General features: G+C 45.5%; 3 protein-coding genes across 7 annotated transcripts in view; 2 read left to right on the top strand and 1 right to left on the bottom strand.

Moving 5' to 3' along the window:
- Window positions 1–7,140: 7,140 nt before the first annotated feature.
- On the bottom strand, window positions 7,141–16,964 carry CA7 (carbonic anhydrase 7). Of its 2 annotated transcripts, none has more exons than XM_023210116.2 (7): window positions 16,822–16,964; window positions 14,098–14,295; window positions 10,601–10,719; window positions 9,699–9,794; window positions 9,531–9,593; window positions 8,424–8,579; window positions 7,141–7,915 (listed from the first exon to the last, which is right to left on the bottom strand). In XM_023210116.2, the coding sequence occupies exons 1-7, from the start codon at window positions 16,859–16,861 to the stop codon at window positions 7,793–7,795; spliced, it is 795 nt and encodes a 264-aa protein (XP_023065884.1). In that variant the 5' UTR covers window positions 16,862–16,964; the 3' UTR covers window positions 7,141–7,792. The 2 variants fall into 2 exon arrangements, with proteins under 2 accessions (XP_023065884.1, XP_026312283.1); XM_026456498.1 differs by lacking the exon at window positions 16,822–16,964 and adding an exon at window positions 16,310–16,411.
- A 9,284-nt stretch (window positions 16,965–26,248) lies between these two features.
- Window positions 26,249–56,162, top strand: NAE1 (NEDD8 activating enzyme E1 subunit 1). Of its 4 annotated transcripts, XM_023210112.1 has the most exons (20): window positions 26,249–26,403; window positions 30,442–30,545; window positions 30,639–30,699; window positions 32,260–32,290; window positions 33,881–33,952; window positions 35,061–35,140; window positions 37,607–37,716; window positions 40,220–40,329; window positions 41,355–41,417; window positions 41,812–41,875; window positions 42,179–42,270; window positions 44,968–45,027; window positions 45,118–45,251; window positions 48,292–48,367; window positions 48,649–48,688; window positions 49,985–50,071; window positions 50,449–50,541; window positions 53,041–53,155; window positions 53,241–53,290; window positions 55,926–56,162. In XM_023210112.1, exons 1-20 carry the CDS (start codon window positions 26,351–26,353, stop codon window positions 56,033–56,035), a joined length of 1,605 nt encoding a protein of 534 aa, XP_023065880.1. In that variant the 5' UTR covers window positions 26,249–26,350; the 3' UTR covers window positions 56,036–56,162. The 4 variants fall into 4 exon arrangements, with proteins under 4 accessions (XP_023065880.1, XP_023065881.1, XP_023065882.1 ...); XM_023210113.1 differs by lacking the exon at window positions 33,881–33,952; XM_023210114.1 differs by lacking the exons at window positions 30,442–30,545; window positions 30,639–30,699 and having other exon boundaries at window positions 26,278–26,403.
- Window positions 56,163–58,273: 2,111 nt separating this feature from the next.
- Window positions 58,274–67,766, top strand: part of TERB1 (telomere repeat binding bouquet formation protein 1) — a 48,957-nt gene continuing 39,464 nt past the window's right edge. Inside the window, exons 1-2 of the mRNA XM_023210109.1 lie at window positions 58,274–58,373; window positions 62,447–62,509. Of these exons, the coding sequence (XP_023065877.1) occupies window positions 62,479–62,509 (31 nt within the window). The 5' untranslated portion in view covers window positions 58,274–58,373; window positions 62,447–62,478. The remainder of the gene's footprint in view (window positions 58,374–62,446; window positions 62,510–67,766) is intronic.

The raw sequence follows: 67,766 nt of genomic DNA, 5'->3' as shown, positions 1-67,766 counted from the left end.
CCTCCCTCCCTCCCTCCCTTTCTCTCTCTCTCTCTTTCTCTCTTTCTTTCTTTCATCTTGTTCTGTCACCCAAGCTGGAATGAAATGGTGTGATCAGAGCTCAGAGCTCCTGAGCTCAAGCTATCCTCCCACCTCAGCCTCTTGAGTAGCTAAGACCAGATGCATGGACAGCTACCATCAGCTAATTTAAATTTTATTTATTTATTTATTTTTTGGTAGGGACAGAGTCTTGCTATGTTGCCAGGCTGGTCTTGAATTCCTGGGTGTGAGTGATCCTCCCACCCTGGCCTCCCAAAGCATTGGGATTACCAGTGTGAGCCACTGAGCCCGGCCAAATGGTAGGGGTCTTTCTGTTACATAATGCTCTGTGGATAGAGTGAAGAGTCATAAATCTTGGCTGTCCTGCCAACTGACTTTGACAGATTCTGTTTCCTCTTTGGGCCTCAGCTATTGTATCTATATAAGGGGATTAGCTCAGATGCCCTAGGATTCCCTAGGTGGCTTGTGTGTTGTTGTTTTTGTTGTTGTTTGAGACAGGGTCTTGCTCTGTTGCCCAGGCTGGAGTACAATGACAGGATCATAGTTCACTGTAGCCTCGACCTCCCAGACTCAAGCAATCCTCCTGCCTCAGCCTCCTGAGGAGCTGGGACTACAGGGACAAGTCATCATGCCTGGCTAATTTTTTGGTATTTTTTATAGAGTCGTTGCTATTGCCTTGCTCTTCATTCCCCAAGCTGGTCTTGAACTCCTGGGCTCAAGGAATCTGCCTGTCTTGGCCTCCCAAAGTGCTGGGATTACAGGTGTGAGCCACCACACCCAGCTCCTAGATGGCATACTGACCCTATCATGGCTCCCTCTGGCTGAAGAAGTTGTACCTCCTAACCCTGCTCCTAAACACTCAAGATCAGTAGTAGCAAGGGACTACTCTCCAGGTCCCTGGGGGGCCTAGGTAACTGGAGAGACAGGGCTGTGTGCCCTCTGGTGCTTCCTGTGTCTGGACATCCATGCTGAGAGCAAGAGCTGACAGAGGAGGAGGAAAAAGAGATTCAAGTTTTTCCCAAAAACCTGAGGGACACCTGGGAGCCCAGGTGACCCCAGGGCCTCACGTGCCCCCATGCCTTTCTCGCAGTGCAAGTCTAAGAGGGCCTCTTGGTAGGAATAAAGGAAACATGTGCTCACCCTCCTATGTCCCAGAAGACAAAAGTACTTGAGTTGCAGCGGGAGGAGTGTAGGTTACACTCACAGACTGCCAAACTGGAAACTGCCAGGGTCCAGGCATGATTCCGTCCCGCAGGGCTGAGGAGAGGCAGCAGCAGAAGTTGATGAATTGCACTTGCCAGAATTTGCACTCAAGCCCTGGGTTAGAAGGTGAATTCAAACCAAGTGATGCCTGGTGCTCTCTAAGCCTCAGCAAGAGTCCTCTTCCTCCAGCCCAGGAGGTCCTCAGTCCCTGCTTTAGACCTCAATGACCCCCATGGCCTGTGGATGTTAGGGCAAACCTCTGCCTGGCATTTGAAGTCTCTGCAGCCTGGGAGCCCCTGTCTCCTCAGCCCCACTTCTTTGTGTTGATACGGGCTGGGCAAGAGCCAGGCCTTCTTTTTCTGTCTATAAATGCTCTCTGCAGCTGAGGCTTCCGCCCCTCTCCTGGGATGCCAGCTTCTTTGCTCTGGGCCCCTCCTGCAGGAAACTCTCCCAGACTAATCAAATCTCAATCAAGCCAGGACTACCACCTCCCCTGACTCCCAACACTCCACTGCAGTCAGTTCCTTGCTGAGGGTCTTGGCCTTTCTCTCAGTGGAACAAGAAAGGCCCTTCAGGGTGGCATGGGGCAGAGCCAGCCAGGCTGGAGTGAAGTGAGGTTAAAGAGGTTTCCTGGGGGAGGAAGGCCCTGGCAGAGGGAGCCAACTTGGCATCAAATGTTCTGAGGCTGTTCTTGTGGAGGACAGAGGCTGGGAGCAGATCTGACTCATTCCTGCCACTTTGCCTGGCTGCACTCCCAGCCAGAGGGCTTTCTCAGACACCTGTCCAGCAGAGTGACATCCATTTAGGACTGTACTGTTTAATTTGGTAGCCAATGGCCACATATGGGTTTTTTTTCCTTTTTCTTATTTTTTAAAATTAGCAATGGAGTCTTACTGTGTTGCCCAGGTTGGAGTGCAGTGATTATGCACAGAAGTGATCATCATGCAATATACCCTTGAACTCCTGGCCTCAAGTAATCCTCTTGCCTCAGCCTCCTGAATAGCTGGAACTACAGGCACGTGCCACCGTACTGGGCCACATATGGCTTTTTTCTTTTTTTCCTTCTTTTTTTTATTTTTTATGTTTTGTTTTAAGATGTGCAGGCCAGGCGCAGTGGCTCATGCCTGCAATCCCAGCACTTTGGGAGGCTAAGGCAGGTGGTTCACCTGAGGTCAGGAGTTCAAGACCAGCCTGGCCAATATAGTGAAACCACGTCTCTACTAAAAATACAAAAAATTAACCGGGCGTGGTGGTGGGCATCTGTAATCCCAGCTACTCCGGAGGCTGAGGCAGGAGAATTGCTTAAACCTGGGAGGCAGAGGTTGCAGTGAGCCGAGATAGCACCATTGCACTCCAGCCTGGGCAACAAGAGCGAAACTCTGTCTCAAAGAAAAAAAAGATGTGTAACTATATACTGACAAATAAGGCTTTGAGCATATGAAATGGGGCTGTCCTCCACAGAAATGTACTGTAAGCATAAAACACACACTAGATTTCAAAGACTTAGCACAAAAAAAGAATGTAAAATATTTCATTAGTTTTTTTCTATTAATATTAGTGACAGATTAAAATGTATATATTTTGGATATAGTTGGATTAAATTAAGTACATTATTTAAATGACTTGTTTCTTTTTGCATTTTTCTTTTCTTTCATTTTCTTTTTTTTGAGACAGAGTCTTGCTCTGTCACCCGTGCTAGAGTACAGTGGCACAATCTTGGCTCACTGCAACCTCTGCCTCCTGGGTTCAAGCGATTCTCCTGTCTCAGCTTCCGGAGTACCTGGGATTACAGGTACACACCACCACGCCCAGCTAATTTTTGTATTTTTAGTAGAGATGGGGTTTCACCATGTTGGCCAGAGTGGTCTCGAACTTCTGACCTCAGGTGATCCTCCCACCTCAGCCTCCCAAAGTGCTGGGGTTACACACGTGAGCCACGGTGCCTGGCTACATTTTTCTTTTTGAGACAGGGTCTTGCTATGTTGCCCAGGATGGTCTGGAACTCCTAGGCTCAAGTGATTCTCCTGCCTTGGCCTCCCAAAGCGCTAGGATTACAGATGTGAGCAACTGCACCCAGTCTTATGTCTCTTTCTATACATTTGATATCACTATTAGAAAATTTTAAATTACAGATATGGCTCACATGTCATTTCCATTTTACAGAGGAGGAAATAAGCTTCAGAGGGTTTGAGTGACATGTGGTGCAAAACCCAGGTATGACCCGGGTAAGTGGGCCCTTGGATTTGTGAGCAGATAAGACTTCAAAGGAGATACATTCCCCAGGTCTTGCCTCTGGCTAGGGGACAAATGCCAGAACATTTCGTGTTCAAAGAGTCACATCTCCTCCTCCCCCGAGTCTTGACCAACCAGCAGTTGGCCTTTGGCCTTTGAGGGTGGCCTCAGAGTTGGTGTTGTGACCCATGGATGTGAGAGGATCCCCAAGATGCTCAGGCCATTGTCTGACCTCTCTTCCCAATCCCAGGCCAGCTCCAACTGCATCCGAAAGACTTCTACCCTGCTCCAACCCCTCTTAGCTTGGACATCAGCTGTGGCTCCCTCCCAGGCATCAACTGTCAGGTTATCTTGCAACCTCCACCTCAGACCTATTTCTCTCCCTGTCTCCAGCTGTTGCTCAGGTCACAGATCACTCTTCCCACAAATGAGCATGCCAGTGGATGTGTGTCCAGGGCTAGCCGTGAGGGGACACTCCCAAGCCTCTGCAGCAGCAGCAGCTATAGGGTGACCATGGGGTTGGAAGATAGCCCTCTGCAGAAATAGCTTCAGGGGGATCAGATCTTCACAGCCATCCCCCGTCCTGAGGCCTACCCCATAGAAGGGACCTGCTCTGGGGCCCACAGCCTGCACTGGAGGGAAGACTGTGACCCTCGCCTGGGCACAGACTCCACAGGCTGTGGCTGTTGGCAGGCCCACAGCCCTGCCTGGATCCATCCAAGGGCCACCCCTGGCTGCCCAGGGAGGGCCCCTCTGGGGTCCTGGGAGCAAGTAGAGCTCATCTTGTCTTGGGTGTCCCAAATGTCCCCAGCATCACCTCCAGGAGAAAATCTTGTCCTGGATGAGGACTTAGGACCCAGTCCTGGGTCCCCTGAGGCCAGGTGTGCTGGGATCCAGCTGGGATAGCCCATTTGGATATAATAGGGTCAAATCTTGGGCTGTAATTATAACATAAGGAGGCCACTTTCAGCTTTAAAATAGTTTTAAATTTAAAAAGTGAATTAAGGGAAAGGACTTAGGGAGTAAGGATTCTTGGCAGCCTCGGGATAATTATTATAAAACCAGCTCCCATTTTCCAAGTCCTCTGCAGTGCCAGGCCTGTGTTGCCGCCATCCCTGGGAGGGGCTGGACAGGGTCCCTGGCACAGTTAGCAGCACTGGGGCTATTATGCCACCTCCAGATGGCCACCACCATACCCATCCCACCCTCCTTTGAGCCCCGTTGCTCTAGTATAGAGTAGAAGAGTTACTGGACAGATCCTGGTTCAAATCCTGCTCTGTGACCTGCCTACCTAACCTCCCTGACCCTCATCATCCTCATCTGTAAAATGGGTGTAACAACAGTTCTTGGATCACAGGGAGAGCCGGACGTCTGCCTCAGGCCCTTTGCCTGCTTTAACAGGAACATTACTGGCGTTGCTTCCCAGTTGCCACAGCTGCCTGCCTCCAAGCTGAGAAAATGCTGTCCTCCAGACACCTCTCTCTCCCTCCTCACCATCTCCTCAAAAGTGGAGGGAGAAAATGGCCCCTACGTAGATCAGACCAGGGGTGCTTGCAGGGTAACTCTCTATTTGGCCCGCTCCTCCTGCACACCCTACTCCTCTCCACTCTGGAGACAGGTTTGCCCTAAGCATGGGAGTGGGGGGGGCTCCATACAGCAAGCCTCTCTCTTCCTCACATCACTGAGGTCGAAGTTAGAAATCTAAGACCCAAAAGTGCCCTGTGGCCTGGGAGTTCCCTTCTGGTATAGTGACAGTGACAGGACTGTGGACAAAGTGAGTAGATGACATGCATCGCCAGCCCCTCCTGGCCCTGCAGTGGGGCCTCTTTCCCAACGGTGTTTGGACATTCCCATCTCCCCACAGCCTGTGCCACTGTCCCTTTCTCCCCCTTCACAACTAAACTTGTACATGTGAGGGCCCAGTTTCTCACCTCCCCTCATCCTTACCAACCCCAGTGTCTGCCTCCTACTCCTGCCCCTGTCTCATCTGGGTCACGATGAACACTTGGTCTCTAGGCCCAACTGTGAACTTGCCTTTGGGCACTCTCTGGACTTGGACTAGGGACTAAGGTGAGGATGCACATTTAAAAAAGCACTGCAGGGCCGGGCGCGGTGGCTCACACCTGTAATCCCAGCACTTTGGGAGGCCAAGGTGGGCGGATCACGAGGGCAGGAGATCAAGACCATCCTGGCTAATGCAGTGAAACCCCATCTCTACTAAAAAATACAAAAAATTAGCCAGGCGTGGTGGCAGGCGCTCATAGTCCCAGCTACTCAGGAGGCTGAGGCAGGAGAATGGCGTGAACCTGGAAGGCGGAGCTTGCAGTGAGCGGAGATCACGCCACTGCACTCCAGCCTGGGCGACAGAGAGAGACTCCGTCTCAAAAAAAAAAAAAAAAAATTGGCTGGGTGTGGTGGCACACACCTGTAATCCCAGTTACTCGGAGGCTGAGGCAGGAAAATTGCTTGAATTCGGAGGTTGGAATTCAACCTGGAAGGCGGAGGTTGCAGTGAGCCGAGATCATGCCACTCACTCCAGCCTGGGCTACACAGCAAGACTCCATCTCAAAAATAAATAAATAAATAAATAATAAACAAACAAACCCCTCTTGGAGTTGTGCGTGTGCAGGGCCTGGGCCTGAAGGCACACGCCCCCTTAGATTTTCCTTCCAGGACCCCACAATGCTGCATGTCCAATGTGGCCAGCTTCCCTATAGTGTTCCCAGAGCAAGTGAAGGCTCCACTTTCTGCTCAGGGATATGCCCTGGACTCCTGTCTTTCCTGGACAGCCAAACACTATATTTTGGGCACCACCTCCTAAATCTCTCTCATCCAGTCCTGTGTCTTCTACCTCCCTCCACCCTGCCCCCTCCCTCCTGGACACAGGCCACCCCTTGCTCCCTGCCACCATTCCTACCTGCCCATCCGCATTCCTCAGGGATCTTCCCCATTTGCAGGCCTGGCCCTGCCCCTCCTCTACTCAAGCCCTTGGTAGCTCCCTGTCAGCCTGGGAGCGGGGTCCCAGGTTTGCCCCAGGGCTCTAGTCCCTCTGAGCCCTTTGAGCCCCACAACCACACTGGGCTCTCTCTCACCTCTGAGCCTGCACACTTGCCCTTCCTTTGGCCTCAAACATGCTGTTCCCTTCTATCTGATTTGGAATACGGGTTGGAATTTCATTTCTTCTTTTCTTTCTTTTTGAGAGGGTCTTGCTCTGTCGCCCAGCCTGGGGTATAGTGGTGCGACTTTGGCTCACTGCAACCTCTGCCTCCTGGGTTCAAGCGATTCTCCTGCCCCAGCCTCCTGAGTAGCTGGGATTACAGGTGCGCACCACTACCACCCAGCTAATTTTTGTATATTTAGTGGAGACGGGGTTTCACCATGTTGGCCAGGCTGGTCTCGAACTCCTGAGCTCAAGTGATCCACCTGCTTTGGCTTTCCAAAGTTCTGGGACTGTGGGTGTGAGCCACCGTGCCTGGCCAGAATTTCATTTCCTTGCTGAGTGAGATGGTCTCCCCCTCTCCTCTGCTCCCTTAGCCCCTTCCCTGCCCTTTGTGTAACTCTCACCTGTTCACCACCCATATCCCTCCCAACACGTAGTGCTTAACTCACCACCATTGCTCCCCAAAGCCTAGGACGGTACTAGAGACAACACAAGCACTGAATTGGTATTTGTTGCATGGATACATGAATTTATTAATTCAACAGGGATGGATTGTCATGTAGGTGGCTTTGGTGACTGGGTGGGGACAAGGGGAGATACTGTATAAGCTATAGCCAGGGCCTGCCCGTGGCAGCAGGTGGCTGGAGGGAGAAGGCCACATCACCTCCAGCATGCTGGGTGCTGATTTTAATGGCCTGGCAGTGAGGTGCGTGCATGGCAGAGCCTGCAGAAGAGGTAATGCCGAGAGGGCAGCTCTGCCCACCTCTAATTATTGCTTGAGTCTCTCTGGTAGTGTCAGCTACCTGCCCCAGGGAGCTCAGTCTCCTCCATCACAGTGTGTGCTCCAGGTGGGGCTGCCGCCACTGCCAGTGGGGGAGACCAGAGGAGGTTCCCAGGGGTCTTTGGGTCTTGGAGAGCAGAGGCAGCCCCAGGCTTGGACCCTGCTTAGCTCCTGTCCTTCCTGTCCCCAGGGCAGCTGAAGGGTGTCCCAGACTCAAGGGTCCCATCCAGAAGCCTCCAGGATGACCAAGGAGCAAACTGGCTGAAGGAGGGTCCCCAGCACCCCCCAGGGAGGGAGCCTCAGATGGTTTGGTGTCTGCTGACATGGAAGCCCTTGGGAAGATGGTGCCCTAGTGGCCAGCTAGGCAGGTGGGCAGCTCAGGCCCGGAAGGAGGCCTTCACCACGCGGCCCTTCAGTGGCTGTGGTGGCCGGAAGTTGTTCACCATGTGGATCCTCTCATCATCCTCTGAGGTAAAAAGCAGGCTCCGGAACTTCCCCATCTTGAGGAAGCAGAAGGGATGCTCAGGGCAGATTGGGGGTGCTGTGGACCTCTATGACCCCAGATGCATCATCTGGCATACCTGCCTAGCCAGCTCTACCCTTCCCTCCTCCTTCCCTTAGGGTCTGTCTCTACTCTTCCCCACTCATTCTTCTCTGTGGGACCCTCATTTACTTACTCACTAAAGAGCCTGGGCTCTGCTTCACCTAGTTCTAGTTCCAAGCCCATCTAGCTAAGACTTATCAGCAAATGTAGCATTCAGATTCCAACACAGTAGCCGGGGGGCGGGTCCCAGGATCCAGGTATCCACCCCCCCAGCCAGTGTCTAGGTTCTGGTGATTAACAATCAAGCTAACTCCCAACCAAGAATCTATACATTTATTAGTAAAAAATGGGAAGGAACTTTGAAGGTAGGATCACAGACTGTGGGGTGCTAGTTGGAGAGTCACACTGCCGGGGGTGAACCCTGAGTGCCACGTCCCTCCATCTAGCCCTCTGAGAGGACTCACCTGCCTTTCAGAGATGCAGATGGGCTCCCGGAGCACAATCCAGGTGACACTCTCGCTGAGCGGGGGAGTCGTCAGAGAGCCTGGGTAGGTCCAGTAGTGCCGGCTGGCAGGCAGGAGGCACTTGGGGTTGAAGCAGCTGAACTGGGCTTTGGTGCCCTGGAGCAAGGTGGGGGAACCCGGGAATCAGCACAGACCTCCCACTGGGACCAAACCAGCAACTTCTCCACCCATTTCTTTCTTTCTCTTTATTTTTTCCTTCCTTCCTTCTTTCCTTCTTTCCTTCCTTCCTTCCTTCTTTCCTTTTCTCTCTCTCTCTTTGCTTCCTTCCTTCCTCTCTCTCTCTTTCTTTTTCTTTTTCTTTCTTTTTTTTTTTTGAGGCAGAGTCTCACTCTTGCCCAGGCTGGAGTGCAGTGGCACGATCTCGGCTCACTGCAACCTCTGCTTCTTGGGTTCAAGCAATTCCCCTCTCTCAGCCTCCCGAGTAGCTGAGATTATAGGCATGCACCACCACGCCCAGCTAATTTTTGTATGTTTAGTAGAGACAGGGTTTCACAAACATGTTAGCCAGGCTGGTCTTGAACTCTTGACCTCAAGTGATCCACCCACCTCAGCCTCCCAAAGTGCTGGGATTACAGGCATGAGCCACCATGCCCGGCCTTCACCCATTTCTATCAGCAGGATTTAGGCCTCTCTATGTCCATCGATGCAAATTGTGGGCAAATGTCTGTAATCCCAGATACCGTCTTCCAGCTTGAGCCGGGCCCTCTCCATCTGTTTGCTTGTGTGTAAAAGCTGTGGCTCCTGGAGGTATTTGGCCACGATGTTCCCTCCCTTGCCTTCAGCTGCTCTCAGTGACATTGCCTATTAGACCACCATTAATGTGACAAGCATCTTATCAATTCTATACCCAGCCAGGCTTCATGCTGGGCACCCAAGGGGGCTGCTGACCCCAATGAGGAATCAGGTGCAGGGCCCTGCTGGTGCTGCCCTCCTCCTTGGTCTCAGCAAGGGTTTACTCCCAGAATGAAGGAATGGATGGGTCCAACTTGTGAGCCAGCCTCTTCGTCTCTCCCCATCAGCTGCTCGGGTCAGGGGCACGGACTTTACCTTGAACCGGACCATGTAGAGCGCATCTGTCAGACGATTCATGCTGGGGTGCTCGTCTCCTGTCTGTCAGGGAGAGGGTAGTATGAGCCCAGCACCCACTGTGTTCCAGAACTAGGGGCAGTGCCAGGCCTCCCATGCTCCTCCTGGCCCCAGCAAACCACCACTCACCTCCAAGAAAACACCAACCACAGCCAGGCCATCAGGCGCTGAGGCTGCCTCCCCAAAAGTGCTGTACTTCTTGGCATTCCAGTGAACCAGATGAAGCTATGGGGCAACAACAGGACAATGCTTTGCGCCTCCCAGGGGCAATGGGAACTCTGAGCCAGGCTCCCCTCACTCCCACCAGACTCCTGGCCTCTTTGCAGGAAAGGGAAGCTGTCAAGCCTCCAAGGATTAGGATGCTGGGGGCCCAGGGGAGCCCCAGAGGGTCACAGGTAGCATCCACCCAGCTCTGGGCCCAATTCTTTTCTGAACTCCAGGGGACCCAAAGAGGAATCTGGCCCAGGCCCTGCCTTGCAGGGAACGAGCTGTGAAATCGATCATGAACATCCAGCATGACACCTCCTTGAGGAGGTGGTGCCTACAGCTGAGTCCAGAGAATAAGCAGGGGGTTATCAGAGGGAAGCCTTGGGGAAAGGCATTCCAGGCAGAGAGAACAGCACAGGCAAAGCTTGGTGGTATGAAGGAGCCAGGTGTGGACAGGGACAAGGGATTCGTCATGCAGCTCAGTGTATGAAGAGATGAGGGGAAAGATGAGGCCAGGCAAGGTTAGCTCATGCACAGCCTTGAATACTGGGCTCAACCCTTGAAGGGCTGTCAGCAAGGCTGCAGTGGGACTGGATGGCCCTTCAGAAAACTCCAGGATGCACAGACCAGAAAGGACAGCAGTGGGCAGGTTCAGATGGAAGACCCTGTGCTGGGGGTGGGTAGAAAGTATCTCTCCCAAAGGCCCCGGGTGCTCCTCTTCCCCCTCTCCAAGGCCCCACCCCAGGCATCCTTAAGCCCCTGACTACCGAGGCCTGCGTTCCTTCCCATGTAGCAGAGGGATTCAAGTGGAGGGGGGCCCGTACCTCGCTGGGGAAGGACTTGCCATCCACCGTGTGCTCAGAACCCACATCGTGCTTCTTTCCCCAGTGGAAGTGAAACTGCTTGAGGCGGTAGGGCCCTTCCAGGGGGCCCCCAGTCACCACTGTGGGTAGAAGTGGGGCGAGTGCCAATGAGTAGGAGAGGACCGACAGCCCAGTGCCAGGGCCAGGGCAGCAGCCCAGGAAGGGACATATATATAAATATATATATATATATTTTTTTTTTGAGTCAGGGTCTCACTCTGTCATCCAGGCTGAAATGCCATGGCTTATTATAGCCTCAACCTCCTGGCCTCAAGCCATCCTCCTGCCTTGGTCTCCCGAGTAGCTGGGACTATAGGCATGTGGCACCACGCCCAGCTAATTTTTTTTATTTTTTGTAGAGATGGGGTCTCTCTATGTTGGCCAGGCTTGTCTTGAACTCATGGGCTCAAGCAATCCTCCTGCCTTGGCCTCCCAAAATGCTGGGATTACAGGCATGAGCCACTGTGCCAGCTGAGATACATTTTTACTTTTTTTGTGTGTGTCTTTTGTTTGCTTGTTTGTTTGTTTTGAGATGGAGTCTCACTCTGTCGCCCAGGCTGGAGTAAAGTGGTGGCACAATCTTGGCTCACTGCAACCTCTACCTCCCAGGTTCAAGCATTTCTCCTGCCTCAGCCTCCCAAGTATGTGGGATTACAGGCACCCGCCACCACGTCCGGCTAACTTTTTGTATTTTTTGTAGAAAAGGGGTTTCACTATGTTGGCCAGGCTGGCCTCGAACTTCTGACCTTAGGTAATCTGCCCACCTCGGCCTTCCAAAGTGTGGGATACATTTTTCATTTGGAAAATTCACTGGGCTGACTGGGCTTGGGTTGGTCCCCACTGCCCTCTAGACCCCTGTCCCTTGAGCTGGGCCAAGGCAGAAATCCTGACAGCCCACAGGTGACAGAGGAGTCCGGGACTGACAGAGGACAGCTCTCTATCTAGCTGTCCTCCCTACCCCTGCCCGATTTCCCACGGAGAGTGGGACCCTTCCTCCCAAGACCCCCATTACCACTAACAATTAGGCCTCCCATGTCTAAAACCCTGATCCAGGGCTAGGTTGAAAAGACTATTTTGTTTAATCTGCATAGTAGCCCATGAGGGACAGAACTTACTATTATCCATATTCTATAAAGGGGGAAGCTGAGGCACAGTGATGGCAAGGCATTTGCTCAGGGTCACACAGCAAGGCATTGAACTAGGGTATGAACTTATATCTCTTATGTCCAAAGCCCAAGCCACTAATCACCTGGCAACACTGCCTCCCTAAAACCTTGAGCCTTCTTTAAACTTTGTGCTTTTCCAGAAGAGGAGGGTAGCTCCTGAGGGTCTCTACCTTCCTGGACAGGCCCAGGTGCCCCCAGTGCCATCTCCCCCAGAAATGGACTCTTCTGAGGGCCCCACTTGTGCTGGTTTTGTGACTTTCTTGCCTTGATACCCGGTGAGCTGGGGCCACGCACGTGGCCTCCTGGGACTGATAGAATTTCTAGCTGAAAGGGATCTGGAGGTGGAAGGAGCCCCAGCTAGGCTTGAATGAGAACTCCTGGATCAGATAACACCCCAGGCTCAGAGTTCCACTAGGCCCCTCCATGATGGGTGACCAGGGTAGGGCTTTGGCCCTGTGGCCTCCACAAGCAAGAGGACAGGACAGTCCAGAAGTCCCTCCTTCTTGCCTGGTCTTATCAAAGAGGCAAGACCTGTCCTGGGCACTGGTTAGGAGTCTGGGGGTGGTATCTGTGGGTGGGGCTTCAATCAGGCCGCCCAATCCCTGGAAGCAGGAGCGGCTGAGCCCGCAGGCTGAGCAATCGGATAGGTCTGCAGACGCCACCCTCCAAGCATGCCTCACCTGGGACCCCATAGTATGGGCTCCTGGAGAGGGAGCTCCCTCCCTAACACCCCTTGACCTTGGACCCCTTAGCCTCCTCCCCCAGTTCACACACACAGTGCTGCCATTCACGAAGCACTCAATGTGTGTTTAGCACATTCGTGGGGCACTCAATGTGTGTTTGGCACTCTGCTGGCATCAACCCATCGGACTTCCCGACTGACCCACAGTGGGTGAGTGGCAGAGCCCCACCATCTCATTCCTCTTTTCCCTGGCTTCCTGCACCCTCAGGCCTGGGCATTCTGGGCAGGGGAGGGAGCCCCAGCCAGGTCTGAAGGCAACAGCCTAGATCAGTGATCCACAAGCATGTCCCCCGTGTCTTCTCCCACCCCAGTGGACTTCATTGAGCTACTGATTTCTTAGTTGAGCCCCCAGTGCCCTCTGAAGGCTATTAGAAGGGACAGTCGTGTGAAAACTGTTTCTTACCAAGCTATCATCTAGGGTCAGCTAGAGCCCCATGTCCCCTCCCCACAGCTCTGAGTAAGAGGGTTTTCTTAGAATTCAGTATGAGAAAATAAATGCTTTGTCTTTCTCCTGAGGATCTGCTAGACTCCCTTTCTTTCGCAGCAAGAACTATAACCAATCTCTGTTTTTTCCTAGCCTACCAGGGAGCTCAGAACTAAGTAAGATCATTCTTCCCGTGAAAGGTCTGGCTTCCTTCATCTTCTTTGCCTTTTAATTTTCTATTTGAAACTTAAGTTCCTTTGAGGGCTTTTATTGTATTTGTGGGGAGGGGAGAAGAAGGGGGAAGGAAGCAGTTATTAATACTTCTTTACACAATAAACTCTAGCAGATTTCTTCCTCGCCCCATTCCACCACCCTACCCACCACAGGCCCAGTCATAAGGATGAAAATCCCTTCAATGAACAGCACTCCTGAGGCCTCTGCCTAGGAATTTATCGTGAAAGAACTTGGACTCTAATCCCAGGGCAAAGAGGCCTTGGAAGGAGCTGCCACAAGTTCCCACTGGCCTCTGTCTGGCCCAAGATGGTTGGACCTTGAAGTCGTAGGTGAACTGGAGAGAGAGAGAGACCTTCGGGCTGGACCAGGCTGCTTCCGGCCCTCCGCAGCTCATCAAGCCTCTATTTGCCCATCTGAGAGATGGGTTCTTGAAAAGAATAAATGAGTGACTTGTGACCTTAGCAGGGGGCTTGGCACACATAAATTTTAGCTCCCTTCTCTCTCCCTGCTGGGCTTGGCCAGATCACACAAGGAGGAGGGCTTGGCAGGTCAGTGATGGGGCAGAGAGTGAAAACAAATCTGATCTGTAGCACCACATGGAAGGGAAGGAAGGGAAAGAAAGAAATTAGCATTTCTTGAGCATCTGCTGTATGCCAGCTCTATTGACCTTACTTGGTTTTTTTCATTTTTCCTCCTCTATGACCTAAGATGGTAGGTCTTATTGCTCCCATTTTAGGCATAAGGAGACTGAAGATCAGCCCAAGGTTTCACAGCTGGTGAGTGGAGGAGCCTTTCTTACCCACCATAGCATGCTTCCTGAGACTGCCCAACACAAGATTAGGACCCTAAGGGGCCAGGGAGCAGGTGCCAGGCTTTGGCAGGGGCCACTTACCGGTTCGGTCATCACTGTCATTGAAGTCTACCTGGACAGAGTGGCCATTGTTGGTGATGCTGAGGGACATGCAGGTCTCATAAGAAAGCTCCAGTGGTTGCAGGCTGGGCGAGTACACAGCCTGGCTGGAGATGATATTGATGGGTGATTGGCGATCTCCCTGGGCAATGGGATACAGTTTGTGCCAATGCGAGGGGCCTGCAGGTGGGGAGGAGGGCAAGGACTCAGACCAGCCGGGATCTCTGGGCTTTAGGCTGAGGACACCCATGGGGGATGGTCTCTTCAGCATCCCTTCAGAGGTGGGCCCCTGCATTGGACCTGCACGGCTTGGAGTTCCAATGCCAGCTTTGCCATTTCCCCTTTCAGCCTCCATTTCTTTGTCTGTGAAATGGTCTCACTAAAACTCACCTTCCAGTGCTGATAGGAGGCCCAGAGAGGTACTGTATGGAAGGGGACATAACAGCTACAGGCTCAGAGGTGGCTCAGAGTAATAAGTCTCCCCAGCAGGGAGATCTCCAGGCATCTGAAGTCTCTGACCCGACCCCATCAGCATCTCACCTCTTTCTGCGCCTTGGGCAATATGGTGTTGGTGTTTGTGATAAATAACAACAAAAACTCACATCAACCTAGCTTTGACTCTGTAACATGTATTCGCCTCTCACAATCACCTTGTGAAGTAGAAACCAGCAAGATCCCCATTTCATAGATGAGGGAACTGAGGGCCACTCACACATTTGTGCATGCATAAGTATTAATATAAATATACAACATGTGCATGCACTGCCCCCAGCTGCCCTCCCCACATGTGTGCCTATGAGTCCATAGAGATCTTCCTATGAACACATTAACCTTTCTATGATCTTCCATTGTACACACATATGCACAATAACCTGGGCTGTGTAGGCTCAGAGCATCCAGGCCCAGAATATTCATGTGTACAAACACACAGCCCTGCAGACTACATCTGACACACGCATATGCTGTCTCACACACAAACCCCTCTGTTGGAGACCCAAGTTTGCATAAAGGGACCACAGCAAAACACATGCCCATGTGTGCGCACACACACACGCACACACACACACACCTGCATACACACCCACAGGCGCCCACCACCTGCCTCCCAGAGGATCCATCTGCAGCCGAGAGGCTCAGCATCTCCCTGGGGAACATCCTGAGATGCAGCCTATTTTTAGAGTTACTGCCGGCTGGTGCTTCTCCCCCTTTTTGGCTTCTTAAGTTTTCCTGAGAAAACAGCAGCAGGTGCCGACAGAGCCGTGTCCCCAATGGATGACTCAGAATCGTGGCCCGGCCCCTCTGGGTTATTTTTGAAGCTCTGTGAACACTGCCGCATGCCGGCACCTCTGTCCTCTGTACTTCTCTTCCTTGACTGGACAATCCAGCTCTGCCTGGGTGATGGGGTGGCTGCCTAGGAGGAGCAGGCCCATGGAGCAGGCTACACAGGACACTGGGTGCTCAGAGATGGTGGGCATGACTAACAAGAAGGGCTGGAGGCAGGGGACTCTGGCTCTGGGGGAAGTACCCAAAAGGTGGCTCAGGGCAGGTGCTGGGAGAAGATGATGTCTATGTGTCCTGTCCGTCTGCCCCATGTCTGCCTGTCTCTCCCTCTCTGCTTGTCTATGTCATCTTTTTCTGAATGTCTCTTTCCAGCTCTTGCATACCCAGATCTGGGGGGTTCTCTTCCAAAATATGCTCCTTTGTTCTTGGAGCCCCAGAGGGGGCCAGAGACTCCCTCTGGTCTACTGCAACTTTCTGGCTTCCCAGATTGTAGTCCCCCACCCAACCTCAAGAAGTGACTGCCTCTCCGCCCAGGAGTGGGGCTGGGGGATGTTCCTCCCACCATTACTTTTTCTTCTCTGCACCCCACCTGTCCTGCACTGGTTCTCCAGCGAAAAAGGGAACCCCTTACCCCACACCTCCACCCCTGCTTGGTAAGAAATGGCCCCAAAAGGAATTGACTGCCCCAGACCCACACTCCAGCCGTCTGGCTCTCATCTTCTGCCTCTTCTCCCTTTCTCTGAGTCCTAAGGAAACTGAGGCAGGATGAAGGAGCTCTCTTCCGCGTCAGCCCAGGAGGCTGGTGTGGGCCACGAGCTCCCACGACTCACACCCGGACGTGCACAAACACCCTGCTCAGTGTAGACACCCAGACACATGCTTGCGCCCCCAAGTGCCCCCTTCCCTCACATACCAGACGAGAAGGCAGCTCGGCCACTTCTGCGGGGAAACTCTGCGGGGGACACTGCGCCCTTGCCACGCGGAGCCCCGATCCCCCAAGGTCCCCGCACACTTGCCGTGCGCGCTCCCCGCACAGACACCCGCGCACAGCGCTCCGCCGCGCCCGCCGCCCGCTGCCCTGGGCCACCCCCACGCGCTGCGCACGCCCCAGGCGAGTGAGTGAGAGTCGGGGCCTGGGTCTGAGCGGGCTGGGCAGTCAGGGGCTTCGCGGAGGAGGCGGCAGAACACAGCCACCGGGTCGCTAGCTGGCGGCGGGGGCCACCCGGGGCGCAGCGCGGACTTTGCGTCTGGCGCAGGGGACCAAGGCTTGGGCCGAGTTCGGGGGCCGGGATGGGAAGAGGGGTCCTGGCCCAGCCTGGAGATTGGGAGCTTGCCGGTCCGGGAAACCAGCTGGGCAAGAGGGTTGGGGCGAGTGCAGTTGGGTCGGGGTCCGAGCCGGGGGCGGTGCGGGAGGTCTGCGCCTACCGTCGTCCTGGCCGTAGCCCCAGCCGTGGTGGCCGGTCATGCCGCTGCCGTGCCCGCAGCCGTGCACCTGCCCGGTCGGCTCGGTCCGCTGGTTCCGGCTGCGGCTCCGGCCCGGCTCGCTACCGCGGAGCAGCCTCTTAAAGCAGCGGCTGGCGGGAGGAGCAGTTCCCGGGGGACCCGCCCCCCACCCCCCAGCAGGGCCAGAGGGGCCGGCCTGCCCCGCCCTCGCCCGCCGGCGAGCCAGTTGAACCCCGAGCAGAGATTCAGGGTAGGAGGAAGTAACCCTCTCCCCACAACTCCCACCCCTGCCCTGGCTGGGCTACTCTCTCCCTTTTTCCCCTGGCAACCTGTGCGGACTCTGGGACACTAGATGCCCATGCCGCACATGTCGTCCCTTCCCCAGGCTTGTCCCAGACCTGCAAATACCACCACCAGGGACCTGAGCTCTGGGTCCTGAATTCTTTGGGGTTGGAAAGTCCCCTTTAAACTGCAAACTACACTGACCATCAAGTGTCCAGAATTGGAACTTCCACTCTTTGCCAGAGGCTGTTGCAGGTGCTGGGCGAAGCTTTGGGTCTTTCCTACAGTATAACCCTCTCGGTTACCCTACAAGGTTGGGTGTTTCCATTAGCCCTGTCTGACAGAGGAGGGGACTGAGGCCCGGAGAAGTGAAGTGACTTGCCCAAGGTCATCTAGCCAGGGGGTAAGGGGTTCATTCCCTGGGGTTCTTACTCCAGACACTCGGAGTTTTGTGGGATTTTTTGTTTGTTTGCTTGTTTGTTTTTAGACAGAGTCTTGCTCTGTCACCCAGGCTGGCGCTATCTCAGCTCACTGCAACCTCCACCTCCTTGGTTCAAGTGATTCTTCTGCCTCAGCCTTCCAAGTAGCTGGGATTACAGGTGTGGGCCACCACACCTAGCTAATTTTTGTATTTTTTGTAGAGATGGGGTTTCACCATGTTGTCTAGGCTGGTCTTGAACTTCTAGCCTCAAGTAATCCACCCGCCTTGGCCTCCCAAAGTGTTGGGATTACAGGCGTGAGCCACCACTCCTGGCCTGACACTGGGGTCTTTACCATTTCTCCTTGGTGCTAGGTACAAGGGTGTACTGTGAGTGTGGGGGTCTAGGAACCCTGGGGTAGATGCAGGGACAGGACTGGCAATCTAAACCCTTGGCCCAGGTAGAACCAGAGCTCCAAGGGGGAGTGAGGAGGAGTGGCATCAACCAATGGCCCTGAGGACAGGCAGACACCAGATGGCTTCCCCATGGAGCTAAGTCTGAGGCTCTGACTTCCACCATCCCTGTTATTTTCTCTGCTGCTTCCTCCTTTCTTCAGGGACTCTACTTGTCCCTCCATAGCCTGCTGTTTGTCCCTCCTCTCCTGACCTCCCCATAACCTTCAGTACACCCACTGGGAGCTCAGACCCTCCACCGTGCACTCGACCCCAGCGCCTGCCTTGGCCCAGGATTTTCCCACCCACAAGCCGTGGTCCTTGTGGTGCCCTCCACCTGGTGTGTCCTCTATCTTCCACCCACTGGCTCCAGCCAGCCCAATCTGATTCATCTTAGGATGTGGCCTTGTGCCAGGGATAGGGCTTGTCTCTGGCTAGTCCTCAGTAGGCAGTTTTGGAAAGACTAACAGATGGGTGGGTGGAAGGACAGACAAATGATCCCACCCAGGGTCCTGTACTCAGCAGAATTGAACAGCCACTAGTACAATGTCTACTGGCCAGATCTTGAACAGAGACACTCTTTCAGGCCCTGCTCTTGGCTGACCTTGTGCAGGAATCTGCCATCTTGTCTGCCTGGCTCCCCTACATCTCTGTGTCTGTCTCAGTTTCCCTCTCCCAGGCCCTGAGCCCAGATCCTCAGATAGAGCTATGGAGATTAATTGACAACTGGTTGGCTGGGCCGATGTCAGTGACTGCCCAGGCCGGCAAAGATGCCCCTCTCTGATCCAGGAGCAGGAAGGGATCCTTAATATAAATATGACCCTAAGGTGGGGCAGGGGACTTATGACAGAGACAGTGACAGAGAATCCACTATTGTTAAGGCCCCAGGTCTCCAAGCCAGAAATGGCACCTACAGATCAAGAAGACAAAGGCATGCTTCTGGATGAGGCTTGGACCTTCTATCTCCCAGAGAAGCCAGCCATCCTTTACCTGGGAGAGCTGCCAACACCCTTTACCTGGGAGAGAGCTCTGGGGATAGCCCAAACTCCATTGGCCCATTTCCTCTTCAGAGGAACTCAGGTCTTTTTCATATTTATTGTAGTTCTTAAAAGATACAATTGGGCCAGGCACAGTAGCTCATGCCTATAATCCCAGCACTTTGGGAGGCCGAGGTGGGTGGATTACCTGAGCTCAGGAGTTCAAGACCATCCTGGGCAACATGGTGACACCCTGTCTCCACTAAAGTACAAAAAATTAGCCAGGCATGGTAGCAGGTGCCTGTAGTCTCAGCTACTCAGGAGGCTGAGGCATGAGAATTGCTTGAGTCCAGGAGGCAGAGCTTGCAGTGAGCCAAGATCACATCACTGCACTCCAGCTTGGGCTACAGAGTGAGATTCTGTGTCAAAAAAAAAATTACAGTTGGAATTCTTCATATAGTTTTTCATCCAACTTCATCTACATAGTAACCCTGGGGGGATTTTTACCCCATTTTACAGATGAGAAAAGCAAGACTCAGAGAAGATGAGTGATGGGCTCAAAGATGTGCAGTGAGTGACTGAACAAAGATGAAAACCCAGGGCTGCTGGATCCAATATGGAATATTGAATCCAATATTGAATATTTGGATTCAATCAATATTGAATATTTGGATTCAATATTGTCCAAAATCACTGGAAAGGGAGGAAGCGGATTTTAAATTTGACTCTCATTTGTGTGTATGTGCAAGTCCCTCCAAAAGGACTTAAGAGAAGCTAGGGAGAGTGTTTACCTACAGGGAGGAGACTGGATGCCGGAAGGTTGTGGGAGGTTGTGGAAGGGTGTGGTATGGCGTGGGAAGGACACTCTTTACTGGTACTCCTTTGTATCTTTTGAATGAATTAAAGCATGCATTACCTCTTTAACAACCAAATAAAAGTTGATTCAGTTCTTTCCTTCCTGCAGCCTATCTTCAGCATTTTCTCTGGGTACTGGGAACTCAGGCAGGTGAGAGGAGCCAGTGGAGACTGCCCTTCTAAGGTGAAGTGCCAGTTGCCCCAGCAGCCCACTCAGGTCAACTTTGGGGAGCCTGTGCCTCCATTCAGGTGCCTCCAGTCTCAATTATATGCTTGAGAGTTGATTTCTCTGCTTGAGAGTTTTCTCTTTGGTCTCACTGGTGTCAGTGGCTCCTGGGTTTTGCTATTTATATGGGAGGGGAAAATGGGGGATGTGAGGGCTGTGATGGAGGCCTGGGGGAGGAGGGCATGAGCAGCCTGTAAAGCCAAGCCTCAGTCATCCAATGACCTTGGCCTCCAACTTTCACTTCCTTTTTTCTTTTTCTTTTCTTTTTTTCTTAAAGATTACATAGAGACAGGGGTCTCACTGTGTATTAGTAGTACATAAATAGTCAAGGCCAGGTGTGGTGGTGTGCCTATAATCCCAGCTACTCAGGAGGCTGAGGTGGGAGGATCCCTCAAGTCCAGGGGTTTGAGACTGTACTATGCTATAATCACATGTATGAATAGCCACTGCTCTCCAGGCTGGGTAACATAGAGAGACCCCATCTTTAAAAAAAAAAAAAAAAAAAAAAAGGAAAACCATTGAGCAATCAGGATCATAGGATGGCTTTGTGACCAGTTTTTTCCCATCCAGTGCCCTATGGTAAGTGTTTCCTTGCTTGATTGGCCTTGGAGAACTTGACACATAATATTCATTCACACACTGCTGTGATTTTGTTATTTCTAATTTTCAGTGTTGCAAATATCACTGCAGTGAACATTCTTACTTGTACATCTTTAGTATTTTTTTTTTTTTTTGAGAGCCAGTATGATTTTTTTTTTTTAGTGTTTTTTTTTTTTTTTTTAAGAGATGGGGTCGGCCGGGTGCGGTGGCTCACGCCTGTAATCCCAGCACTTTGGGAGGCGGGTGGATCATGAATTCAGGAGATCGAGACCATCATGGCTAACATGGTGAAACCCCATCTCTACTAAAAATACACAAAAAAAAAAGTTAGCCAGGCGTGGTGGCGGGTGCCTGTAGTCCCAGCTATTCGGGAGGCTGAGGCAGAAGAATGGCGTGAACCGGGAGGCGGAACTTGCAGTGAGCCAAGATCGTGCCACTGCACTCCAGCCTGGGCAACAGAGTCAAACTCCGCCTCAAAAAAAAAAGGGTCTCACTGTGTTGTTCAGGCTGATCTATCTCAAATTCCTGGCCTCGAGCAATACTTCCACGTCAGTCTCCCAAAGTACTGGGATTACAGGTGTGAACCAATGTGCCTGGTCTCCTTACTTATACATCTTTATATGTGTCTGATGATTTCCTTGGAATAAATTGATAGAGGTAGAATAATCAAATCAAATGATATATACATTGCTAGGAACATATTTTAAAATGTATAAAGTATGATGGCAATAGTTTCAGAAATTTATTCTTTAATTCAATAAACATTTACTGAAGACTTATTAGATGTCAACTGCTGGGCCAGGCACAGGTGAAACAACTGTGAACATTATAGACTCATAGCTGCCTCAGGGAGCTTATGGGGTTGGGGAGAGAGGCAAGAGAGCAGCCAATGAGGACTAGGGTGAGAAGGGATAGGATGCACAAGGACAGGCAGGGAGGGCTAGTGGCCCGGGAGGATGTCCTGGCTTATGACTCATTCTTCCTGGCTGGTCTCCCACAGACTATAATCTCTGCCAGCACAGAGCTAGCCCCCAACTTCCTGACAGTCCAAAGATCCAGTCTGCCCTCATTGAGACCAACTGGACTGATAAAATAACAGACTTGCGCTGGGGTCTGGTCAGATCTGTTGAGGGCATTTGTTTCTTTCTGTTTGAGATAAGGTCTCACTCTGTCACCCAGACTAGAGTGCAGTGGTGCAGTCATAGCTCACTGCAGCCTCCAACTCCTGGGTTCAAGTGATCCTCCCACCAAGTAGCTGGGACTACAGGTGTGCCACTATGCCTGGCTAATTTTTTTTTTTTTTTTGAGATAGAGTTTCGCTCTTTCACCCATGCTGAAGTGCAGTGGCATGATCTTGGCTCACTGCAACCTCTGCCTTCCGGTTTCAAGTGATTCTCCTGCCTCACCCTCCCGAGTAGCTGTAGCTGGGATTACAGGCGCCCACCACCACACCAGGCAAATTTTTGCATTTTTAGCAGAGACAAGGTTTCACCATATTGGCCAGGCTGGTCTTGAACTTCTGACCTTGTGATCTGCCCACCTTGGCCTCCCAAAGTGCTGGGATTACAGATGTGAGCCACCGCACCCGATGACATTTTTTCTGCACCCGATGACATTTTTTATTTTTTGTAGAGACGGGGTCTTGTAATGTTGCCCAGGCTGGTCTCAAACTCCTGGCCTCAAGTGATCCTCCTGCCTTGGCCTCCCAAAGTACTACAGGTGTGGGATTACAGGTGTGATTACAGGTGTGAGCCACTGCACCAGACTGGGGTATTTGTTTCTAACCCCTGCACCACCTCTTATTCTTTGTTACTTCACTCATCTCTCCAAACATCTGCCCTCTGTCTGTAAATCAGGGTTAGCAGCAATATCTATTGCATTGGGTGGTTGTGAGCTCATGAGGTGATGCATGTCAGGGGCCTGGCATCATAGTAAGTGCTGAGAAAGCCAGGATAGGATCAAGCATGTATCAGAATCACCTGGATGACTTGTTTCCTAAGCCTCACTCTACAGTTTCTGATTCAGCAAGTATGGATAAAGTCCAAGAATTTGTACTTCTTTTTTTTCAGAGAACAAGGTCTCGCCATGTCACCCAGCCTGGTTTCGAGCTCCTGGGCTCAAACAATCCTCCTGCCTCAGCCTCCTAAGTGTTGGAATTACCAGAGTGAGTCACCTTACCTGGCCTTCTTTTTTTTTCATACTTAATTTTTTTTTTTTTTTTTTTTTAAGATAGGGATATCTCACTCTGTTGCCCAGGTTGGAGTGCAGTGGCAAGATAATAGCTCACTGCAACCCCAAACTCTTGGGCTCAAGTGATCCTTCCACCTTAGCCTCCCAAGTAGCTGGGACTACCAGCATACACCACCATGCCTGGCTAATTTTTAAATTTTTTTTTTTCTTTTTTTAGAGACAGGGTCTTGCTATGTTGCCCAGGCTAGCCTCAAACTCCTGGCCTCAAGGAATCCTCCTGCCTTAGCTTCCCAAAGTGCTGGAATTACAGGCATGAGCCACTGTACCCAGTCAAGAATTTGCCTTTCTAACAAGTTTCCAAAGTGATGTTGATGCTGCTGGTCCAGGACCACACTTTGAAAACCAATTGCTTAAATAAATTACACCATGGCTTCCTGGTCTGATATATCTGGTTTCCACCCTCTACAACAGGGAGAACTCACCAGCGGGCCCTGAGTTCTTTCATGCAGGGCCATCAAAAGAACTGTGTCTGATCAGCCTCCTCTGCTCCAGCATAGACACCTTTACATGGTTTTATGGGTTGAATTATTATTATTATTTTCACTTTCATCTCTACAGAAAATAATCTAAAAATTAGCCAGGCGTGGTGGTGGGTGCCTGTAGTCTCAGCTGCTCAGAAGGCTGAAGTGGGAGGATTGCTTGAACCTAGGAGGTCAAGGCTACAGTGAGTCATGATTATACCACTGCACTCCAGCCCAGGTGAAAGAATGAGATCCTGTCCCCCACTCCCCCCAAAAATAGTAACCGGACTCCAAAAGCATAGGCAACAAAAGCAAAAATAAGACAAATGGGTTTATACCAAATTAAAAAGCTTCTGCATGGCAAAGGAAATGACAGAGTAAAGAGACAACCCACAGATTGAGAAAAAATATTTACAAAATATACATTAGATCGGGGACTAATATCCAAAATATACAAACTCAGACCACTCAATAACAATAAAACAAATAACTCTATTAAAAATGGGTTTTTAATTTTGAGGGGCTGAGGTAGGAGGACTGCTTGAACCCAGGAGTTTGAGACAAGTCTGGGCAATAGAGTGAGACTCCACCTCTAAAAAATAATGATAATATTAATACAAAGCTTCTGGGTATGGGCTGAATTATGTCCTCCCCAAAAGTTACTGAAGTCCTAACCTGCCAGTACCCGTGAAGGTGATCTTATTTGGAAACAGGGTCTCTACAAGTGTAATCCAATTAAGATGAAGTCATCAGCGTGAGCTCTGATCCAATGTGACTTGTGTCCTCAAGAGAGGAGACACAGAGACATGAGGGGAGAATGCCATGTGGCGATGGAGGCAGAGATTGAAGTTCTGTGGCTGCTAGCCAAAGATTGCCAGCAAACCCCCAGAAGCCAAGAAGAAGCAAGGACGGATTCTCCCCTACAGGTTTCAGAAGCAGCATAGTCACGCCCATGCTTCGATTGCAGACTTCCAGCCTCCAGAACCGTGAGACAATAAATTTTTCTTATTTTAAGTCACCTAGTTTGTGGTTCTTTGCTATGACATTCCTAGGAAACCGATACCCTGAAGTATCATTTTACAGACAACACCAACACAAACCTTTTCAAAATCATTTACTTCTTCACGGGCACTATGACTCGCCTTCTACCAAATTTGAGGATGTTTCCTTTGATGAAGTCCATGGACATGAGAAACTAAGCAGTGAACTCTCGTCTGCTGCCTTTTGACCTTCCTACTTTCCCGTAGTGTATTTTATTATCCCTTATATTTTACCTGTCCACTTGGAGAAGGAAATGTGACAGCACAAACATATGATGAGCTGGGAAAGCCTCACGCCTCTGTTTCCCACCACTGTGTTCCATGGGAGCTGGGTAAGGGCAAGGGAAGGTACGGGAGGGTGTACTCTCACCCTGGTTCAGGAGACCGTGCCCAGGGGAAAGTGCAATCCATCATCACTGCATCATTACCATCAAACTGTGCCACCTCTCTGGTCCCCATCCTAGGGGATTGGGGGTGGGGATCTGTGCTCATGTTAACCTTATTTCAGGCAGTTATTAATCTCAAGTTGCCTGTAGGGTCTGCGAGATAGAAGGGAAGGAGTCTTCATCTCCCTCACAGATGATCACCTTGTCTTCAGCACCACCACTCCCTCCCAATTGTCCTCATGGGATAATCTCCTTCCATGGCCTCCCATCCCCACAGGACAGCCATTCTCTTCCTGAAAGGAGGGTCTTTTCAGGAAGTGGAGGACTTTAAATTCCTCCTTGGATCTAGGTTCACAGTCCTCAGAACCCAGCCCGTCCCAACTGTCTCTCAAACCTTCTCAACCACTCCCTATCCTCCTCCTGACCAAACTTACTCTAGCACCTATAGCTCGTTATGCCTTCTTGGCTTCCTAGAGATGGTACCCGCTGTTCTTTATGCTTAAAACACCCTTCCAGCTGGGCATGGTGGCTCATGCCTGTAATTTCAGCACATTGGGAGGCCAAGGTAGGCAGATCGCTTGAGCCCAGGAGTTTGAGACCAGCCTGGGCCATGGCGAAACCCCATCTCTACACAAAACAGTACAAAAATTAGCTGGGTGTGGTGGTGCATGCCTGTAGTCCCAGCTACTCGGGAGGCTGAAGTGGGAGGATTGCTGCCCGGGAGGTTGAGGCTGCAGTGAATTGAGATCACACCACTGAATTCCAGCCTGAGCAATAGCGCGAAAACAAAACAAAACAAAACAAAACACTCCTCCATCTCCCCACCACATGAAACATTCTTGGAGAGGGGGAGTGGGGAGGTTCTTCTGTCCGCCCCTGAGCACCCTGCTTCCCTCTATCTGGAGAAAGGCCACATTGTCTGGTGAGCGCTTGTTTACCGTCTCTCTTCCTTCATGAGACTAAACTCTCCAAGAACAGAGCCCTGGACTTGTCTGCATCTGCAGAAGGGAGCCCCTAGCTTTGTGATTCAAAACAGGCTTGTGGGCTTTTCATGAGAGGAAGAAATGGGTGAAAAATAATGATCATCATAATGAAAGTTATTATTCATGCAAAATTTGGGGGGAGTCTGGTCTCCTGTATTCAAAATCTCGTTTAAGGTCAAAAGACACTTGGGACCCATTTATCCCCACTGCACAGGTGAGCAAACTGAGGATTTGAGAGGTAAAGAGTAGATCTCACAACCAGTTAAGTGGTCAAAATAAGAGTATGCCTGATTCCAAGGCCCCAGTTGCCCCCAATTACTGCACGGACAGAGGGCGAACTGGCAAGCTAGCGGGGCTGCCCTTCCGGCCGACGTGGACCGAGAGCCCCACACCCTCGCGTACCGGGGCCGCCTACGCCCCGCCGTACCGGTGACGCGTGCGCAGTGCAGTGCGGCGCCCCCTGCAGGCAGCGCGCAGGGGGCGGTAGCGGCGGAGAGGCGCTCAGTGCGCCTGCGCGCTTGTGGAGCTGGTGGCGGCGCTCCTCTGGGGCTCCGCTGTTCTCCGCGCTGCGGGCGCGGCTATGGCGCAGCCGGGGAAGCTGCTCAAGGAGCAGAAGTACGACCGGCAGCTGAGGTGAGCCGAGGCTCACCGAGCCGAGGGTGGGCCGGCGGGCTTCCCAGCGGCCGGGCCGGGCCTAAGGGCGCGGGCGGCGTGGTCGGGCCTCCCTCAGGCCTTCTTCCAGGCTGGGCCGGGCTGTGCGGGGCGCGGGAAGCCGGCTCTCGGGGCTCCCACCCTGGGCCAGAGGTCCTCCGCGAAGGCTGGGACCCCTTCCCCCGCCACGCGGTGTGCGGTTCGGTGGGGCGCGGTCCCCAGCGCCAGCCGGGTCGCTAAGGCGGCTGCCGGCCCCGCCTCGCTGCGCCCGGGCTCCTTGTTTTCCGAATGGGGAGGCCCGGAGCGCACCCCATCCCGGCCGCGAGGGCGGCACGGAGGGTTAGGTTTTGTTCTCAGCCAGGGCTGTCCAATGGAAATAAAATGCTAGTCTCATGTGAGCCGCAAATGTGATTATAAATTTTCTAGTAACCACACTAAAGGTAAAATGAAACAGGTGAAATTGATTTTTAAATAGTTTAATCCAATATGTCCAAAACATTACTGTTTCAACACAATCAATATAAAAAGTTTTTGAGATATTTTACTTAGATTTTTATTTTTATTTCAATTTTTTTTTTTTTTTTTTGTAGAAACGAGGTTTTCGCCACCTTGCCCAAGCTGGTCATGGGTATTTTCCTTTTTAAAACTGTCTTAGAGGACCGACACGGTGACTAATGCCTGTAATCAGCACTTTGGGAGGCTGAGGCAGGCTGATCACCTGAGGTCAGGAGTTCAAGACCAGCCTGGGCAACATGGTGAAACCCTGTTTCTATTTAAAAATTCAAAAATTAGCTGGGCGTGGTGGTGCGCGCCTGTAATCCTAGTTACTGTGGAAGCTGAAACCTGAGAATCGCTTGAATCCAGGAGGTGTAGGTTTCAGTGAGCCGAGATCGTGCCACTGCACTCCAGCCTGGGTGACAGAGCGAGACTCCGTCAAAAAAAAAAGCCCCCCAAAACTGTCTTAGAAATAACTGTATTTTACACTTAACAGCACATCTCAGTTAACACTAGCCTCGCTGCTTGTGCTCAGTAGTACATGTGGCTAGCAGCTACCTTAATGGACAGTGCAGGCCTAAGTCATCAGAAGGGTCCTTGGGTACTTCCCCACCCTTCCCTTTTCTCCTTGCACTCCCCATTCCTTGTTTATTGAGCGTCTTCTATGTCTTGAGGCTGTGGAGATAAAGCTGCTTGGTTTTCCTCCTTCCTGGAGCTTCTGAGACAACAGAAGTTATATGTCCCCAAGGACTGGAGCTTCTATTTGCGCCACTAGCCTAGTGCTGTATTAGAGGCTTTGGGCACTTAATTCTGAGAGCACCCTTGAAAGCAACCATTTCCTGTGCTTTACAGTTGGAGAAACTGAGTCTTGGAGAAGTTAGGTAACTTGTCCAGAATTCCCCATATCTTTGAGCCAGGACGTAAACTCAGGCTCTTCTGGCTTTTTTGGAGGGACTCAGTTACATCCTGCTTCCAGGCTTTTAGGAAAAGAAACAAGGTAACAGTCTTTATAACCAACTTACGTTTTCTTGTAAATTCTTGGAGTTCTTGTGTTTCTAATGCAGGTATAACTGTACATGACAGAGCTGAGAAGATAGTTGAGGTTACTAGGCAACTCTAACAAAAGAGGATTTTTGCTGAGGGCATTCCATTTAAGTCCCAAACTTTACCTTTCATTGTGAGAACTGGTTTTGAAGTGTCAAAGGGAAGCAGTTAGAGGCAAAATGCAGCAGTCAATAAGCTCCTCCTGACTTCACCATAGTTGGGCCAGCAAGATAGTAGAGAGGACTGATTCACTTGGCCTCTTCTTGAAACACGTTACTTAGAGACACACCAGGATTCTTTTTTTTTTTTTCCAGGGGCAAGGTCTCACTCTTTGACCCAGGCTAGAGTACAATGGCTAGAGTGCAGTGGCAAGAACACTGTTCACTGCAGCCTCAATTTTCTGGGCTCTAATGATCCTCCTGCCTCAGCCTCTTCAGTTGCTGGGACTACAGGCATGTGCCACCATGCTTGGCTAACTTTTTTAGAGATGGGGGTTTGCCCAGGCTGGTCTCGAACCCCTGCGCTCAAGTGATCCTCCTGCCTCAGCCTCCCAAAGTGCTAGGATTATAGGCATGAGCCACAGTGCCTGGCCTCAGTATTCTTTTTGTTTTATTTTTGAGGTGGGTCTCAGTATGTTACCCAGGCTGTAGTGCAGTCTCTGTTCGCAGGTCTGATTATTGGCACACCACAGCCTTGATCTCATGGGCTGGAGTGATCCTCCTGCATCAGTCTCCCAAGCAGCTGGGATTACAGGCACACACTGTCTCACCCTGCTTGAGATGCACCAGTATTTTTTTTCTTGAGATGGAGTCTCACTCTGTCACGCAGGCTGGAGTGCAGTGGCGTGGTCTTGGCTCACTGCAATCTCTGCCTCCTGCGTTCATGCGATTGTCATGCCTCAGCCTCCCAGGTAGCTGGGATTACAGGTGCGCGCCACTGTGCCTGGCTAATTTTTGTATTTTTAGTAGAGACGGGGTTTCACCATGTTGGCCAGCCTGGTCTCAAACTCCTGACTTCAGGTGATCCGCCTGCCTTGGCCTCCCAAAGTGCTGAGATTACAGGCGTGAGCCACCGTGCCCGGCCAAGATGCACCAGTATTCTTAAATTTACTCTCCAATGATCCAAGCATCTGTCAACCATGTATATCAGGTGTCTTCTACATGCCATACTTTGATGGAGAAAACAGGCGTTTACAGTCCATCTGATTCTTCTGGACGATTCCTCCATACATTTGACAGCTGTCTGGGCCCTTACAGAGTGGAAAGATGGATGCTCAGCAAACAAAAACAAACGAAGCCAGGTGCAGTAGCTTGTGCCTGTAGTCCCAGCAACTCTAGAGGCTGAGGCGAGAGGAATGCTTGAACTCAGGAGTTCAAGACCAGTCTGAACAACATAGTAAGACCCTGTATCAAAAACAAACAAAAAAAATAACAGTTGCTTGACATATGCTCTGGAGGACATACTGGCTACATAATAAGGGATAATCTGCTTTAGATCAGGTAACAGGGAAGGCACATTAATCATTCTACACTGGGTAATACACTTTAAAGTACTCCTGTAGAAGTTGATGTGAGGCTTTTCAGATGGTAATTCCGTTTTCTTGGTAAAGCTTTTGCAGAAGTCACAGTAATAAGCCCTGTATCGAGATCTTAAATGCATCTAACATAATTTTTTTTTTTTTTTGAGATGGAGTCTTGCTCTGTTGCCCAGGCTGGAGTGCAGTGGCGTGATCTCGGCTCACTGCAAGCTCCACCTCCCGGGTTCACACCATTCTCCTGCCTCAGCCTCCCAAGTAGCTGGGACTACAGGTTCCTGCCACCATGCCCGGCTAATTTTTTCTATTTTTTAGTAGAGATGGGGTTTCACCATGTTAAGTCAGGATGGTCTCTCAATCTCCTGACCTTGTGATCCGCCCGCCTTGGCCTCCCAAAATGCTGGGATTACAGGTGTGAGCCACTGTGCGTGGCGCATCTAACATAATTTAAGAATAAATGAAATAGGGCTGGGCATGGTGGCTCATACCTGTAATCCCAGCACTCTGGGAGGCCAAGTGAGCCGAGATCACGCCACTACACTCCAGCCTGGGTGACAGAGCAAGACTCTATCTCAAAAAAAAAAAAAAAAGAATGAATGAAATAGAAAACAGATGAGGTTTTAAGTCCAAAGACACTTTTTAAATGTTTGTTTGTTTGTTTTGAGACACAGTGTCACTCTTGTGCCCAGGCTGATAAGGAGCTGGAAGACCAAGTTTCTGTTTCTGATTCGACCCTCTCCCCCTTTCCCCCTAACTATTCAAGGCATCAACCTGAGTTCTAGATTACTGTATAATCACTGTACTAATATCTGTTCCTGTCTTACCTGTTTTCTGTGGTTATCACATCAGTCTGTACAAGGACAGTTTAAAGTTTAAAGATCACCATTCAGATAAAGCTGTATTTTCATGAAAGTTTTAAAAACGTCAAATTTGTGTCTGTTTTGTAGGTTGTGGGGTGATCATGGGCAAGAGGCTTTAGAATCTGCTCATGTTTGCCTAATAAATGCAACGGCCACAGGAACTGAAATTCTTAAAAACTTGGTACTACCAGGTAATGCAGTTTTGTGGTTGTGTTCTAAATATGCTTCTTTAAGATTATGACCTAGAACTATATATTCCTGACTGACTCTGTTTTGGCTGTCAGGTATTGGTTCGTTTACAATTATTGATGGAAATCAGGTCAGCGGAGAAGATGCTGGAAACAAGTATGTTCTATTCTTTTCAAATATATACATGTTAAGGAAGGCAAGGCCTGAATCTTAGCTTCACCTCCTCAGTCAGGGTGACTCGACTCTCAGTGGAAATCATCCTTATGTTTGGGATTATGGTGAGGAGGAAGTGAGATAATATATGTAAAGTGCTAGTATAGCATCTGGCAAATAGGGCATTAATGGTACCCATCGTTACTGTCTTTATTGTTATTAATATAAAGGAGTAGTCATTATTCCTTTATTCATGGAATATGGGCACTTCCTAAGCTCTTGCATTGATTCATAGGTGTTAGCATATGATTAACAATAATACCTGTTGTTTGTGATGTCTTCTAGGCTTAGTCTAGGTGTATCTCTCTTTACACTGTGTCTACAAAAATGCTGTTTTAAAGATGGCCTGTGTGTTCTTTAAATATTATATTTAGACTTTCAGAGCATGCCCAAATTTGGATTTAAAGCTCACCTTTTCAGGGACTTGAAGTCTGGTATCTCTCATTGTATTTGTCAGTAACAACAACAGTGAGTAAATATAAGGAAAACCAGCAATTAGTTCATATTTAGTTTTTGATGCTTTTTCTTTGGATGGTAGTGCCAGTTTCTGCTAGGCACAGCACAGCTTTTTTATTGATATTTACAAAGAAGTCTTGTTGTCTTTGCTTACTTGGTTGGTGAGAGTAGAATATGATAAAAATAAGGTTTCTCCTTATGGAGCCAGTGAGCTTATACCGAAAAGTGGCATCCTGACTCTGATCAGCAGCCTCATATCTGGGCCTTGAGACACATCAAGGGTATGTGTGGGAGGAAGTCTGAACAAGTCTGTTACAGTTACGTGCAAAAACAAATGGTTCAATACACCGAGAGTGGTCTATGGAACACTGGTTCTAGGGAACGTTAAGAGCTGTTCATTGGGCCAATGGGTTCCACGGTCAAATTAGTTTGGGAAATGGATCAAATGAAGTTAAAATTTCTTTACCATAAGATTTTAGTATCACATGTATTGTGTGTATTATGAATTTCCAAGAGGGAAATAATAGTATATGGTGTTTCCCAAACTGTTTTTTTTTTTGGAAACAGAGCCTTGCTCTGTCACCCAGGCTGGAGTGCAGTGGTGTGATCTCGGCTCACCACGCTGGGCTAATGTTTTCTATTTTTAATAGAGACGGGGGTTTCACCATGTTAGCCAGGATGGTCTCGATCTCCTGACTTCATGATCCGCCCGCCTCGGCCTCCCAAAGTGCTGGGATTACAGGCGTGAGCCACTGCACCCGCCAGTGTTTCCCAAATGTTTTTTAGCCAAGGAACCCTTTTCTCTCAGAGGATCTTGTGAAATTCACATTCTGTGGTACACACTTTGGGAAAGAAACATTGATTTATTAGCCTATCTTTCTTTATAAGTTTCATCTGATTTTCTTCCTCCAGGAAGGCAATTATCATCTGTAATCACAATATAGTTTGTTTTATACTATGAATGAAATATACATGCTATTACAATAACAACTTTTCCTTTATAGTCAGTAAACTTTACTTTTTTTCCCTTTGTTTTGTTCACTTTAGTTTCTTCCTTCAAAGAAGCAGTATCGGCAAGGTAAACAATTTGTTAGAGAATATAGTTGCATGTGAGCATCTAACGATGCCACTATGTTTTGATTGCTTGAAAAGCTTTGACTTTAAAAATGTGTATTATTTCTCTGAAAAAAAAGTTAACTAATTTTTCTCATCTTGTAAATCTTCATATGTTTGGTAGTTTAAAAACTTAGAAGTACTGTCTGTGTTTATACATTGTATGCTGTATTAAAGCTAAATCTTGAGTAATGTTAATATTCAGAGGATGGATTCTGGTTAACAAATTTTTATTTTATTTTATTTTTTTTGAGACGGAGTCTCGCTCTGTCGCCCAGGCTGGAGTGCAGTGGCTGCATCTCAGCTCACTGCAAGCTCCGCCTCCCAGGTTCACACCATTCTCCTGCTCAGCCTCCCGAGTAGCTGGGACTACAGGTGCCCACCACCTTGCCCGGATAGTTTTTTGTATTTTTTAGTAGAGATGGGGTTTCACCGTGTTCGCCAGGATGGTCTCGATCTCCTGACCTCGTGATCCACCCATCTCGGCCTCCCAAAGTGCTGGGATTACAGGCTTGAGCCACCGTGCCCGGCCTTTTTTTTTTTTTTTTTGAGACAGAGTCTCGCTCTGTCAGTCACCCAGGCTGGAGTGCAGTGGCGCAGTCTCGGCTCACTGCAAGCTCTGCCTCCTGGATTCACGCCATTCTCCTGCCTTAGTCTCCTGAGTAGCTGGGACTGCAGGCGCCCACCAACACGCCTGGCTAATTTTTTGTATTTTTAGTAGAGTTGGGGTTTCACCATGTTAGCCAGGATGGTCTCGATCTCCTGACCTCGTGATACGCCTGCTTCAGCCTCCCAAAGTGCTGGGATTACAAGCGTGAGCCACCACACCCGGCCTAAAAAAATCTTACCAAACCATATTAGTCAACTTAGTGAAATGACCGTTAGCGTGGTGATTAACCACTCTTGTACAGGATCATAGATGTGGGGGGTTAGAGTGAGTCTGAACTTGATCCAGGATATCCCTGCCTGCTACCCAGACGTTTTTGGTCATTTGCCTAATCAAAAAAGTAGAGTACAGATAATGTCATTTGAGAACTCTGGATGACGATGGTTTTGCTTTGTTTTAAGTAGTATTCTGTTGAGTCTTAAACACTAGGGGAAGCAGAATTGGCTGGGAGCAGTGGCTCACGCCTGTAATCTCAGCACTTTGGGAGGTCAAGGCAAGAGGATTGCTTGAGGCCAGGAGTTCAAGACCAGCCTGGGCAACAACATGTCAAGACCCTGTCTCTACAAAATATCCAAAAAAAAAAAAAAAAATTAGCTGGGCATGGTAGCACATGCCTGTAGTCCCGCCTACTTGGGAGGCTGAGGTAGGAGGGTTGCTTAAGCCAAGGAGTTCAAGGCTGCAGTGAGCTATGATCAGGCCACTATTCTCCAAACTGGGCAACAGAACAAAAACCTGTCTCTAAAAAGAAAAAAGAAGGGAAACAGAGTTGTCATACTTATGCATGAAATTTGGATAGTTTTACAGTATGTTTGCCTGTTCCATAAATTGGGGGATTATATTGTGACCAAGTTTTTTCTAATTCAAGTTAAATGCTTTGTTTTTAAAAAGAACCGAGCTGAAGCTGCAATGGAATTCTTACAAGAATTAAATAGCGATGTCTCTGGAAGTTTTGTGGAAGAGGTATATATGTATACACATTATGTCTGTGCTGAAATACAATTTTTTAAATAATTTAAAGCCCTAGAAATTTAGAATTTTGAATCTTTTTTTTTTTTTTGAGACAGAGTCTCCCTGTGTCGCCCAGGCTGGAGTGCAGTGGCTGGATCTCAGCTCACTGCAAGCTTTGCCTCCCAGGTTTTCCCCATTCGCCTAACTCAGCCTCCCGAGTAGCTGGGACTACAGGCGCCCGCCAACTCGCCCGGCTAGTTTTTGTGCATTTTTTAGTAGAGACGGGGTTTCACTCTGTTAGCCAGGATGGTCTCGATCTCCTGACCTTGTGATCCGCCCGTCTCGGCCTCCCAAAGTTCTGGGATTACAGGCTTGAGCCACTGCGCCCGGCCGAATCTTTTTTTTTTTTTTTGAGATGGAGTCTGGCTCTGTCACCCAGGCTGGAGTGCAGTGGCCAGATCTCAGCTCACTGCAAGCTCCGCCTCCCGGGTTCACCCCATTCTCCTGCCTCAGCCTCCCGAGTAGCTGGGACTACAGGCGCCGCCACCTCGCCCGGCTAGTTTTTTGTATTTTTAGTAGAGACGGGGTTTCGCCGTGTTAGCCAGGATGGTCTCGATCTCCTGACCTTGTGATCTGCCTGTCTCGGCCTCCCAAAGCGCTGGGATTACAGGCTTGAGCCACCACGCCTGGCCTTTTTTTCTTTTGGAGATGGAGTCTCACTCTGTTGCCGAGGCTGGAGTGCAGTGGTGCGATCTTGACTCACTGCAAGCTCCGCCTCCTGGGTTCATGCCATTCTTCTGCCTCAGCCTCCCGAGTAGCTGGGACTACAGGTGCCAGCCACCACGCCTGGCTAATTTTTTGTATTTTTAGTAGAGACGAGTTTCACTGGGTTAGCCAGGATGGTCTCCATCTCCTGACCTCATGATCCGCCTGTCTTGGCCTCCCAAAGTGCTGGGATTACAGGCGTGAGCCACTGCGCCCGGCCAGAATTTTAAATCTTTGTCTCTTTTATAATTAGTTGAATTGGATTTGTTGCCTCATTTATTGTAAAATAGCTTAACTGTCTCTGCCATGTTTAATATAATTGTGAATTTTTTTTTTTCTTTGCTGTCCTATTTAGAGTCCAGAAAACCTTCTAGACAACGATCCTTCATTTTTCTGTAGGTTTACTGTTGTGGTTGCAACTCAGCTTCCTGAAAGGTAAATTTTTTTGTTAATATGTTTTTATTTTAATCTTATTAGATTTGCATTGTTTTATTTTCTTTGCACAGTCTATGATGATACGGTTTTTAAAATTCTTAAATTCTACAGAAACTTTAAATGTGAAACTTTTTTTTTTTTTTTTTTTTTTTGAGATGGAGTCTCACTCTGTCGCCCAAGCTGGAGTATAGTGGCATGATCTTGGCTCACTGCAAGCTCCGCCTCCCGAGTTCACACCATTCTCCTGCCTTAGCCTCCTGAGTAGCTGGGACTACAGGCGCCTGCCACCACTCCCGGCTACTTTTTTGTATTTTTATTAGAGACAGGGTTTCATTGTGTTAACCAGGATGTTCTCGATCTCCTGACCTCATGATCTGCCCGCCTCGGCCTCCTAAAGTGCTGGGATTATAGGCGTGAGCCACTGTGCCCAGCCATAAATTTGAAACTCTTGACCAGGCATGGTGGCTCATACCTGTAATCCCAACACTTTGGGAGGCTGAGGAGGGTGGATTGCTTGAGCTCAGGAATTTGAGACTAGCCTGGGCAACATGGCAAAACCCTATCTCAACAAAAAATACAAAAATTAGCTGGGAGTGGTGGCGCATGTCTGTAGTCCCAGCTACCCTGGAGGCTGAGATGGGAGGATTGCTGGAGCCCGGGGAGTCAAGGCTGCAGTAAGCCATGATCATGCCACTCTACTCAGCCTAGGTGATGAGGCGAGACCTGCTCTCAAAAAAAATAAATTTAATTGGGAGGCCAAGGCAGGCAGATCACGAGGTCAAGAGATCGAGACCATCCTGGCCAACATGGTGAAACCCCATCTCTACTAAAAATACAAAAATTAGCTGGGCGTGGTGGCGCACGCCTGGAGTCCCAGCTACTTGGGAAGCTGAGGCAGGAGAATCACTTGAATCAGGGAGGCAGAGCTTGCAGTGATCCGAGACCGTGCCACTGCACTCCAGTCCTGGTGACAGAGTGAGACTCTGTCTCAAAAATAAATAAATAAATAAAATTTAAAAAAAATTCTTAGAAATCTTCCAACATTGAAAAGATGAGGAAGATAAAAATACTGAAACTTTTTTAAAAATTATTATTCTTTAGACAGAGTCTTGCTCTGTTGCTCAGGCTGGAGTGCAGTGGCACAATCTTAGCTCACTGCAACCTCCGCCTCCTGGGTTCAAGTAATTCTTGTGCCTCAGTCTCCCAAATAGCTGGGATTATAGGCAAGTGCCACCATGCCCAGCTAATTTTTGTATTTTCAGTAGAGACGAGGTTTCACCATGTTGGCCAGGCTGATCTCAAACTCCTGGCCTCAAGTGATCTGCCCGCCTCAGCCTCCCAAAGTCCTGGGATTACAGGCATGGAGCCACCAAGCCCGGTCTTAGATGTGAAACCTTTGGAATATATTTAGAGCAGTTAAACTGAACTTTTTTTGTTTGTTTGTTTTGTTGTTGTTGTTTTAGTGATTAAAAACTAGTTAGAATTGATTATTGAAGGCTGGGTGCAGTGACTCATGCCTGTAATTCCAGCAGTTTGGGAGGCTGAGACAGGTTCGGATCACTTGAGCGCAGGAGTTTAAGACCAGCCTGGGCAACATGGCAAAACCTTGTGTCTACAAAAAATACAAAATTTAGCCAGATGGTGTGCATGCCTGTGGTCCCAGCTACTCAGAAGGCTGGGTTGGGATAATCACTTGAGCTCGGGAGGTCAAGGCTGCAGTGAGCCATGATCATGCCACTGCACTCCAGCCTGGGCAACAGAGTGAGACCCTATCTTAAAAAAAAAAAAAAAAAGGCCGGGCGCGGTGGCTCAAGCCTGTAATCCCAGCACTTTGGGAGGCCGAGATGGGGGGATCACAAGGTCAGGAGATTGAGACCATCCTGGCTAACATAGTGAAACCCTGTCTCTACTAAAAAATACAAAAAAACTAGCTGGGCGAGGTGGTAGGCGCCTGTAGTCCCAGCTACTTGGGATGCTGAGGCAGGAGAATGGCGTGAACCCGGGAGGCGGAACTTGCAGTGAGCCGAGATCCGGCCACTGCACTCCAGCCTGGGCGACAGAGTGAGACTCCGACTCAAAAAAAAAAAAAAAGAGAGAGAGAGAGAATTGGTTATTGGAATTGTTGGGGGTGTATTTGTGGGTTTTATATTTTTTTTCTGTCATGGAAATGTTTAGAATTATCTTTCTTTAATGTTTCTCCTTAATATAACAGACTAAGGTTTCACATCCCTCTTGTCCAAAAGATGTACTTTCTGTCATTGAGACTGCAACCTATGGAAATGCTTGCTTTTCAGCGTATTCTTGACCTGCTTATGTAAACGCAGTTATGTACTTTCGCATTTATTATTTAGTAAGAAAGTTGCTTTATTTTAAGACATTTTCATGTTTTGCATGTTTCCATGTTTGGCATATTTCCATTTGCTTATGTTCATATTTTGCTTTTTTTTTTTTTTTTTTTTTTAACAGCACTTTACTACGCTTAGCAGATGTCCTTTGGAATTCCCAGATTCCTCTTTTGATCTGTAGGACATATGGACTAGTTGGTTATATGAGGATCATTATAAAAGAACATCCAGGTAAAATTGTTGAGCATATGGGCTTACTATTGGTTGCTTTAGCTATAATTTTAGAAACTTGACAATTTAGAAAGTCAGTTTTAAATTATGAAGTAAATTTGTAGCAGCACATCTCTAGTTGCAGATTCAAAGTGGCAATCAGATTCAATAGGCTGCAATCTACTCTTTATGTAGCATTATAGAAGGATACAAAGCAGGACATACAACAGGTACAGCTTCTTCATCTTATTAGGAGATCCAGCAACTATGCAAGTACCCAGCTTCTTTTGCCCCCCACCCACATCAGGCATGTATGGCTGTGGAGAGCTAAGGAATGTGGGTCACTCTGACCCATGAAGTTACACCACCTTTCCCCTCTCCCGTCTTTTTTTTTTTTTTTTTTTTTAAGATGGAGTTTCGCTCTTGTTGCCCAGGCTGGAGTACAATGGCACAATCTTGGCTTACTGCAGCCTCTACCTCCCAGGTTCAACTGATTCTCCTGCCTCAGCCTCCCAACTGGGATTACAGGCGCCCGCCACCATGCCCAGCTAATTTTTTGCATTTTTAGTAGAGACAAGATTTCACCATGTTGGCCAGGCTGATCTCGAACTCCTGACCTCAGGTGATCCACCCGCCTTGGCCTCCCAAAGTGCTGTTATTACAGGTGTGAGCCACTGCACCATGCCCCTCCAATCTTTTATTTCATCCTCATGCAGGCTTTAGGTTCTCTCAATTCAGGTACAATTTCACACAACAAAGACATTTACATAACTACTGTTCCCAGGGAAACTATTGTAGGAGACCAAAGTCGTTTATAGGCAGACCTCCATCAGCTGAGGGTTGATATAAGCCCTTTACTTATAAAAGTTTAATCATCATAAAATTTTCATCCAGTATTCATACAATGCTCTTTATTTACTCAAGAAAATATTTTTACTGTGAGCCAAGCACTCTGCTAATGTGATGATAGCCATTGGTATTGGTAGCGTCACTGAGGAGTAATATCTGTGTGGGCAGTTAGGGAGTGCTTGTCAGGATAAGCTCTGGCTGCTGGTGGTAAGCCATTTAAGAGTTGAAAGTGGTGTCAACTGATGGGAGGGGACAAAAGAGTGGAAAGTGGGAGAGTGACCGGGTAAACATTTTATTTTAAATGGGTCACTCTGAAGTTGAGTAGAAAGTAAATGGATTTAAAGGGGCAAAGATTGGAGGCAGGGATTGCTGTTAGAAATTTCCAGTGGCCTAAGTAAGAGAGAGTGTGTTCTTTTTCCCAGTTTAGGGAAGAGAAGAAGAGGCGGTAGATAATAATGAAGGTTCGGCATTGCTAGTTGTGTGCCTGCCTTTATAAGAATTATTTCATTTACTCTTTCCAAAACCTTTATAAGGTACAGATTGAGCATCATTAATCCAAAAATCCAAAATCAGAAATGCTCCAAAATGCAAAACTTTTTGAGCACTGATATGATATTCAAAGAAAATACTCATTGGAACATTTCTTCAGATTTTTGGGTTAGAGAGCTCATCTAATATGTATTTGCAAATATACCAAAATCTCAGCAAAATCCAAAACACTTACGGTCCCAAATCTTTTGGATAAGAGAGATATACAGCCTATAGATACTTTAATATCTGCTTTTTATAGATGATGCTGAGGCAATGAGAGATTAAATTATTTGCCTAAGGTCACATAGTTAGCAAGTGACAAAACTAGGCCTACCTCTAAGCACTCACTGAAATTATACACTCTCCTGTACTCTCTCATGTGGACAGCAGTGTACAGAGTGAAATTAGGAAGTGGGGAGTTACTGATATTGGGGCCAAGGAAGCAAGAAGTGAAGGATGACCATCAGGTTTCTGGGGAAGAGTCTAGGTAAATGGTGATGCTGTCTATTGAAGACCACAAGAGGAGGGAGGATAGGTTGTTAGTTGCTATCTGTACATAGGTTTTGTCAGTTTTGAGCTTTTCCAGTTAGAACAAATTATGTTCTAAAGGAATCTTGTTTTACTTTTACTAAAAATTTATAGTTGACTTAAGATTTGTGCATTTTTACTATGTATAAATCGTACCTTAATAAAACAGTGAAAAAACCCATGGGCCCTGTGCCCATTTAAAAATTAAAGATATCGTAAGTTTCTATGATTCAGTGTATTGTCATCAGTATTGCCAAAGAATTAAGTTTATCTTTTGAGCTGGGCACGGTGGCTCACACCTGTAATCCAAGAACTTTGGAAGGCCGAGGCAGAAGGAGCCCTTGAATCCAGGAGTTTCAGACTAGCCTGGGTGACATAGTAAGACCCCATCTCTACAAAAAAAATTAAAAAATTAGGTGGGCACAGTGACATGAGACTGTAGTCCCACCTTCTCAGGAGGCTGAGGTGGGAGGATCCGTTCAGCCCAGGAGTTTCAGCAGTGAGTTATGGTTGTGCCACTGCACTTCAGCCTGGGTAATACAGCAAGATCCTATCTCTCTCTCTTTTTTTTTTTTTTAAGTATTAAATTTATCCTTTTGAATTCTTTGTTTCACAGTAATAGAATCTCATCCAGATAATGCATTAGAGGATCTACGACTAGATAAGCCATTTCCTGAACTGAGAGAACATTTTCAGTCCTATGATTTGGATCATATGGAAAAAAAGGTTGGTAGTGTGTGTGACCTTACATTTACAGATAGACCTAAAACATTTTTTTTTTTAACCTAAGGTTTTTGAATTACACCAAAGTGAGAAAATCCTCCATATTCCTGTCATCCAGATTACCCAATAACAATATTTTACCTTGTTTTCAACATACTAATTTTTCTCCAAAATTGAAAAACTTTTTTATTGAAGAAAAGTACGGATACTGAACATCTGTGTAATCACTACCCAGGTCAAGAAATTAGACATTAACCTATTCCAGGTGGGGAGATGGGGATGGTTAATGGGTACCAAAAAAAATAATTAGAAAGAATGAATAAGATTTACTCCTTGAAAGCACAACAAGGTGACTATAGTTAATAATGACAACTTAGTTATACATTTTAAAATAATTAAGAGTTTAATTGGATTATTTGTAACATAAAGGATAAACGCTTGAGGGGATAAATGCTCTACAGATACCCCTCTCCATTATGTGCTTCACATTGCATGCCTGTATCAAAGCGTGTACCCCATAAATATATATACCTAAGTACCCACAAAAATTGAAAATAAAAAATTTTCAAACAGAAAACAGAAACAAAAGAATTCCAAGAAGTCCTCTTTATGGCCTTTTTCTAAACAAATAGAAATAATGACATAACAATATAATTTAAGAAGTATATGTATTTTTGCCTACTTCCATATTAATTAACATGCAGTTTATTTGGTTCATCAGAAAACAGAAAAGATCCTCTTTTCTTTAGGATTGGTGTCTGAAATTGAGATTTGAGCTGTGTTTTTGGGTGGCAGTCTCTGAGACTGTTTTGCTGGTATAATGCGGGCAATCATAGTATATATGTGACATACTAGTTATCTACCTCTAGAAGAATTTGTAAAGCAGTTTTTATTAACTCAGTTCATTTTCCTCTATTCATTACTCTGCATATATTAGGAGATCATAAATATTGTTGAATTTGTTGAAAACGAGATGGTACCGTGAAGAATTAATAATACCAATATTTTCTTTTGTCTCTCATTTTTAGGACCACAGCCATACTCCATGGATTGTGATCATAGCTAAATATTTAGCACAGTGGTATAGTGAAGTATGTCCTTTTAAAAAAAAATTTCATATGCAACTGTATTTTCAGTTTCTTATAAAGGATTTCCTTGATGGGGAATGGGAGATTAATTTTTTTCCTTATGGGCTTGTATGGTAGGGCAAATGGATGCTTTTAAATTTAAATCCAGCAGTTCCTCTTTTGATCCTGATAATTTTAATTAACAAAATGAAATTTGATGAATGTTGTTATGAAACTGGCAGGGGGAATGAATGTAGATAAATGGTCACAGTGTTTTCTCTCAAGTGAGCCTCTGATTTCACAGAGAAATATATTTGTTGATGAAATCTTAGGTAGAGAATGGGGGACACTATAGACTTTCAATTTCTGTATTTTGAGTTTGTAATAACTAGATTTTTAAAATTTTTAACCAATTTAGACAAATGGACGAATACCTAAAACATATAAAGAAAAAGAAGACTTCAGAGATTTGATTAGACAAGGTAATATTATGGGATATGATTAAATACTGTATAAAGCTTGAAAAGCAAATTGCTAGAGGCAAGTGCTTATTAGATTTCTGTTGACACCTTTGTCAGATGATATCATCACGAGCTTTTATTTCACTTTCCCTCTGGAGAAGTTAAGAAGCCACGCTTTGTATAGTTTTAAGGACTAATGATAAACCATATTTCTTCTTAAGATTCAATATTCTGCAGAATCTGACAAGGTTATTTTTATAATGGGGGAACAGAAGAGTGAAAAGAAAAGGGCTGTTGTTTGCTAACAATTTCCCATTAAAATAGGAATTCTAAAGAATGAAAATGGGGCTCCAGAAGATGAAGAGAATTTTGAAGAAGCTATTAAAAATGTGAACACAGCACTAAATACAACTCAGGTAATGAAAGAGTTGCTGAGGGATTCACATGAACAAGGTGTTTTCTAGAGTCCTTCACTATTAAATGGTTGATTACAATGATTTAAGTTAATATTTTCTAAATGTATAGTTAGAAATAAATACAAGGCCGGGCATGGTGGCTCATCCTAGCACTTTGGGAGGCTGAGGCGGGTGGACCACCTGAGATCAGGAGTTCGAGACGAGCCTGGCCAACATAGTGAAACCGCGTCTCTACTAAAAATACAAAAATTAGCCGGGCATGGTGGAACATACCTGTAATCCCAGCTACTCGGGAGGCTGAGGCAGGAGAATCACTTGAACCCAGGAGGCAGAGGTTACAGTGAGCCAAGATTACACCACTGCACTCCAGCCTGGGTAACAGAATAAGACTCTGCCTCAGGTGCCTTTGGTTTTGTTATGGCTTAGGTGTTGAAGTATGACCATTGAAGTTTTTGGGGAGCTTTGGAATAACACCTGGTAGTCTAAGTTAGAATTTTCTTGCAACTTAAAACAGCAAATATGCTGCCTTTCAAATTAGGAAGGCACATAAGATATTATTACCAACTTTTTGGAGACAACAAGGCAGCACTGCTTAGTGATTAAAAGTGTGCGCTGGCTGGGGCCAGGTGCGGTGGCTCACACTTGTAATCCCAACACGTTTGGGAGGCCGAGGAGGCCAGATCACATGAGGTCAGGAGTCCAAGACCAGCCTGGCCAACATGATGAAACCCCATCTCTACTAAAAATACAAAAAATTAGCTGGGCATGGTGGTGGGCACCTGTAATCCCAGCTACTTGGGAGGCAGAGGTTGCAGTGAGCTGAGATCTTCCCAGTGTACTCCAGCCTGGGTGACAAGAGTGAGACTCTGTCTCAAAAAAAAAAAAAAAAAGTACTGGCCAGGTGTGGTGGCTCACACCTGTAATCCCAACAGTTTGGGAGGCCAGGGCAGAAAAATTGCTTGAGCCCAGTTCAAGACCAGCCTGAACAACATAGGGAGATCTGGTCTATACAAAAAATTTAAAAATTAGATGGGTGTGGTGGTATGCACCTATAGTCTCAGCTACTCTGAATCCTAAGGTGGTGGGAGGATTGCTTGAGCCCTGGAGGTTGAGGCTGCAGTGAGCCATGATTGTGCCACTGCATTGCAGCCTAGGCAATGATATGAGACCCTGTGTCCAAAAAATAAAAGTATGTGCTTTGTGAATCACTTATCTGGGGTGATGAAAATTTTCTGTTTTAATTGGGGTTATGGTTAAAAATATGTGTATATAGTTACCAAAATGCATTGAATTGGACATTTAAAATCTCTGTATTTCACTGAATATAAAACCACAGTTGAAAAGAAAAGGTTCTAATAGTTGGGGGACAGTAAGCTAAATAAACAGATAAAAATGCACCAGGTGCTATGAACAAAATTACAGCAGAACAAAGGGGCAGAGAGCATGTTGGGGACAAGGGAATCTGGGGTTGAGAGACAATTTTAGATAGGGAGCCAGGGAGACTTTCCAGGAGTTGTTTAAGCAGAAGCCTGAGTGAAGTGACATGCAGAGGTCTCTGGGAAGAGCTTTTCAGTTGGAGGAAGCACATGTGCAAAGAAGTGGGAGGAAGCTTGACTTTTGTTCAAGCATCAGTAAGCAAGTCAGTGTGATTGGAGTGAAGTGAAAAAGGGGGGAAAGTGGTAGGAAGGATTTGAGTTTGGAGAGGCAGAAAGGATCAGATCATAAAGGCCTTGCAGGCTATTTAAGCCTTTCGATCAGGGAAGTGGAGTGAGCTGCTTTATATTCGAAAAGACCATTCTGGCTTTGGTGAGGAGAACAGAATTGAGGGGACTGGCAGTGGAAGCAGAGAGACCAGTTAGGAGGTACCACTGAGACATTTCATTTTTCCACACAACAGTAGAATTAAAGCCTATGATTTGTATACCTTTTTTTTTTTTTTTTTTTTTTGAGACAGGGTCTCACATTGTTGCCCAGGGTAGAGTGCAGTGATGCAGTCACTGCTCACTGCAGCCTTGACCTCCTGGGTTCAAGTGATCCTTCCACCTCAGCCTCCCAAGTAGCTGGGACCACAAGCACATGCCACCACGCCCAGCTAATTTACTTTTACATTTTGTATAGGTAGGGTCTTCCTGTTTTGTTCAGGCTGATCTCGAACTCCTGGGCTCAAGTGACCCTCCTACCTTGGCCTCCTAAATGCTGGGATTATAGGTGTGAGCCATCGTGCTCGGCTTTATACTCTTGATTAATGTATGAAGATCTTGCTAGCAATAAAATTACTTTATAGTTTTAGTTTTTTTCAGAGTGGTTGTCTCAATGGTCACTAATTAGGGTGCAAGGGTTTCCAATTTTTGACAAGATGGAAAATCATGGAATACTACAAGTCTATAATCTGTTTTGTCTTCAGATTTAACTATATAAAATCATTTACTGGGGCCCCTTCTTTACCCCATTTATGGTATAAGAGAATAGGTATTAAATGCTAGCAACAGTCGGCAGGAGAGGTCTTTCTTCCATTCTTTCTTTCCCCATCAAATCTTCATATGGTACTGATTCTAAATAAAATTATAAACAAATCAGAAGTTTGTATTTGATTACAATTTGAGAATTCAAAGAATATATCTGAAGAAATAGCACTGAAAATAAAGATGGGCAAATTCTTAATACTGTGTAAGTAAATGTTTCATGTTCCTTTGTTAGATCCCAAGCAGTATTGAAGATATATTTAATGATGATCGCTGCATAAATATCACCAAACAGGTAACAACAACAAAAGTAAAAACATTGCCGTCTAAACCTTTGGGTCAAAGTAAAACGCTGCTTAATGTTAATTTTTTCTTCTTATTTTAGACTCCATCATTTTGGATTTTAGCTCGTGCCTTAAAGGAATTTGTGGCCAAAGAGGGTCAAGGAAATTTACCTGTTCGAGGCACAATCCCTGATATGATTGCAGATTCAGGCAAATATATAAAACTGCAAAACGTGTATGTCACTGTTTTCAAACTATGTAGTATGCAAAGTCTTGATTATATTAGAGATAAACATTTTATCATCCTATCAGAAATCAAATGAAAGTTTATTATAACCTCATTGCTTATAAGTAAACTAGGCCAGCTGCAGTGGCTCATGCCTGTAATCCCAACACTTTGGGAGGCCAAGGTGGGAGGATTGCTTGAGTCCAGGAGTTTGAGACCATCCTGGGCAACAGTGAGACTTCCGTCTCTACAAATTGAAAAATTAGGTGGGCAGGGTAGCATGTGCCTTTAATTTCAACTACTCGGGAGGCTGAGGCAGAAGGATCTCTTGAGCTCAGGAGTTTGAGGCTGCAGTGAGCCATGATCATGCCATTTCACTTCAGCCTGGGTGACAGAGGAAGACCCTGTTTCAAATAAATAAATAAGTAAAAATAAGCTAAAGAACTTAGGCCAGGCTGGGTGCAGTGCCTCATGCCTGTAATCCCAGCACTTTGGGAGGCTGAGGTGGGCAGATCACAAGGTCAGGAGATCAAGACTATCCTGGCTAACACCGGAAAACCCATCTCTACTAAAAATCCAAAAAAATTAGCTGGGAGTGGTGGTGGGCGCCTGTAGTCCCAGCTACTTGGGAGGCTGAGGCAGGAGAATAGCATGAACCCGGGAGGTGGAGCTTGCAGTGAGCCGAGATCATGTCACTGCACTCCAGCCTGGGCGACAAAGTAAGACTCTGTCTCAAAAAAAAAAAAAAAAAAAAACTTAGGCTGGGCGGGCGGATCACGAGGTCAAGAGATCAAGACCATCCTGGCCAACATGGTGAAACCCTGTCTCTACTAAAAAAAAATACAAAAAATTAGCCTGGCATGGTGGTGCATGCCTGTAGTCCCAGCTATTCGGGAGGCTAAGGCAGGGGAATCACTTGAACCCAGGAGGTGGAGGTTGCAGTGAGCCGAGATCGCGCCACTGCACTCCAGCCTGGCAACAGCAAAATTCCACCTCAAAAAAAAAAAAAACAAAAAACAACTTAGGGGTGATTCTTTTTAGGCTCAAATCAAAATTGAATGGGAAATACAGAATTACCACATATCCTTAGGAGGCAGAGTGTTTTTTTTTTCATACCTCATGATAAACTTAATATTTGGTCACTTAACTCTGTGCTATGAACTATATGTATTAAGTAATTTAATATATCGCTTCTCGGCCTTTTGGCTAAGATCAAGTGTAATTTAATATACACACAAGGTTCACAACAACCTTATGAGAGAGAGAGATACTGTTATTGTCCCCATTTTACACTTGAAGAAACTAAGGTATTGAAAAGGTTACTTATACAAGATCAGATAGCTGGTAAATGGCAGAACCAAGATTTGAACCCCAGAAAACCCAGTACCAAAGCCTGTATTCTTAGCCATGGCCCTATACTGCCTTCTATTTGTAACTTAAAACCATGAAGTGCTTGATGAATTTTTTATCTTAATGTTTCATAATTTATAGTCTATGACTATAACTAGACACCTTGCTATCCAGGTATCACTAGCCTGAGCCCAGATAGACTATCATAGGGATGGATCTCAATGAATATTACCCTCATATAGTTAGGGCATGGTGCAAAGAATCCATGTCCTCTGGCTTGGTTTCTTTGGGGGCCAAGTAATGTCACATAGAGATGATCTCTGTTCCCCAGACAGATTTCACTCTTTATCATGTCACCATTGAAAGAATGTTGGTTTGTTGTCCTAGCCTAAGAGCTCAACTACTTAAAACTTGGGGAAGGTCAATTGAGGGTAGAAAGAAGTATGACCTTACGTGGGAGGTAGTCAGCCTGAACACTAATGATTTTTAGAGAGTGAAAGGTAGATAGACCTAAAGAAGTTTTGTGGCTGGGTGCAGTGGCTCACACCTGTATTCCCAGCACTTTGGGAGGCCAAAGCAGGTGGTGAAATGTGCCACAGGGGATGTTCACAGGTATTTTATTTTCTTTTTTTTCTTTTTTCTTTTTTTTTTTTTTATTATACTTTAAGTTCTAGGGTACATGTGCATAACGTGCAGGTTTGTTACATATGTATATATGTGCCATGTTGGTGTGCTGCACCCATCAACTCATCAGCACCCATCAATTCATCATTTATATCAGGTATAACTCCCCAATGCAATCCCTCCCCCCTCCCCCCTCCCCATGATAGGCCCCATTGTGTGATGTTCCCCTTCCTGAGTCCAAGTGAGCTCATTGTTCTTGAAATTTTCGTTTTCCATGGTCTCAGTGGTATAGATAATTATTGGATAAGGGTTTTTTTTTTCCTCTCATAATAAATGGAGAGTATTTTAAAACTGAATCAGAGGTACAGCATGGTTATCTGTGGCAATGCTAAAAAGGTATGAAGGTCAGTTAATTGAAAATTGTCATTAATACAGTATTTTCAGTTTTTAAATTACTTGAACACAGGAGTTCGAGACCAGCCTGGGCAATGTGGTGAAACTCCGTCTCTACAAAAAGACAAAAATTAGTCGGGCGTGGTAGCGTGTGCCTGAATTTCCAGCTACTTGGGAGACTGAGGTGGGAGGATCATATGAGTGTGGGAAGTTGAGGCTGCATTGAGCCAGGATTGTACCACTGCACTCCAGCCTGGGCGGCAGAGCGAGATCCTGTCTCAAAAAAAAAAAACAAAAGTTTTATGTTGGAGATGAACAGTTTTAATGTATTTAACTTTTCTTGGACTTGACTTCCAGGAGGTAAGTCATGTTCTTCAGTAACGTATTTTTTAGGTCCTCTGTCACAGAGCCTAAATCATAGATCCCTCTAGGAGGGCAATTTTTAAGTTGAGTACTGTTAAACCCTGGGTTTTAGTGGGCACTGAGAGTCTGTCACTAACACTGGAAAGATTCCCAGCTACACATAGGTGCTGTTGATAGCATTTCCCTGGCATTTTCACATTTCGTACATTGTCAGGCCTGTGTTTTTTCATGAAAAGGAAATAAATTTTTTGTTCATGGTAACAATTTAAATTTTGCTAATTTAAAAATTTGATAATAATTGCTTTTTGTTCTTTTTCAGTTACCGTGAAAAAGCAAAGAAAGATGCTGCCGCTGTGGGTAATCATGTTGCCAAATTGCTGCAGTCCATTGGCCAGGTAAGCTGCTGGGCACACTGTGCCCATACAGGCCTGAGCACATAACTCTAGCCAGAAAGGGTTTAGAGACAGAGGGTGTGGCACTAGCTCTGCTTATTTACGGGGAGCTCTCATTTGCCTGCCTAATGGGAGAGCTTGTGATAAGGAAACAAGATATATTTAAAGTGCTCTCCCAGCTCTTGGAGAAAGCCTCCCCATCTCACAGTGATTGGCTTTGTGCTGCACCCTTTGTTAATCTTCTCTTTTAAACTGGAACTGAATCTGTATTTATCTCTTTACAGGCACCAGAGTCCATTTCAGAGAAAGAATTAAAATTACTCTGTAAGTCCCCTTGAATTAATTTCCTTAGTTTGCTTGATGGAAATGTGCCACAGGGAATGTTCCCAGGTATTTTGAATGGTTGAAATTTTAAGTTTTCCATGGCCTCAGTGATATAGATAATTATTGGGTAAGGTTTTTTTTTTTCCCTCCCATAATAAATGGAGAGTATTTTAAGACTGAATCAGAGGTAGAGCATGTTTATCTGTGGCAATGCTAAAAAGGCATGATGGTCAGTTAATTGAAAATTGCCCTTAATACAGTATTTTCAGTTTTTAAATGTTAAGTAATTTAGGAAATTTTTTTGTCTGAAGACTTTGGGTGTGAAATCTTGAGTCACATGTACATTGACAATATTGGTTGAAATACTCATTTTGATCTGTGTTAAATGACTGTAATGGAGTTAAGAATTTTGCCATCTAGTTTCAGAGTGGTTAGGTTCGTAGGAGTCTCTCAGTAACTCTTCAGTAGGCCAAAAGCATTTTCTTTTATTTAAGAGTCAGTTTCAAAATACTCAATCTGTTGTGCATGCCATCTGAAGATTTCTCCCTGTAGCTGCTGCTCCTACGTCCTGTGGAAGTTTATATTTTGCATGCTCCCCATCCTTAAAATAGATTTATCCAAGCTTTCCATTTTATGACTTCTCCACAATGTCTGTTTAGGCTCAGTTTTAATGTTTTCTGCCACAACTAATCTTGCACCTTGTTTGTTCTATTGGACTAATCTTGAATTAGCATTTGTTGTATTAGATTATATACTACTAGATTGAAAGTTTGATGCTAGGTATTTGAACATTTATTATTCTCTTCTACTTTGGGGCATTTTTGAAAATTTCAATAATACAAAGCTTAAAAAAAGTCATTACATATATCAAGAGTACAATTCATAAACCTCTCTCTTTTAGGACTACTTATCCATAATAATGATGAAAACTATTATTTGTAGAGCCATATCAGGCATTGTGCTAGAGATGCACTTTATACAAGGTGTCACATTTAATCCATAGAACAATTCTCAAAGGTAAACAGTATCATCCCCATTTTATGCTTGAAAACTGAGGTTCAGAGAGGCCATCATCACCTTACTCGCTTTTGAACTGGTTGTAGTGCCAGGGATATGAATTTAAGGTGATTTGTGTTCTAGTGCTTTCTCTGCTATTAGAGTCAAGGAGAAAACATTTCTTCACATTCTCATGTCTGAGAAAGGTATACACATAATTCTCTGTTCTTAAAGTCACCTGTGATTGATAATATTCACCTGTCACAGTCATTACTTCCAGAATATCTTTCTTCTGTTCAGGCAGCAATTCTGCATTTCTTCGAGTGGTAAGATGTCGATCCTTAGCTGAAGAATATGGTTTGGATACAATTAACAAGGATGAAATTAGTAAGTATAATAGCCTTCTGATTCTGGGTTAATTTTAATTAATTTAAAAGATATAAATATTTTGCGTAAAATAGTGTTGAGTATATGGTGTTGATATAAAAGAGAATGTAAATATTCATATTCTAATTTTATTCTAAGCTTATCTAAGTAATTATAATTTATTATTATATGAAACTTAATGTATGTATAAAGTCATATTTAGGTCACAGAGTCCATTATATGATATGTATGAGTTGAAGTCAGTATGTTACTACTTAAGTAGAGATTGTGTGACTCCAACTAATAGTCCTGAAACTCAAGTATATAGGAAATTCAGCCCTTTATTATTTATTATATTGCAAATTAATCAAATTAAACTGAAATTTTTTTCCTTTCAGTTTCTAGCATGGACAATCCAGATAATGAAATAGTGTTGTACTTAATGTTACGGGCTGTTGATAGATTTCATAAACAACATGGTAGATACCCAGGTAAGAATAGCAATTGAATTACCAGATATAATAAATCTTCAATAAAATATTTAAATTGAAAGTGTTCTCAGGGTATTTATAATAGTGTTGCTTGAATTTCACATTGTAAACAGATTACACCCCAAACGTTCCCCAGTGAGGAAATACCTTTTGTTTTTTAAGTTTAACTATTTGCAAAGTAGTGTTCGATTCTAAACTATTATAGGGGGATGTTGGTTGAATATATATATAGAAGAAAGCTTTTTTCTGTCATTTTCCATAGTTTGCTACTAAGACTTGCACTGAGTTTAATTTAGTGGAATAGGAAAGCCACGAGAAATATGCTGGCCAGGCATAGTATGGTGGCTCACACCTGTAATGCCAGCACTTTGGGAGACTGATTCAGGCAGATTGCTTGAGCCCAGGAGTTGGAGACCAGCATGGGCAACATGGTGGAACCCCATCTCTACTGAAGATACAAAAAGTTAGCCAGACATGTAGACTCAGCTACTCGGGAGGGTGAGGTGGGAAGATCACCTCAGCCTGGGAAGTTGGGGCTACAGTGAGTTGTGATTGTGCCACTGCACTCCAGCCTGGGTGACCGTGGTGAGACTCTGTCTCAAAAAAAAAAAAAAAAAGTATGCTAGTAATTTCTGAACTCAAGAACTCTGAAGATGTAGGAATTTGTTTGTTTAGTATCTACTTTTTCTCTTCAGTGAATGTAGTCATTGGAGAATTGGCATAATCTCAAAGATCTGAGGTTGCTCAGAATATTTCTGTTTGGGATGATAATTTTAATTGTGCAGGATTATTGCATAGCAACACATTCTAGGAGTATCATAAAACCTGCTGCTCCATCTCATGCAGTGTGTCTCCAGAGTTTATAGTCTTTTTTTTTTTTTTTTTTTTTTTGAGACGGAGTCTCTCTCGGTTGCCCAGGCTGGAGTGCAGTGATGGGATCTCAGCTCACTGCAACCTCCGCCTCCTGGGTTTAAACAATTTCCCTGCCTCAGCCTCCCGAGTAGCTGGGATTATAGGCGCCCGCCACCTCGCCTGGCTAATTTTTGTATTTTTAGTAGAGACAGGGTTTCACCATGTTAGCCAGGCTGGTCTTGAACTCCTGACCTCAAGTGATCCTCCTGCCTTGGCCTCCCAAAGTGCAGGGATTACAGGCATGAGCCACTGTGCCTGGCCCAGAGTTTATAGCCCTAATGAGCAAGCTAACTAGAAGAAACAAAAAAGAATAAACACCAAATATGTATTGCTTTATTTGTATTATTTGATGAGAATTTATTTCAGTTATCTATTGCATAACAAACCACTTCAAAACTTAGTGGTTTAAAACAATAAATAGTGTCGTGATTTTGTGGATTGCCTGGTCTCAGGCAGTTCTCCTTGAGGAGGCATGCAGTTGCTTGATGCCTGGGGGTGGAGTCATTCTGAAGGCTTAACTGACTGAGTTAGACATGCAAGAAGACATTTTTACTCATGTAACTAGCCCCTTAGTCAGAACAGTGGGATGGTCAGGTATCTCTCTTCAGGTGGCTAGCTTGGACTTCCTTTTAGCATGTCAGTTGGCTTCTGCAGTTACCATTCCAAAAAACCCAACCAGAAGTTACAGGGCTTTTTATGACCTAAGTTGGAAGTCATACAGCATCACTTATGCGCTAAGTAACTTAATCTCTCTGTGCCTTAGTTTTCTCTTCTATGCATGGAGATAACGATATCTACTTCATAGGACTGTTTTGAGAATTCAATTAATATATATATAAGGTCCTTAGAACAGTGTCCAGCATCTGTTAATGCTCAATAAATGTGACCTATTATTGGCGAGGCATGGTGGCTCATGCCTGTAATCCCAGCACTTTGGGAGGCCAAGGTGGGTGGATCACTTGAGGCCAGGAGTTCGAGAGCAGTGTAGCCAACACTGAAACTAAAAATAGAAAAAATTAGCTGTGTGTGGTGGCGCACTCCTGTAGTCCCAGCTTCTTGGGAGGCTGAGGCATGAGAATCATTTGAACCTGGGAGGCAGAGGTTGCGGTGAGCCGAGACTGCACCACTGCACTTTAGCCTAGGTGACAGCAAGACTCTCTCTCAAAAGAAAAAAAAAAGTTACCTATTATTAATAGCTTTATGTCCTCAGTGTCATTTATCATTTAGTCTTTTAGAATTGGAGAATAACTTTTATAAAGGGTATAAGTAGGACATTACTTTCTCATTCATTAAGTTCTTCTATCAAATAATTATTAAGCACTGTGTGCCAGATGCTCTTCTAGACAGTGAGTATGATGCAGTTAACAAAGATTTAATTAAATTCAAATTTTTACTAGGTTTTAGTTGGTCTCTGATTATAGGTTTGTGATATTTGCAAATATTGGTCTCATACTTTGTTATTTTTGTTCTTCAGTTTCATACATATTTTGACTAGAACATCTGAAACTAGGAGTTGTTTCCTTTAAATGAGTTGGCCATTAATTTTCGATCACATTTATTTTAATGAAAACTAACCTTTATTTTTAGGGGTATCTAACTATCAAGTTGAAGAAGATACAGGAAAGTTGAAGTCTTGTCTCACTGGCTTCCTTCAGGAATATGGTTTATCTGTAATGGTGAAAGATGATTATGTCCATGAATTGTGAGTATTTTTTAGGGTATCTAGGAGATGATTCCACACCTGTCATAAGGCTAATCAAAATTCATGTCTCTGTGATCTCCTCTAGTTGCCGATATGGAGCTGCTGAACCACATACCATTGCTGCGTTCTTGGGGGGTGAGTTCCATATATGAGAAGGCTCACCTGTTGTTACATAGTACAGTTACTATTTTAATACGAAATTGTGTCGTCTAGCTATTTTAATTAGGGAGGTCAGTGAAGCAGGATGTTATATTTCTCTTTTTTTTTGAGACACAGTCTCACTCTTTTGCCCAGGTTGGAGTGTATTGATGCCATCATAGCTCGCTGCAACCTCAACTCCTGGGCTCAAGTGATCTCTCACCTTTGCCTCCTGAATAGCTGGGACTACAGGCATGTGCCAGCGAGCCTGGCTAATTTTTCAATTTTTTGTAGAGACAGGGCTCCACTATGTTGCCCAGGTTAGGATACTTATTCAGTTGCCTCTATACTGGTCTCCCTGCCTTCCATCTCTCCCACTGCCATCCAACTTAAACTCCTTAAGAGTCATTAATCCTTCTAAAACATAGCTCTGATTGTGTCCTTTTACGAACCGTCTGCCCCACCAATACACATACACTCTACGACAGTCCTTCAAGCAAGTCCAGGGACCTTGGCTTGATGTTAAAAATCCCTGTGTTTTAGTTCCACTCAGCCTTTCTAGCCTTGATTTTATCATATTACTTGCTTTCCCCGCAGGCATGTCCTTTGATTTCCTGCTCCTAGATCTTTGCTCCTCTGGACCTGTTTGCCTTAAAAATATGTTTTTCTGCATGTCCAAAACCTACATGTTCCACAAGACCGAACTCAAAAATGACGTGTCTTTCATAGAAGCTCCCTTACTTCCCTCCCTCACTCTACTTCCCCCTTGTCTTAGTCACTTTGAGCTTAGCAACAGAATATCATAGACTTATAAACAACAAAAATTTGTCACAGAGTTCTGGAGGCTAGAAGTCTGGGATCAGGGTGCCAGCATGGTCAGGTCTGGTGAGTGCCCATTTCCTGGTTCATAGACAGCTCCCTCTTCTGTATTCTCACATAGTGGGGAAAAAAAAAATGGCAAGAGAAGTCTCTGGGGTCTTTTATATTAGGGCACTAAACCTATTCATGAAGGTTCTACGCTCTTGACCTAATCACCTACCAAAGGCCCTATCCTCATACAATTACACTGGGGGTTAGGATTTCAACATGAATTTGAGGGGGAAACGAACCATTCAGTCTGTAACACCCCTCTAAAAAATATTACTCTTCTGTCTGTGATCTCCTATAGACTGAGCTATTAGCTTGTGGCATTTTCCTTCTAGATGTTGAATGTTTTAAAGGCAGACTTAGGTTTGATTAATATTTGAAGTGTTCAAAATGTGAATGAATCATATAGACCTAAGAAAACGATTTTCTAAGCAAATCCAAAATAAAGCTTGATTCAGAATAATTTATTTTAAACTAAAACCAAGTAGTCTCTTGTGCCAAAATAGCAAAGTTAACTGCCAATTCACAGGAAAGGGCAAATTATTATTTATTCAGATTCAGTCCAGAATCTAAGAAGAGGTATAGCTGGATAGATGGACTGGATGACTTGCCAATAGCAGAGAAAAGTATAAATTGAAGGTTTTTTGTGTTTTTGTTTTTGTTTTTTACTTCTATGCATTCTGTAATCATTTTGCACAGTGCCATTATATCCCTTCACTTCCTTCAGGTTTTATTCAAATGCTGTCTTCTCTGTGATGCCATCCCTGACTCCCCTATTTAAAAGATGAACCCCTCCTCTTGTATTTATATCCCCCTTATTTGCTTTTTCTCCTTAGCACCTATGGTCAGTTGACATACTACACATTCTATTTATTTGTAAATTATCTCTCTCTTGTTGCTAAAAAGTAGCATGAGGGTAAGTGGATCTTTCTTTTTCTTACTGTAACCCTACTGCCTAGAACAGTATTTGGTGCACAGTAGTCTCAAATTCTATGCAGTTGGCCGAGTGCAGTGGCTAATACCTGTAAGGCCTCCGTTTTGGGAGGCTGAGGTGGGCGCATCACTTGAGGTTAGGAGTTCGAAACCAGCCTGGCCAACATGGTGAAACCCCATCTCTACTAAAAATGCAAAAATAAATAGCCAGGTGTGGTGGCAGGTGCCTGTAATCCCAGCTACTCAGGAGGCTGAGGCAAGAGAAGCATTTGAACCTGGGAGGAGGAGGTTGCAGTGAGCCAAGATCACACCACTGCACTCCAGCCTGGGCGACAGAGTGAGACTCGTCTAAAAAAAAAAAGGAAAAATTCTATCCAGTCCATGAATATTTGGGAGAGAGGAATGTTCAGGTTATAGAAGATGCACAACTTTTTTTCTTAGTAGTTTTTTTGTTTTCAGTAAATATAGCAGTCTGGTGATATTTAATATAGATTACAAATGCATTCAGAACAAATATACCTTTCTCCTTTTTTATTATAAAACAGATACAAGGTAAAATTCAAATGCAGCAGTAGGGTGTCCTTTGAGAATGTTTTATGCCTGTGTGTAAAGTTTGGTCAACCACACTACTGCTTAGATTTCCTTTAATAACAAAAAGAATTACAGGCTTTTATGTTGATATGACTTAGTAAACTAACTGCATCTGTTTTGGGTCACTTTCAAACACCTTTGCTTTTGAAAAGGAAAGGTTTCTTTACAGAATTGAGTATTTTTATATAACTCTTGAAGTTCACTCTCTTCAGAGATTTGCTTTTCTCCTTTTTCCTTTCAGGAGTTGCTGCTCAAGAGGTCATCAAAATAATCACCAAACAATTTGTAATTTTTAATAATACTTACATTTACAGTGGCATGTCACAAACTTCAGCAACTTTCCAATTGTAGAGTAAGCACCTTAGGTGGTGTGTTAATGATTGAAACTGTAATTGCCTTCGGGTTGTGCTTTAGTCTGTAAAATTCTAAAGGAGAGCTGCTAAATTGTTTTCTTAATAAATATTTTTCTCATTTGTAATAATGTAGTCTTGTGCTTTGTGGGGAGGGGAAAGGAGACAGTCATTTTCCTAGAAAATGAATCCTATCCATTTCTCATTGAGCATCAATATTGACTTGCTATTTCAAAGTTACTTATCATAGATTATCCTTGTGTTTTATTAGAGATTAGTTAAAAAATTTTTTTTTCTTACCATCTTCAATAATGAATTTAAGCCATGTGCAGATGTTAGCTATGGACATTTTAGGACCATCGTCATTTGTTAAAACGAATAGAATTTAAAAAGAAATTATTTCTGGATATGTAGTTTTCCCAGAAAACAAGACCATCCCCTTGTATGTAGTACTATCTTAAAGTTTTGGCTGCCTAACCTACTTCTTGAAATTTTATGGGGTCGGCGGGGCGCGGTGGCTCAAGTTTATAATCCCAGCACTTTGGGAGGCTGAGACGAGGGGATCACGAGGTCAGGAGATCGAAACCATCCTGGCTAACAGAGTGAAACCCCGTCTCTACTAAAAAATTTAGCCGGGCGAGGTGGCGGGCGCCTGTAGTCCCAGCTACTCGGGAGGCTGAGGCAGGAGAATGGCGTCAACCCGGGAGGCGGAGCTTGCAGTGAGCTGAGATCCAGTCACTGCACTCCAGCCCGGGCGACAGATCGAGACTCCGTCTCAAAAAAAAAAAAAATTTTTTATGGGGTCATTCCACTCATATATGCTCTTAAATTTAGTCACATGGGACTAATAGCATTCACCAGCATTTTAGAGGGCAAAAAAAGGAAGTAGTAGATGCAAACGGAGTGGAAATCCAGAATCCAGAAGTAGGGGCAGTGCCCGGTTTTTGACTTGATGTATTAATACTTAGGGCTGAGGAACATGGTCCGTGGTTCATGACTCTTAATATCTAAGGCCACTAACCTGCTGCAGCTGTCTGTGAGGCCAGCGTCTCCTGAGAACCTGTTAGATATACTAGGGTACCTTACAGGGACTTGGTTTTCCAGACCCTAATGTGTCAGCCATTCGTTGGCTGTTCTTCCCTGTATCGGGGACCTTCCCCTCGCCTTCATTGCCTAGCAGTCCCATGGGCTGCATTTTACGGCGGAAGAGGAAAGGGACAGGCCTAGGCCTCGGCCCCACTCTGATCCTTTGGTCCGGGTGCAGGTAAGTCCGCCTGGACTGAACTCCGGAAGTCCCCCAGTGAGGGGCGGCCTGGCTGCCTCTGTGGGGCCGCGGTGACCATTAGCGAGGTGCCCAACAAAAGGGAGAACGCACAGCGCACAGCACAGATGCCAGGTGGAAGGGAGGTGGGGGCTTCACCGCCCCGTGCCTCGCGTTTACTGTCCCATAGCGAGGCCTCGTCAACCACGTGCACAGTCCCCTAATTTTGGGGCGAATGCTCCTCTGAGGTAAAAACCCTAAAAACCGGGGGCGGTAAGATTAGATTTCTCTTTCAAATTGTAGCTTTCTTAAAAATCTTGCATCCAGGACAGGGGCCACCCTATTGCCCTAGGCAACCTGGGGCACCCGCGGAAGCGTTAAGGCTCCGTGCAGGGACGGTGGGCGTGCCGGCAGGAAGTCCCTCCCACGGACGTGGGCCTGGACTGCTGGGCGGGAAACCCTAGCGGGCGTCGTGGCAGGTGGGCGGTGATGAAGAAAGGGCGGAAGCCTCCGCTTGAGGGTAGACGCCAAGGCCTCCGCTCCCGCGTGTTGGGCCCAGCCCTGCCTTACTGCGCTTGGAAACTCCGTATGTTGGCGCCTGTGGAAGGCGGGTTGGGCCGGCCAGGATGTGTTACCGTCCCGTCAGGCCCTTCTTAGCTCACGTGAGGAGAAGGGTCGAGTTGGGGGAACGGGGCCTTTATGAGCAGTTGCCAGGCCCCAGCTGTTGTCCCCACAGGCTTTGGCGGGAAGAGACAGTTATCACGAACCATTTAGAGGCGTGTAGAGCCTGGCAGTATTAGCCCCTATTTCACTTCTGACTCCCCAGGCGCCTCCCCTGGTGACTTTGATGTGTGGAGAGGGTGGGACCCACCGTTGAGGTCGTTTCTCAGAGCCAGGGCCGGGCTGCACGTCCCACAGCACCTGAGCGGGGAGGGCCTGCTGAGCGGGCTGATGGCTCTGGAGCGGCCCGCGCCGCTCACCAGTGCCCTGCTCCCGCGCAGGACTTGCGAGCCGTGGTCAGAGAGGAGCCTGGAGGGGCCACCTAAGCTCTGCACAAGGAATTCCTCCAACTCTGTAGGTGAGCCGGCCGCGGGCTGAATGGGCAGGAAGCCGGGCGGGGTGAGCGCTCCCGCCTTGGAAAGGTTACGTGTCTGTTACCTGTGGAAACCGGGAGGAGGCCTTGAGGATTTATGCTCTGGGCTCGGGGGGATCCTATTGCAGAGCCGGCTGACTCCGGGTACCCACAGTGCGTTTTCTGGGACCTGAATGACTGTTCTTTTGACCCGTTTAAGTGATCGAAAACAAATTTGCCCTTTCTCTCTTGCGTCTTCTTTAGAGGGTATTTTCGCTGTATATAATTACAAGCTGGGTATCAGCTGACAACAATTTAGTGGTGGGATTATCACCAGCCTTACACAAAAAGATGCCATTTATCTTTCTGATATATTGGGATAATATTTCGATTTCAAAAATGTTTCTTGGCCTGGCGTGGTGGCAGTCGCCTGTAATCCCAGCTACTCGGGAGGCTGAGGCAGGAGAGTCGCTTGAACCCGGGAGGCGGAGGTTGCAGTGAGCCAAGATGGCGCCACTGCACTCCAGCCTGGGCGACAGAGCCAGACTGTCTCAAAAAATTTTTTTTCTTTCTTTTTATTTATTTATTTTGAGACAGGGTCTCCCTCCATCATCCAGGTTGGAGTGCAGTGGCATGATGTCGGCTCACTGTAACCTTCATCTCCTGGGCTCAAGGGATCATCCCACTTCAGCCTCCCAAATAGCTGGGATTACAGGTGCAGTAACCACGCCCAGCTACTTTTTGTACTTTTCCTTGGTAGAGATGGGGTTTCACAATGTTGGCCAGGCTGGTCTCCAACTCCTGCCCTGAAATCTTCCGCCCACCTCGGCCTCCCAAACTGCTGGGATTACAGGCGCGAGCCACCACGTCCGGCCCCTCAAAAGCTTTTGGTATACATTTTGTAAATCAAGTAAACGAGTAATATTCAGCTACTTTTCTTATTGCAATTTGGATTTGAGTTTACTGTTTTGGGGAGTGGGCTGAGTGAAACGTGTAAGTGGGAGAGGTTCTCTCTGTCATCCAGAAAAAAATCCTTTTCTTCCTGTGAGAATACAGTAAAGAATTTTGAAATCTTGTTTGTGACAGTTCATATATTCACTAAATTACTAAAAGCACTTCATAATCTGCTTTATATGGCAGATGCTTTTGTTCTTGAGAATATACTTGTTTATAATTTTAAATATAATTTTGTGATTATCAATCCCTTGAAAGTTATAACTTATCCTTTGCTATGGGTGTAAGCACTTCTCAAGTAAATAGATGACTTGTATTAATGCTACCAAGTACTTGGCAAACTCTTTTTGTGCAAAGTAACCATTTATAAGAAGAAAGTATAACAACAAAGGGAGAAAAGAGTGTGAGTGGTCAGTTTTAATTTCAAAGCATTTAGGTTTAAAAGTTATACATTACGCCTCATAGGCCAGGCATGGTGGCTCAGCCTGTAACCCCAGCACTTTTGGAGGCCGAAGCGGGTGGATCACCTGAGGTCAGGAGTTCGAGACCAGCCTGGCCAACATCGTGAAACCCTGTCTCTACTAAAATTACAAAAATTAGCCGGGCGTGGTGGTGCATGCCTGTAATTCCAGCAATTCCAGCCACTCAGAAGGCAGAGACAGGAGAATTGCTTGAACCTGGGAGGTGGAGGTTGCAGTGAGCTGAGATCACACCACTGCACTCCAGCCTGGGCAACAGAGTGAGACTCTGTCTGAAAAAAAAAAAAAATTATACATACCCCTCTTAAAAATTATATTAAAAGCAGAATAGATTGGATAATTAAAATTAAGGATATAGTCCTTAAGGTTGTCCATGAAACAAAAACATCCATATATGATAACAGTTTTCCATTTTCTGAAGAGTTCATTTTTTTAAATCTAGTAATCTTTTCCAAATCTTAACCCATTTGTTGAAAAGCAATATGTATGTATGGGAGACAGTATAAGAGTGGTGAAGAGTGTAAGCCCTGGCCTGATTTTCTTGGTTCCCGTTTTAACTCTGGCACTTACTAGCAATTTGAAGTTAGTCAAATTATTTGCCCTCTCCTCATGTATCTTCATCCTTATAATTCCCTCATAAGGTTATCGTGGAGACGAAAAAGAATATTCATAAGGTGTAAAGAACAGAGCCTAGCTTCAATAGGCATTTACTGAATTTTAAAAGCGGTTATTATTATAAAAATTGTGAAAAATAGAAAATAGTGGGATAAAACCCATAGAACCACCAACTAAAGACAAGTGTTAATATGTCATCTTTCTAGCCAGTTTTATTTTATGTTTACCTCTAATTTGGATCATACCGTAGATTAAATTGAGTCTTGCTATTTTTGGTTAACTTTGTAACATAAGCATTTTTCTTTGCTATTGAACGTTTCTAGTAAATGTGAATATTCTTGTAATAATATCCTATCTTGTGGACTTATACCTACTTCTATTTTAATGTAATATTTAGGTTAAAAAATGGGCCAAGCATGGTGACTTATGCCTCTAATCTCAGCACTTTGGGAGGCCAAGACAGGAGGATCTCTTGAAGCCAGGAATTCAAGACGAGACTGGGCAACACAGCAAAACCCTTGCCTCTACAAAAATATTTAAAAATTAGCTGGGTGTGGTGGTGTGTGCCTGTAGACTCACCTACCTGGAATGCTGAGGCAGGAGGATCACTTGAGCCTAGGAGTTTGAAGCTGCAGTGAGCCAAGATCATGCCACTGCACTACAGCCTGGGTGACAGATTGAGACCCTGTCTCTTTAAAAAAAAAAAAAAAAAAAAAAGGCAAAAATAATATACCTGTACATTTGTATAGTACTTTATAAAAGATTTTTACATTTGTTATTTCTTTAAACATTTCTTTGTGCTTAAGAATTTTTTTTTTTTCTTTTTGAGACAAGGCCTTGCTCTATAAATGGATAATTGGATATCTCTCTTTAACAACATAGTGTTGGAATAAATAAGAATTTTAGAGTTCTGTGAATCCTGATTTGTTGCTCTAAGAAGTTAACTGGACTCTGAGGCATTTTTTCTAACTAATCAGTTTAGCATTTTAAAGTAGGGTATGTGAGAGGTCGTACCAGAGTTGCCAGTTATTTTAAAAATGATTCTAGGCTGGGCATGGTGGCTCAAGTGTGTAATCCCAGCACTTTGAGAGACTGAGGTGGGTGGATTGCTTGAGTTCAGGAGACCAGCCTGGACAGCATAGTGAGATGCCATCTCACTATACCATGTCAAAAATAAACATGGGTTGTTAATTTAGTATTTAGCTTGTGAAGAGAAAGGCCAATCTAAACACACTTTAGATTATGTGTGTGTGTTTTATAAACCTCTCATAGGTAAGAGGGGTCCCTAATCTGAAACTATGAGATGAAGATTTCCATGAAGAAAATAAGAAAGTGGGGGCTGGGTGTGGGAGCTCACACCTGTAAACTCAGCACTTTGGGAGGCTGAGATGTGTGGATTGCTTGAGACCAGGAGTTTGTGACTAGCCTGGGCAACATGGCGAAACCCCATCTCTACAAAATTAGCCAAGTGTGGTGGCATGTGCCTGTAGTTTCAGCTACTCTGGAAGCTGACATGGGAGGATCACCTGAGCCTGGGAGGTCAAGGTTGCAGTAAGTCGTTATCAAGCCACTGCACTCCAGCCTGGGTGTCAGAGTGAGACCCTGCTGTCTCAAAAAAAAAAAAAAAAAAAGGGAATGGGACCAGTTAAGAGGTCCAGTTAGATCCAGTCACCCATTCATTTGCTTAATAAAATGTCTTGAATGTGTATAGTGCTTAAAAATGCCAAATATGTTTATTTATGTTTTTAAATGTAATTATTGTAACAACTCTGTGAAATAGGAATATCATTTCTATTTTACAGATGAGGATACAGAGCCTCAAAGAATTTAATCAACCTGCTTGATAGAACACATCTAATAAGTTGCAGATTCAACTTATTAACTAAGTTAATTAAATTTAATTATTATTTTAAAAGTTGTAATTCCCTGGTCTTTTGGCTTCAGGAAAACAATTTTTCCCACCCATTTGTACTTATATCTTTGCTATTCTCAAACATTGATTTAAATTGAGAAAATACCTTTATCTTATAGACGAAATATAAGGAAAAAGAATATAGACAAGCATGGAAAGTGAAGACACAAAGAAAACACAAGGTGAGAAATTGATGAATCATATATCTGCAATTAGTTTTGTATTGGTAGGATATACTGTAGATTATTTGACAGGATTCAGGAAATGAAAGAATCATTCAGCCATTTACATAAATATTGAGCACTACTCTGTGCCTGTCACATAATTTCTGGCTTCAGGAAACTGACATTCTAATGGGAAAAGACATATTGACAATTAGAATTTCACGTGATAGTTGATTTAATGTCAGTGTATACAAGAATAATGGGAACCTGAGAGGACCACCATCAAAGGATGCCTGAAGGTACGGATTTCAGAATTGTTCCCAGAAAGATGGAAACTGAATCCATGGGCATGGAGGAGGTTAACCAGGGAGAAGAGGATGGAGAATAGTGTTCATTAATACACACTGTCATATAAGGTTTTAGCTGAGGAAGAGAGCCCCTAAAAAAAGTCTGAGAAAAACATTTCAAAAATGTGGAAAGAGAGTCAGGAATGTGGTATCTTTGAAATCAGAACCTTAAGAGAATTCTTCATGAGAAAGAGGTTGCTTAAGAGCCTGAAATGTCAAATGTCACAGCTGAGGACTGAATTTTCCACTGCATTTTGCATTTAGGATGTGATATGTTAACGGTAAACTTAATAGATTTTAACCAGATTGCAGTCTGTTTATATTTGAGTGGAAAATTAAGATCTGAAGACACACAGTATGAATTGCTTACTCTTTAAGAGCTTGACTACAAAAAAAAAAAAAAAAAAAGAGTGAGACTATGACCAGGCGCAGTAGCTCATGCCTATAATCCCAATGCTTTGGGAGGCCAAGGCAGGTGGATTGCCTGAGCTCAGGAGTTCGAAACCACCCTGGGCAACATGGTGAAACCCTGTCTCTACTAAAATACAAAAAAATTAGCTGGGTGTTGTGGTGCGCACCTGTAATCCCAGCTACTTGGGAGGCTGAGGTGGGAGAATTGCTTGAACCTGGGAGGCAGAGGTTGCAGTGAGCCAAGATTGTGCCACTGCACTCCAGCTTGGGTGACAGAGTGAGACTCCATCTCAAAAAAAAAAAAAAAAAAAAAACACCAGGCCGGGTACAGTGGCTCACGCCTGTAATCCCAGCATTTTGGGAGGCCGAAGCAGGTGCATCATGTGAGGTCAGGAGTTTGAGACCAGCCTGGCCAACATGGTGAAATCCCATCTCTCCTAAAAATACAAAAAATTAGCCGGGCATGGTGGTGGGCACCTGTAATCCCAGCTATTTGGGAATCTGAGGCAGGAGAATCACTTGAACCTAGGAGGCGGTGGTTGCAGTGAGCCGAGATTGCTCCACTGCTATCCAGCCTGGGCGAGAAAGTGGGACTCCATCTCAAAAAAAAAAAAAAAAAAAAAAAACCAACCAAACCTCTAAAACAAAGAGTGAGACTAAGTACTATATTGATTGATGATACATCTTAATTTCTCTTAGTGTGCTCCTCTATATTATATCCACCCTTCATCCTATATCTTTCAGAACTCTAACTTTTTTTAATTTTGTTTTTTTTGAGACAGAGTCTTGCTCTTGTTGCCCAGGCTGGAATGCAATGGCCCAATCTCGGCTCACTGCAACCTCTGCCTCCTAGGTTCAAGTGATTCTCCTGCCTCAGCCTCCGGAGTAGCTGGGATTACAGGCACCCACCACCACGCCCAGCTAATTTTTGTATTTTTAGTAGAGACAGGGTTTCAGCATGTTGTCCAGGCTGGTCTCGAACTCCTGACCTCAGGTGATCCGCCCGCCTCAGCTTCCCAAAGCGCTGGGATTATAGGTGTGAGCCACTGCGCCCAACCTACTACTCTAAATGTACTTCAAGCATTATTTCAAAATCTATATACCATTTGACTTAAATCCTTAAAATCAAGAGAAGAAATTGTTTTTAAGACTATACTAAAGAATTTTATAGGAAAATAGTTGTCTGTTGTTTGCTGTTTAGTTATAAACAAAATGTTTACATTTTGATAAAGCTTGGTATATGTATGTAGCCATGCAACCATCAGCAAAATCAAGATAGTGCATTTATCCTCCTGCTCCTTTGTAATCCCTACTTTCTGTGCTTTCCTAGAGCCTTTTTCCCCCCAGCACTCACTAATCTGCCTTCTGTTACTATAGACTATTTGCATTTTTTCTGTACATAGAATCATACAGTATGAATTCTGTTTTATGTGGCCTCTTTCACTCAGCATAATTATTTTGAGATTCATCCGTGTTGTTGCATACATCTATAATTCTTTTTTTATTGCTAAGTATTCCATTGTATAGTTATACCATGATTTGCTTATCCATTCATCTGCTGATGGGCATTTTGATTGCTTACACTTCTTAGCTATTACATATAATGGTGCTGTGAACATTTGTATGGACATGTATCTCCCCTTTTTAGGGTAAATACTTAGGAGTGAAATGGCTGAATCAAATGGTAGGTATACGTTAACAGTTTATGAAACTGCTGATCTGTCTTTCAAAATCTTTGTATCATTTTACATATTCATCAGCAGTATATGAGAGTTCCAGTTCCTTCATGTCCTTGCTAACATATGAAATGATCCATCATAAATGTTAGTCGTTCAGTGGGCATGTAATGGCATCTCCTTGTGGTTTTAATTTGCATTTCCCTAATGACTAATGATATTGAGAATATTTTCATATTCTTATTTGCCATCTATTTATCATTTTTATTAAAGAGTGTTCACATCTTTTGCTGTTTTATCTGGTTGTTGGTTTTTCTGTTGCTGAGCTTTCATAGTTCTTTATATTTTCTAGATATATGTTGTTTTTTTTGAGACTGTCTCACTTTGTCACCCAGGTTAAAGTACAGTGGCACAATCATAGCTCATTGCAGACTCCAACTCCTGGCTCAAGCAGTACTTTTTTGTTGTTGTTGAGGCAGAGTCTCACTCTTGTTGTCCAGGTTGGAGTGCAGTGGCCTGATCTCAGCTCACTGCAACCTCTGCCTCCCAGGTTCAAGTGGTTCTCCTGCCTCAGCCTCCCAAGCAGGGGGGATTATAGGCGCCCACCACCCCACTCAGCTAATTTTTATATTTTTAGTAGAGATGGGGTTTTACTATGTTGGCCAGGCTGATCTCAAACTCCTGACTCAGGTGATCTGCCCACCTCAGCCTCCCAAAATACTGGGATCACAGGCATGAGCCACTGCTTCTGGCCTCAAGCAGTCTTCTACCTCAGCTTCCTGAGTAGATGGGACTATAGGCACATATCACCATGCCAGGCTAATTTTAAGTTTTTTTTTTTTTTTTTGCATAGATAGATTTCACATTGTTGTCCAGGCTGGTCTCAAACTTTTGGCCTCAAGAGATACTACTGCCTCATCCTCCCAAAGTGCTGGGATTACAGATGTGACCCACTGTGCCTGGCCCCATGTTCTTTTTGTTTGTTTTTAAATTGACATACAGAATGTACACTAGATGGCTACATGTTCTTTATCAGATATGTTCTTTGCAAAGATTTTCCAGTTTGTGGCTTGTCTTTGCTACGCTTTAGAAGACACTATTAAAACAATGAAGTTTTTAATTTTATGAAGCCTAGTTCATTATTATTTTGTGGGTTTTGCTGTTATTGTAATATCTAGGAATTCTTTGCTTAACCCAAGGTTACAAATATTTTCTCCCATGTTTTCTTTTAAAAGTTTCGTAATTGGCCAGGCGCAGTCTCGGGAGACTGAGACAGGAGAATCTCTTGAACCCAGGAGGTGGAGGTTACAGTGAGATGAGATCACGCCACTGCATTCCAGCTTGGGCGACAGAGCAAGACTCCCTCTCAAAAACAAAATTAAAAAAAAATTCATAGTTTTAGATTTTACATTTAGATTGCATTCCATTTTGAGTTGATTTTTGTATGTGTTTCGAAGTATGAATTCAAGAGTTTTTGTTGCTGTTGTTTTGAGTATGGATATTCAGTTGTTCCAACACTTTGTTAGCAATGACTTTGTAAAAACTCATGGGTTTGTGTAGGTTTATTTCTGTACTGTCCTGTTTCATTGATCTTTTTGTCTATGCTGATGGCAGTGCCACACTGTTTTTGTTACTGTAGGGTTTTTGTTTGTTTGTTTGTTTTTAGATAGCATATCGCTCTATTTGCCCAGAGTGGAGGGAGTGCAGCAGTGCAATCTTGGCTCACTGCAACCTCCACCTCCCAGGTTCAAGCGATTCTCCTGCCTCAGCCTCCCGAATAGCTGGGATTACAGGCACATGCCACCATAACTAGCTAATTTTTGTATTTTTTAGTAGAAATGGGGTTTCACTGTGTTGGCCAGGCTGATCTCAAACTCCTGACCTCAAGTGATCCGCCTGCCTCAGCCTCCCAAAGTGCTGGAATTACAGACGTGAGCCACTGTGCCTGGCCCACTGTAGGTTTTTAAAGTCTTGAAATATGGTAGAGTTAGCCCTTTGGCTTTATACTTCTCTTTGAGTGTTGTCTGGCTATGGTAAGGGTTTTGCATTTCCATATGAATTTTGACATCAGCTTGTCAATTTACACACACACATGCACACACAGCCTGCTGGGATTACGTTGAGTCTGTAGACCAATTTGGGAAGAATTTACATCTTAACAATATTTTGTCTTTTGACTCATGAACATGGCATATAATGGCATTTATTTTGGTCATCTTTAATTTCTCTCAGCAGTATTTTTTAGTTTTTGGTGTATGTCTCACCTCTGTTGTCAATTTATCCCTAAGTATTTCAATGCTATATTGTAAATGGGGTGGTTTTTAAAATTTTAATTTCCATTTGTTTATTGCTAGTATATAGAAATACAGTCATGTGCTGCATAATGATGTTTCAGTCAACAACAGACCTCATATAGAACAGTGGTCTTATAAGATTATAATGGAACTGAAAAATTCCTGTCATGTAGTGACATTGTAATATAGTAAGTGCAACACATTACTCACATGTTTGCAGTGATGCTGGTGTAAACAAACCTACCATACTGCCAGTTGTGTAAAACTATAGCAAATCCAGTTATGTGTAGTACATAATACCTGATAATGACTCTGTTACTGGTTTATGTATTTACTACACTATTTATTGTTGTTTTAGAATACACTGCTTCTACTTATAAACAAAAATTTTGTAAAATAGCCTCAGGCAGGTCCTTCAGGAGGTATCCCAGAAGAAGGGATTGTTGTAAGAAATGGCAGTTCCGTGTATGTTATTGCCCTGAAGACTTTCCAGTGGGACAAGATGTGAAGGTGAAGGACAGTCATATTGATGATCTTGACTCTGTGT

This window comes from Piliocolobus tephrosceles, chromosome 17 (assembly GCF_002776525.5).
Source record: "Piliocolobus tephrosceles isolate RC106 chromosome 17, ASM277652v3, whole genome shotgun sequence".
In the NCBI taxonomy this organism is placed as follows: domain Eukaryota; kingdom Metazoa; phylum Chordata; class Mammalia; order Primates; family Cercopithecidae; genus Piliocolobus; species Piliocolobus tephrosceles.
The sequence above is the reverse complement of the archived record's forward strand: the minus strand, read 5'-3'. Positions and strand labels throughout refer to the sequence as shown.

What these genes read in the sequence shown, in the direction of transcription:
- CA7 (XM_023210116.2), bottom strand. Translation starts at nt 16,861, where the DNA reads ATGACCGGCCACCACGGCTGGGGCTACGGCCAGGACGACG. An exon ending in GGGCTACGGCCAGGACGACG is followed by an intron (nt 14,296 to 16,821) that starts GTAGGCGCAGAC and finishes CCCCACCTGCAG; the next exon opens with GCCCCTCGCATTGGCACAAA. An exon ending in TGACAGTGATGACCGAACCG is followed by an intron (nt 10,720 to 14,097) that starts GTAAGTGGCCCC and finishes TTCTACCCACAG; the next exon opens with TGGTGACTGGGGGCCCCCTG.
- NAE1 (XM_023210112.1), top strand. Translation starts at nt 26,351, where the DNA reads ATGGCGCAGCCGGGGAAGCTGCTCAAGGAGCAGAAGTACGACCGGCAG. An exon ending in AAAGAAGCAGTATCGGCAAG is followed by an intron (nt 32,291 to 33,880) that starts GTAAACAATTTG and finishes GTTTTTAAAAAG; the next exon opens with AACCGAGCTGAAGCTGCAAT. An exon ending in CTGGAAGTTTTGTGGAAGAG is followed by an intron (nt 33,953 to 35,060) that starts GTATATATGTAT and finishes TGTCCTATTTAG; the next exon opens with AGTCCAGAAAACCTTCTAGA.